Source organism: Eubalaena glacialis, chromosome 5 (genome assembly GCF_028564815.1).
Source record: "Eubalaena glacialis isolate mEubGla1 chromosome 5, mEubGla1.1.hap2.+ XY, whole genome shotgun sequence".
Taxonomy (NCBI): Eukaryota; Metazoa; Chordata; class Mammalia; order Artiodactyla; family Balaenidae; genus Eubalaena; species Eubalaena glacialis.
In genome coordinates this window covers 112204006-112276094 of record NC_083720.1, presented here as the reverse complement: position 1 = coordinate 112276094, position 72089 = coordinate 112204006, and the positions used below count along the sequence as shown (strand labels likewise).

The 72089-nt window shown below is 40.1% G+C and overlaps 1 protein-coding gene across 1 annotated transcript; it reads left to right on the top strand.

The window, feature by feature from the left end:
* Nucleotides 1-42159: 42159 nt before the first annotated feature.
* LRAT (lecithin retinol acyltransferase) lies at nucleotides 42160-47081 on the top strand. The gene is made up of 2 exons (XM_061191584.1): nucleotides 42160-42821; nucleotides 46929-47081. The coding sequence occupies exons 1-2, from the start codon at nucleotides 42282-42284 to the stop codon at nucleotides 47079-47081; spliced, it is 693 nt and encodes a 230-aa protein (XP_061047567.1). The 5' UTR covers nucleotides 42160-42281.
* The last annotated feature ends 25008 nt before the right edge of the window (nucleotides 47082-72089 follow it).

Genomic DNA, 72089 nt, shown 5'->3' with positions numbered 1-72089 from the left:
ATTAAAGAGAGCAGGATTATGGCAAACTTGGGGTGGAGAGAAAAATCATAAGCCGGGTTCCAAAATCTCTGATGCATACAAGAACAATAAGAAGGGCTGGAGGACAGTACATTTGAGAGGCACAAGTTTCAAAGGAAGAAGGATTTTTACAGGAGATTGGAGGAATGTTGAATGGGCAAGTACTAACAGTCATTTAGCACTTACTGTGTGCCAGTTTCTGTTTCAAGTACTTTACAAAACTCATTACATTCTCACCTGTGAGATGGGTACTATTATTATCCCCCATTTTGCAGATGAGGAAACTGAGGCTCTGAGACATTGAATAACTTGCTCAAAATACCGAGCCATGATTCCAGTCCGGGCAGTGAGGCAACAAAGTCCACACATTTACCCATGTCATTGTCCTGCTGATTCTGCTGCACAAGCCCGGCCAGCCCCTGTGGTTAAGTGGAAAGTTCAAGAACAAACAGCCTCCACTTAAGAGTGCAGGGAGGAGATAGCATCTGGGGTGGGGAGCCATTCAAAAAGGCAGGACATGACTAGTCCTTGATAACATCGACTCCTTTATGTTTTCTAGAGTGTATTTTATTGGGTATTTAAACATAATAGTGTGCCTTTGAACTGTGTGTTGATGTGTAAACTGCCTCAGGCCTTTTTAGAAATGGGTGTGGTAGACTTTTAAAATAAATGGTTACCTTAATTATTAACTATAAGTACTCAATCACATGAAGGAAATAATTTGCATCTTACAGAGACTTTATACACATTCTAAGAACTGTAGAAAAGAAACTAAAACATGCAGTCTTGAAAAATATATGGTTCTGTTTTTGCTCTGCATTAGTAAGCTTTATGGCAAACCAGCAAACCAGTTTATTTGGGGTTCATGACTACCTGTTGGAAGAAACTCTCCTTTTTCTTTTTTCTTTTTGTTACCTACTAGACACTACCTTAAAAACCAAGAGCCCAAGAATGTAAGAAGGCATTATAATTCAAAGGAGAAGCTTTTTGCTTGGCTCATATTAAATCCTGTTTATTTTCTTAGAATTAAGGCCCAAAGAGTCTTTGCATAAAGTACTAATACTATAAAGCTCTGAGAAACCAGCCTCCTGTCTTACAAAGCTGTTTCTTTCTCTTCATGAAAATTGTGGCTCTAGGAAATATAGACATGAGGAAAATATGGATTCATACAAAAGGAAATTTACGGTGTAATTATAAACTGTACCATGGACTCATAATTGGAAATCTACATCTCATAATTACATTTTAAAACTCCAGTACATACAAAATAGGTTCTTTCAAAATGTGAATCTGGTTTTGTCTGGAAATGCATCTACTGAAATGAAGCTTACTGCAAAAACTTTATACTAATCATGAATGTGGTCATGGACAGTTTAATCCAAATTCAGAGGGGATTCATCAGAAGTAGGGTCTCAGTCAGGTAATTTGAAAAACCCAAATGATTTTTTTTTCATCTTAAAGGTTCAGAGAGGCAGCTTTTGACTCTTCAAGGTAGCTGTTCTTAGTGCAGATGAAATAACTAGGTTTATAGACCAAATAGTTCTACACAAGGGGAGAGAAGAGAAATTGGAGAACTGTTAGCAAAGAAGATTATCCTTTACTTCTACTACTGTTTGACTCTTTGGAAAAAAGTGCAATTTGAAAACAAAAAATAGCAAGCAACCAAGAATGCACAAACTGTTTCAACTACCACCATCAAGTTTCAGTAAGGGAGTGAGATAAGTAAAACAAAACAAAGATGCATAAAACAAAGCAAATTTTTAAAAAATTCATTTTATTTATTTATTTATTTTTGGCTGTGTTGGGTCTTCATTGCTGCACGTGAGCTTTCTCTAGTTGCAGTGAGCAGGGGCTGCTCTTCATTGCGGTATGCAGGCTTCTCATTGCAGTGGCTTCTCTTGTTGCGGAGCACAGGCTCTAGGCGCACGAGCTTCAGTAGTTGTGACATGTGGGCTCAGTAGCTGTGGCTCATGGGCTCTAGAGCGCAGGCTCAGTAGTTGTGGCACATGGGCTTAGTTGCTCCATGGCATGTGGGATCTTCCCAGACCAGGGCTTGAACCCGTGTCCCCTGCATTGGTAGGAGAATTCTTAACCACTGTGCCACCAAGGAAGCCGCCAAAGCAAAATTAATCAATCTTTTCATTTAGGGGGAAAAAAACACCTTTTAATAAGGAAATTTCCTTGGTGTAGATCTGTTGGTGGCAATCTCAGTTTTTGTCTTTAAAAAAGCGTACTTATGAAGGTTTCCTGCTAAGATCAAGAACAAGACAAGGTTGTCCTCTCTCACCACTCTTTTTCAGTATTGTACTGAAAGTCTTAGCTAATGCAATAAAACAAGAAAAGGAAATAAAAGGTATACAGTTTGGGAAGAAAGAAAGAAAATTGCCTTTGTTCACAGATGAGATAATCTTCTACGTAGAAAATCTGAAAGAATCAACAAAAAAATTCCTGGAACTAATAAGCAATTATAGCAAGGATGCAAGATACAAGGTTGATATGCAAAATCCAGTCACTTTCCTATATACTAGCAGTTAAAAAATGGAATTTGAAATAAAAACCACATTATCATTTACATTAGCATGTAGAAAAAAATGAAATACTTAGGTATAAGTCTAACAAAATATGTTCAAGATCTGTATGAGGAAAACTTCAAAACTCTGATGAAAGATCTCAAAGAACTAAATAAATGGAGAGATATTTCATGTTCACAGATAGGGAGACTCAATCTTGTCAAGATGTCAGATTTCCCAACTTGCTCTATAGATTTTACACTGTCCCAATCCAAATTCCAGCAAGTTATTTTGTGGATATAGACAAACTGATTCTAAAGTTTATGTGGAGAGGACCCAGAATAACCAAGACAATGTTGAAAGAGAAGAACAAAGTTGGAGAATTCAACTTCAAGACTTACTATAAAGCTACAGTAATCAAGATGGTGTGGTATTGGTGAAAGAATAGGCAGATCAATAGAAGAGAATAGAAAGGCCAGAAATAGACTCACACAAGTACAGTTAACTAATCTTTGACAAAGGTGAAAAAAGCAATTCAATGGAGAAAATATAGCCTTTTCAACAAATGGTGCTGGGACAACTGGACATCCACATGCAAAAAAATGAACCTAAACAAAGATCTTGCACCTTTCACAAAAATTAATGTAAAATGTATCATAGGCCTAAATGTAAAATGCAAAACTATAAAACTCCTAGAAGATAACAGGAGAAAACCTACATACCTTGGGTATGGTAATGACTTTTTAGATACAACACCAAAGGCACAGTCCATGAAAGAAATAATCAATAAGCTGGACTTATTTAAAATTAAAAAATTTTGTTCCATTGAAGACACTGTCAAGAGAATGAGAAGATAAGCCACAGACTGAGAGAAAATATTTGCAAAAGACATATCTGATAAAGGACTGTTATCTAAAATGTACAAGGAACTATTAAAACTCAACAATAAGAAAACAAATAACCTACTTAAAATATGAGCAAAAGACCTTAACAGATGCCTCACCAAAGAAGATAAACAAATAGAAAATAAGCATATGAAAAGATGCTCAACATCATATGTCACTAGGGAAATGCAAATTAAAACAATGAGTTACCACTTCACACCTATTAGAATGGCCAAAATCCAGAACACTGACAATACTGAATGCTGGTGAGGATGTGGAGCAACAGGAACTCTCATTCATTGCTGGTGAGAATGAAAAATGGTATAGCTACTTTGGAAGACAGTTTGGCAGTTTCTTACAAAACCAAACATACTCTTACCATATGGTCCAACAGTCGTGTTCCTTTACCCAAACGAGTTGAAAGCTTATGTCCATACAATATCCTGCACAAAGATGTTTATGGCAGTTTTATTCATAATTGCCAAGACTTGGAAGCAACCAAGATATCCATCAGTAGGTAAATAGATAAACTGTGGTATATCAGACAATGGAATATTATTGTTAATCAAGCCATGAAAAGACATGGTGTAATTTTAAATATATATTACTAAATAATATGAGCCAATCTGTAAAGGTTGCGTACTGTATGATTCCAACTATATGACATTCTGGAAAAGGCAAAACTATGGAGACAGTAAAAAGATCAGTGGTTGCCAGGGATAGGGAGGAGGGAAGAATGACTAGGTGAAGCACAGGACTTTTAGGGCCGTGAAAATACTCTGTATGATACTATAATGATAAATACATATCATTATACATTTGTCCAAACTCATAGAATATACAACACCAAGAGTGAACCCTAAAGTACACTATGGACTTTGGGTGATAACGCTGTCAATGTAGGTTCATCCTTGGTAACAAATATACCACTCTGGTGGATGATGTTGATAGTGGGGAAGGCTGTGCATATGTAAAGGGTATATGGAAACTCTGTATGTTTTACTCAATTTTAAAATCTGTGAACCTAAAACTGTTCTAAAAAATAAAGTCTTAAAAAATGAGCTTATTTATCCTCTATGTTTGAAAGTTAATTTTACTGGGAATATTTGTAGACTGGATGTGGTAGCACTTGATATTCCACTATTGCCACTGAAAAATCAGCTCAGTTTGGCGGTCCTTCAGTGGTAAGGCCTCTTCTCCTTCCTGGCCTTTCCTTTTTCTCTTTGGGATTCTACAGTTTCACCCTGTTGTGTCTAGCTATCCATTCCTTCTTACCTTGTTTGAGAACCATTGGGTTTCTTGTATCAGAGAATTTGTTCTTTCATTCATTCTGGAAATTTGTAAGCCACTATCTCTCAAAGTAATTTCTTTTCTTTTTCTATTTTCTCCTTTAACTCCAAATGGAATTACGTGAGACTTTTACTTTTCTCAAAAATAAGCTTCTTAGAATTCCTTCATCTTTGTCAAAGGCCATAGAAAATATATCCTGTGTAGGGATTTCTGGACTTGTCCTTATAATCCACCTAAACTGTGATCTTCCTGAATTGTCCTCTGTTGTGAAAAGCAAATTGCTTAGAGTTTGAGAAAGTACAATAACACAATATAATATTTTACATTGATGAATTCATTTGGTGGGATTCACGGCAACCTGATTTTTGGCAATACGGCTGCCAAGTTTTCAATTATCTGTAATATCACTGAAACTAGATTGTCATCAAGATGACCCAGTCTCATTGATCATAGAGAATGATGGCAATGTTCCATGATGGAAAAGGAGTGGGTAGCATCACCAATCAACGCCATCTGCAGATTTTTTATATAGATACTGGAAATTTGGGCCATAACAAATTGACAAGGAGTTTCTAGGACTGCTAATGTATGGCATGAGTATAAAGTTACCTTTTTAAAAGGGATTTACAACTCATTTTTATCATTTGATTTTAAAAAACCTCCTCTTCACCTGTTAATGAAAAGACAAGACTGCTAATTTACTCTCATCAGCCACTGTGAAGTCATAAACAATAGAGAAATGGATGATACAGTAATTCACAGCTAGTGAAGGTCTCCATCTAGAAATATTTGAAAGATAATTAATCAGAGTAAATATTCAAATGCCTCTGCTTCAGTATATTTCTTAACATTTGGAAGAATCATATCCTGAATGAGAATCTGTAGGGAAGTACTAGTAATAGCATTCAGTATGGCTGCATCCATTTTTGCCATACCACCTTGTAAAACGAGTGAAATCAGTTATTGCCAGAGAGCTCAGTTTTGCCCAGAGCTTGCAATGGCGAGAAGCATGAACAAGCTGTGAACCATTTGTATATTAAAATGACAGTGGCACATTTAATCAGTTGCTTTTGCCTTAGTAACCTTAAGCAAGAAAAACTAAGCAGCAGTGTTAAGCAGGCTGGACAGGCTGGGAGGAGAGTGAAGATGCCATTTGTTTAGATGGAATATCTTGGAGACAAAAATCATCCTGGAATATATACAGAATACCCTTGCAACTGGTATTTATTGCCTGCCTACTCTGTGCAACTTGGTTCCAGTTCTCACAACACTTGCGTTGGTCATGAAGAGCAAGGGTCCCCACCCCCTGGGCCATGGACAAGTACCGGCCTGTGGCCTATTAGGAACCATGCCACACAGCAGGAGGTGATCGGGGGGGCAAGTGAGGGAAGCTTCATCTGTATTTACAGCCGCTCCCCATCACTCGCATTACTGCCTGAGCTCCTCCTCCTATCAGATCAGTGGTGGTATTAGATTCTCATAGGAGCTCGAACCCTACTGTGAACTGAGCATGTGAGGGATCTAGGTTGTGTGCTCCTTATGAGAATCTAATGCCTGATATCTGAGGTGGAGCTGAGATGTTGTTGCTAGCACTGGGGAGTGGCTGCAAATACAGATTATCATTAGCAGAGAGATTTGACTGCACAGAGACCATAATAAATCAATTGCTTGCAGAGTCATATCAAAACACTGTCAGTGAGTGGCAAGTGAAATTAAGCTCAGGGCTCCCACTGATTCTGAATTATGGTGAGTTGTATAATTATTTCATTATGTATTACAATGTAATAATAATAGAAATAAAGTGCACAATAAATGTAATACGCTTGAATCATCCCGAAACCGTCCCCCCTACCCCATCCATGGAAAAATTGTCTTCCATGAAACCAGTCCCTGATGCCAAAAAGGTTGGGGACTGCTGATGAAAAGGATCAAAAGTAACTGCAAGGGAAACTTTGATAAACAAACAAAATTCTTAAGTTTAGTATGACAATTACTGAGAGCTTGTATGTTGCAGGTACTGACTGTCTAGGCGTTAGGACTCAAAGAAGAAGCAGCTATGGCTCCACCCTCATATAATCATATAAACTAATGCAGCCATGTAAACCAATATAAAAGACATGCTACTCTAGACTCCCTGTCACAATGTGAGTTAGTTCATTAGTGCGTGAGCCAGGTTCACCCCACTCTGATAAAAAGATAAGGCTGATGTTGCTTTTGACACAGAAAGCTCCATTGTGAGGCCCTGGCACTTGAGAAAAGGTATGCCTCAGACCTGATTCAATTCTTAGAAGACAGGGTAAGGAAGCTGGAAATGCTTTTCCAGGGAGCTGTACCAGTGAGGCAGCCATCAGTCATTAGTTCTCAAGAAACAAAGTCTTTGATTCCAGTGTCAGTGACAGGTCCATACTTGTTAGTGCTTCTTCATCTTAGTTTGCCCCAGACTACCAGCTAGAGTTCATTGTCACTCTGTCCTCACCAACAGCAAGCAGAGGCAGGCATGCCTGAGAGAGGAATGCTTGCTCAGAAGCAGAAGAAAATAGAAGTTGGAAGCAGGTTATGCATTATCTGTTTTCACTAAGAGGAGCAACTATGTAGTCAGCTCCGTGCAGTTTGTAAAAGCTTCAAAAACAGACCTTCCAAAGGGGGAGTAAACAACCGACCAATTCGTATTCCAATTAAACTAAATAAGTGCAGACTTTCTTACTCATAATATCTATTTTCCCCATTTCCTGGCTTAAAAAAAATTTTTTTTCAGGTTGGTATCCACATTAGTGGAGAACATGTTGAAACCTTTCAGGAAGATCTCACCTTTACACTGGACACATTGACTCCACCAAACTTACCCAAGATAGATGATGACCTAAAATGTATGTTCATTTTCGCTATCTGGTATTTTCTGCCAAAGCAGTTATTCTCTCCATTTTACATTACTTATTCTTTCTTCCAGTGTATTTTTTGGGACCTATAAAGATGATATGGCAAGTATGTAGGACACTGTGGCAAGAAGTACTAGTGTGGTTTCCCTGAGGCCAGGGCCTGGTGAGACCTGGGAGTAGCATGCAGGACAGAGCTGGGGGTTTAGTTCATGAAAGAGACTGAGTAGACTGAATAGGCTCCACTCTCAGGGAAAAAGATGATGAGCCTACAATTCCACTTGGTCTCTCCTCTCTTCCAGGATGAAAGGATCTAAGCAAATATAAAGGTTATTGTTGCATAAATCAAGAATTCGTCTGCACAAATGGAAGGCTAGATTTTAGCCTGAATTCTGAGAGGCAAACGTTCAGAAAAATGATCCTCTCCTACTAGGAGGGAGATGTAACACTCTAGTGAAGGTAGGAAGGGCACACAAAAGGCAATCGTGGTTATGGGAAATAGTCATGAAGCATTTGAATCAGAAAGAGAGGGAGAGCTTAGGAAGGCTCTCAGCATTTTAGAGATTCAGTTTCAGGAAACTAAAATAAATCCACAAGTCTACTCTGACTTGTCATGCTTCTCCCCACGTTTGGATCAGCTTCCAACATTTTATCCCTTGTGTTTTCACTGTTGTGAAATATCTCTAAGAATTCCTTTAAGGTGAAGGTTTTCTTTCAGCAGGCATCATTTCTTCTGGGACATCTTCATCCTTTTAATCACAATCATTTTCTTCCTTTATGTTGATAAGTTTGCCTTCACTCATTTCTTCTGGCTGCACATCTAGTCTTTCAAATGTTGACAGTGTCAGCATTCCTCCTGTCAGCTCTTCCTTTGTAATTCCTTTACAAATGATCTGAATTTTACTTCCCCTGATATCACTTATCCTTTTTTTGGTACACCTTCATCTTTCTTGGCCAGGTCTCTCTTCCAGTGATCCATTTTTTGTAAAATGTTGTGTGGGTTTGTCACTGACAGACAGGGAAGCAACACAACTACACACTTTGTGTGTGCATGAACTGAATAATGATCTTGCAATTACATCCAGTCGATATATCTTGGTAACTGAAATCAGAACCATGCTGTTGGGGGACTAATGTTAATCAACCAAATTTTGATAACTGAAATTTTTGCATATTGGAAATGTGCAAAGTGAGGACTGCCTATGTATTCAAAGGGTTTACAGTGTAATTGTCCATGTGCTTCTTGGCATAAATTTAATTTTTGTATGCTTATGAAATTTGCTTTAAAGGTATTTTACAATTGAGGATTTTTTTTCCTGCTTTTCGGACTAGTTTTCTTATTAATTCATTTTAAGGAGGTCTTATTGGTATTGCACATTTTTTATCTTTATCTTGATGAACTGGTATTTATTGCATAGTTCCCTGTATTAAATTAAATGCTGTTAAACCTTAGAGAGTATCTATAAAATTTTATTCTCCCAGGAAGATGAGTTGTGAATTTAGAGTCTAAACAAAATGTTATTTTCCCACAAAAGCATTATTGTTGACCAAAAAAAAATATGAACATGAGAGTTGTGAGTTAAGTTTTATTGGGGGCAAAATGAGGACTACAGCCCAGGAGACAGCCTCTCAGATAGCTCTGAGGAAGTGCTCTGAAGAGGTAGGGGGAAGGTAGGTGTTATATACGATTTTAGTGAAGGGGCTATGAGCAGTTACACACACATTTTGCAGAGTCATGAGGAGCAGATGTGTCCATTAATGATTTTAGTGCTTTTTCAAGATGTGAGAAGATGCAAGAAATTGAGCTCATACAGTCTTCTGAAAATATCAACTATCTGAAAGCCTATTCTGCTAGTTTTTCCCAAAGCACAGAGTGCCTCCTTCCTGATCTCCACCCTGAACTCCTTTCAAGGTGTGTTGAAGGTCAGCGACTGCAGTGGCTAGTGACCTAATCCTTGTAGAGGCAGATGGCAAGTGACAATTTTTACTTGGCATCATAAAAAGAAAAAATCTGAATATTTCTGCTTCCCATTTGTTAAATGGCACTGTAGATATTTAACTTTCTAGCAATTATGCAGGTCCAACTCATTTAAGATGTTGTGAATATCTCAACTGACATCATCACTTACTCATTTTTTTTTTCTGATTTTTTTTTAAAAATTTTTATTGGAGTATAGTTGATTTACAATGTTGTTTTAGTTTTAGGTGTACAGCAAAGTGAATCAGTTATACATATACATATATCCACTCTTTTTTTTTGAGATTCTTTTCCCATATAGGCCACTACAGAGTACTGAGTAGAGTTCCCTGTGCTATACAGCAGGTCAAAATATACAAACAGCTCATGCAGCTCAATATCAAAAAAACAAACAACCCAATCCAAAAATGGGTGGAAGATCTAAATAGACATTTCTCCAAAGAAGACGTACAGATGGCCAAAAAGCACATGAAAATATGCTCAACATCACTAATTATTAGAGCAATGCAAATCAAAACTACAATGAGGTATTACCTCACACCGGTCAGAATGGCCATCATAAAAAAAAATCTACAAACAACAAATACTGGAGAGGGTATGGAGAAAAGGGAACCCTCCTACACTGTTGGTGAGAATGTAAATTGGTACAACCACTATGGAGGACAGTATGGAGTTCCTTAAAAAACTAAAAATAGAGCTCCCATATGATCCAGCAATCCCACTCCTGGGCATATACCTGGAGAAAACCATAATTTGAAAAGATACATGCACCCCAATGTTCATTGCAGCACCTACTCTTATTTTATTATTGGCTTTACATAAAAATTGGATTTTTTAAAGCAAAGCATATTTATGCCACATAAATGTTAAGCTTTCTTAGAAGTCTAAAGGAACATATATCCAACCTACAGTACTGAAAGAAGATTCCTCCAAAAAGAGATTATCTAATTTTGACCAAATAAGCTGCTCTGTATAACACCCAAGTTGGAACAGCCATATTCCATATGACCACCTCTTAATTTTTTATGTCTCTTCCATTTTCTCCCGTTGGTATATCTACCAAGTGGCTCACTGACTTATCGCTTAGAAGATCTGGCCTATACAAGAAGTGGGGACAAAGGCAACTCTGTGAATATAGGTACGTTTTGCTTATAAAAACCAGTTTTTACATCTCTAAAATTGATTTCACTCATTTAGTAAGTTTTCATTTGGATTCAAACAATTAAAGTTTTTGTTTACTATACTGGTTAAGTTACATTACGTTGCCCAATATTATATAGCTATTTTCTTACTGATATAACAAATAAATAAAACAAAAATGTGTGCTTAAAATAATTCATGGCTCTCAGTATAATAAATCATTTTCACAAAAAATAAATACTTTAAACACACCTGGCCAGAAAATCCAGTCCTATTTCATGGTATTATAATGCATTTCTTCTTTGAATTGGCCTTTTGCCAAGAGTTCCCTTTAAATCTTCTTTTCCCTAATGTTCTCTAAATAGTAAAGTAAAGAAGGCACATCTACAAGTTCCTTTTAAAGGTGCTTGTGTCTGCAGTCCTATAAACAGTGACTGCATTGACACTCCATCTATACCAGGCAAGCGATCTGGGTTATAGCCACAGTTAGTGTGTGTGTGTCAGCTTCACCAACACCTGCTATGTTTATTTGAGCTGTTTGAGTTGAGATGACTAAAAGGAATGGATTAGCCAACCTTTTATTCCTTATGGTAAAAGAGCAGAGTTTGCATCTGCAAAAAAATTGAGACATTTATATCTGCTAATTTTTACTCAAAAAAAAAATTCCCTCGAATATCAGTTGTGGGTGGGAATAGAGCAGTGAGCATGATAGTCAAGGTCCTTGACCTCTAAAACTCATAGTCTTTTGAAGTTAATATCCTTCATTTGATTTTGCATCTATCTTCCATCCCCTTATATGATATATGCTTAGTTTCAAAAAGTAAAGGAATGAAAATAAATTTTCTTAGAATTTCATAATACCCCTTGAGATAATTATAGCCAACAGATAAAACAAGGAATGCCTTGTAAAATCTGAATTTCAGATAAACAATGAATAATTTTTAGTATAAGTATGCCCCATGCCCTAAATTAGACATACCTAAATCTAGCAACCCTAAATTAGAGAAATTCTGGACGTTGCCAAAACAGGGAGAATGACATTCACCACCAGGAGACTTACTCTGATGGCAACAATTTGACGCTGTGTTCCCACCAAGTCCCCCCATCTCTCCCATCCCCACCTGACACACAGTATCCTCACTGAATCAGAGTAAGATACTTCAAATTATCAAGTCATCTTGATCGATCTTCAGCATAAGTGCTTATGAATGTGCTGTTTTGTACACAATAGGCATCATAACACGGCACCCTCTCTACTACCCATACTTAAAAAGATCTCTAACTGCTCAAGCCATGGGAGATTATTTCCAGCATATTCTGCATAAAGAACCGCCTGAAGGGAATTCAGTTATAAGGTATGGTTCATCTTAAGTGATTGAATTACCACATCTATATTTAGGACTTATAAATAGGTGAGGGTGTTGATTTTGAATTAGGAGATCAATAGGTTTTATTTTGATCCTAGGACTTTTAGCTCTTGCCCACATTATGGGAAGAACAAAAAAGCAGAAGACTTGATCTTTATTCTTCAAAATGAATTGGTGGTCTTGCTAAATTGGCATGCTTTCTGCACATGTTCAGTTGACAAGATTTGGAGCATCTAGAGGTCAACATGAGACCCTTTGATACATGTTGAACTGGGTGGTCCAAATACTAAACCTGGGAGATGGGAGAGAGCTGTGTGCCATGGGCTAGGGAAAAACATGATGGAAATGGTATATTGGCCCTTTAAATGTTGCCTCAGTTTCAGAATCTTAATATAATTGAATCATATGCCAGAGAATATTTATTAATGAAATGTAAATTTCTTTTAGTTGCTCAATCTAAGTGAAATGTAAATAGTCTAACTTTTTTAAAATTACAGTTTTTAAAGACATAAGAAATATATTAAAAATATGGGATAGTATATACACTTTAAAACTCTAAATTATATATGTATTGTTTGACATGATTATGTTGTTTTCTTTAAAGATAATATTTGCAATGAAAATATAAACTGTACAATTTTTCTTTTAATCAGATTATGAGTTCATTATTATTTAACTTCATTTTCTGATAGCTGACTTTTAGAAATTCATATATCTTAGTTTAATCTAAGACTAGAGGATTGAAGTCTATATAATAGATGAATAATAGATGAAATAATTAGATGAGTTTATTTACCATCTATGATCAACCATTAGAACATTCAAAGCTAAAGGTAGTATAATAGATGGTACTACTTCTATATAAATAATCTTTTCTGTAGTCTTTGATTTTGGAATGTGGCCCTACTTAAAAACATTGCAAGTCTTCTTTATTTTAGTTCATTGGTGTTTTATGCCTGACTAAAAGCAACAGGGAGGCTCTATATTATTTTTGGCACTGCTTCACCCCAAAATAAAGCTAGTTGGCACTCCTTCACACTCTAGGTGGGTTTTATGAAGTGCTCTGGCTTATATTAGATGTCTGAAAATGTCAGATAATTAGCTCTTGGGGCTGAAAAGTGCTGTTGCAGTTTGATAAACAAAATTAGAAGGCAGTTTATGCAAGAGTTTTGGGAAGATAGACAGGGACCAAAACCAGACAGGTCACCATCAGTGTTTTGAGTGGGAGGAGAGTTTGAAATGGGCTGGGATTGAAGAATCACTGGGGCAAGTCTCAGTAGAGGACCATGACCCAGTAGACCGGGTCAAAACAGGGCAAAGCTGTTCACAGGTTGAAACCTATTGTCTTAGCCAAACAGCACAGGCTCAGGAAGGCTGAGGTCGTGATCGGATGAGTTAGGAGGCCTACCAAGAATTTCTTAAGGAACGTAAGACAGCCAGATAAGCAGAAGCTGAGGTCTAGCCCTGAGCTAGTACTAAGTATCAGTTCCTCTAAGTTGTTTCAGTGAGCTCTGTTAAACTTAGACCTTTCCTCTGTCTGGGCAAGGTCAAGTCTTCCATAGATGGCTCTGCTACTATGTCTATTTCCAGGACATGTTTGTTGGGGCAAATCAGCAGCTATATTTTCACCTCCAAACCCTGAGCTGGGTTTGTGTGGGATAGCAGTGTTCTGCCCAGAGGCCTCAGCAGGGGTCCTCTTCCAGGCTGAGTCCTCTGATTTCCTTTAAGCCTCCTTTGTGGGACTTTTACTATGGTCGTTCCCCACCCCCACATCCAGGGCCAAGGGCCACGCTTCTAAATCCAGGATTTGAATCAGGGCTTAGACATACGTTGCCTATAAAAATGTTTCTGAATTGGCAATAATTAATCTCCCGTGCAACTGTATTTGGCTCTAAAATGCTGTGTGTGTTTAGCAATTGCTCTAACTGGAAACAGATCTATGGCAGTTGGTCAGGGATGATATAAATATCCTCAATCAATGGGGGAAAAAGTCTAGGAGTAACTCTGCTACTGTCTCCTTATCAAAGCTTTTAAAACTACTGAACTCTGGGCTTCTCTGGTGGCGCAGTGGTTAAGAATCCGCCTGCCAATGCAGGGGACAAGGGTTCGAGCCCTGGTCCGGGAAGATCCCACATGCCACGGAGCAACTAAGCCCATATGCCACAACTACTGAGCCTGCGCTCTAGAGCCCGCGAGCCACAACTACTGAGCCCCCGTGCCACAACTACTGAAGCCTGCGTGCCTAGAGCCTGTGCTCCGCAACAAGAGAAGCCACCACAATGAGAAGCCCGCGCACCGCAACGAAGAGTAGCCCCCACTCGCCGCAAACAGAGAAAGCCCACACACAGCACCGAAGACCCAATGCAGCCAAAAATAAAAAAATAAAATTTAAATAAAAAAATTAAAAACAACAAACAAAAAAAAACTACTGAATTCTGATCTTAGGTTTCTAAGTGTTACTGGGGAAGGCTGTATCCAGTGTGATTTGATTCTCCTGTAGTGTCAGGCCATCTAATGTCAGATAAGGGATTCTCAACTCAGGGCATTAAGAAATTAATGGGAGTTTTTTCGGTTATCACAATGACAGGGGAACAATCCTGGCATTGAGTGGACAGAAGCCAGTGATGCTAAACTTTCTGTAATATACAAGACAGTCCTGCAAAACCAAGAGTTACCTCACATAGAATTCCCACAGCACACCCATGCTTGACAATACTTGTAGATATCTCTGGTTGACTCCCAGCCGCATGCCCACTAGTAACTGTCCCAAACTTTTTCTGTTCTCAGAACCACTTAGTTACTGCCATAATTTCACATTCTTGTTTCCTCAGACTTTTCATATTATTCAACAAAACTTAGTCAAATTCCCCCCCTCTTCCTCTTACTATTCTCCATCTGTACCCACCCTGTTCTCCTGCCTGCCCTCTCAGAGAAAGAAATCTTTCCAAGGATAGCAACAGTTCCACCCAAGGTGTTGGTCCCACCCTACCCCATGCCATCCCAGTTCTGTCTCTTGCATCTTCAATGCCTTGCCAGTCCCTTCTTCCCCTTAGAAAAGTGCTTGAGTTTTCCTATCCCAAATGTCAAATAAAAGCAAAAACAAAAACTCTTAAACCTGCTACTTACCCCCTCAAATTAACATTCCATTTCATTTTTTCATCATCCACTGGCTCCCAAAACCCTCATAATCTGTTTTCCACTCCCCAATTCTGCTCTCTTGAAGGTTACCTAAATAACCAGTTGCCAGACCACTCACTCTTCAAATTCCTTGCATTTCTCTGAAAAACTGCATCCTTGATAAACCCCTGACTAAAGATCATTCCTCCTCCCATTGCTTCAGTTGCCTCTCGATGTTCCCAAGAAGACTAGGGCCAACCACACCATACGAGCATCTTCATTTTCCTGAGCTCCATTTTAGTATTTCCCTGTCTATACATGGGCAGGATTCTGGCTGTTCCATCTTCAGGGCTCCTTTTCCTCATCCTTTTTCCATACACTGGATACAGGTGTTGGCTGCACTCACTGTCCTTAGCCTTCTTCTTAACTAAGTGAAGGATCTTGAAACCTACACATATAACTAATCATAACCCCCTCTCTTGAACTCTAGGCTAGGCTGCCAGCTACCTGACAGATAATTCCATCCAATGGTTCATTACCACTCCTTAAATTTAACAAAATAAAATCTAAAACATTCTAGTGTGTTTCTTTTATAGCACCTTAAGTTTGGTGATTATTTTTATAGGTGACTGTCTCCACTACCAGCCTAAGGACTCCTTGAAGACAAGGATGGTTTCTTATTTAATTTTTGCTCTAGTATCTAGTGTTTTAAAAATGTTATTCGATAGTAAAGAAATTGATGAGTGAGTGAATACTTAAAGTTCTTTTAAAAAATAGATTATGTACTTCATATCTGTGGTCCAATGCCTAGCACAGTGCTTGGCACATTATAGGTACCACACAGATATTTTTTGAGTGAATTTGTCTCCTCTTCTTCCAAGCCAGTTTCTGCTATTTTCTTTCCTACCAATGCCAATGATACTACTATTCTCCTAGGAAGCCAAGGTGAAAACCTCAATCTTTTTGATCCTTCTGTGGTCATCAAATCCAATGAGTCACCAAGTTTGATAAGTCTCCCTCAAATATTCATTTTTTTAAATTTTTTTAATACATCTTTCTTAAAATTCTTTTTAAAAAATTAATTAATTTTTTTTTTGGCCACGCCACACGGCATGCAGGATCTTAGTTCCCCGACCAGGGATCGAACCCGTGCCCCCTGCCGTAGAAGCGTGGAGTCCTAGCCACTGGACCGCCAGGGAATTCCCTCCCTCAAAGATTTTAATTATCCCCTTTTATTTCATTTTCACTGTTACCATGCTAGTATGTGCTTCCACTTAGACCAGTATTTTCCAGTCTGCTATCAAATAGTCTGTCAGGGGTTGATAGAGGATATGCTAAATAAACAAACATACAAATAACTAGCTCAACAGGAGCAAATGAGTTTAGGAGGGATCAGAATAAGTTAAGAACCCCCTTCTACTTAGCAGCCTCTCTGAACCTTTAATTGGCTAAAATATATTGTATCTTTAAAAAGCAATATAATTTATTATATAGAGTTTTGCAGATTTATTTTACCACGGAAACATCTTTCTGATGTTACATCAATTTACATCTCCTGAAGGAGAGTTCCATAGAGCGTAAGTTTGGAAAATATAGACCCAAACTACCAAAATAGCATCCTAATTGCTTTCCTTGACTTTAGTTCATCTTTTTTCCAAATCTATCATTAAAAAGAATGGTTAAACTAGTTTTCCTGAAATCCAGCTCTGATACATTATTCTCTTGTTTACTGCACCAACCCCCCCCCAAAAAAAACGGTAATTCTTAATGGCTCCCAGTCATTTACCTCATAAACTTTCCAAACATCCAATTCTGTAGCATGGTGCAACGGACAGGATAAATTAGACAATGCTGCATTAGCAAACAGTTCACAAATCTCAGTGGGTTAAAACAACAAATGTTTATTTTTGTTCATGTTGTGTGTCCATCACATGTCAGCAGGGAGACACTGCTCATCTTTAGTGGCTCAGGGACTCGCTGATGGACTCTTGCCAGAGGGAAGAGAGTGCTCTGGAGTGTCTTGTACTGGCAATTAAATACTTTGACCAGGAAATGACACGTCATTTCTGCTTAACTTAGTGGCCAGAACTAGTCACATGATCCCATCCCAACACAAGAGGGACAGGAAGTGCAATTATATGCCTGAAAGGAGGTAAAACCAGAAATATTTGTCAAACAACACTGACTACCACACATAGCATTCTTGCTCTTTATGATTTTCTCTAATCTATCTTTTTTAGTTTATTTATTTTATCATTCACCCTACATTTCAGTCAACCTAGGTCATTTCTGCCATTCATTCAATAACCAGTAAATGTTTATTGTGTACCTACTGTGTGTCAGGCACTGTGATAAGACTGGGAAGACAACAGTGAACAAGCTCCAGGGAGGGAGACAGACAATGAACAGTCAATTCCGTTACTGAGTGATGAGGGCCACCTGGGACTGGGGGAGCCCAGAGGATAAATTGGCAACTGACCCCAGCCTCGTGTGTATGGGGACAAAGGGCTTGGGAGCAGGTGGAAGCAAAAGTGAGAGAGACCTGATTGACTCTTGAAGAACAAATAAGTGTCAATTTGCTGAGATGGAAGAAAGGAGGTGGCTTGGGTAGGAGGAGGGAATGAGAGAAAGGCATTCCAAGCTCAGGGAGTAGAGAGGAATTTGCAAGTAGGATATAGAAACAGATGAGGCTGAGGATGGGGGCCTTGGTCAGGACATGGAGGGCCTCTTTGCCACACTACAGAGCCTGGACTTTATCTTCCCCAAAGTGTAACTGGGGTTTTCCCAGCTCCGTGTCTTGGATCTCACTGTTTCTAACAACCTGCCCTTTTCCATCCATCTTCTCACAGCCAAATACATATATCTATCCTTACAAACCCTAGCTCAAATGATCCTTCCCCTGTGAATGGTCCTTAATTCTCCCAGACAGAAGCAATCTGCACCTTTTACTGTTTAATCGCTTTCTGCTTTGCTTTACTTGCCTGTCCATCTTGTAGTAAAATTGTTGGATCATCACCTTCTTGAAGGATTGGGAGTATGTTTTGTTCTTCCTCTACCCTGTCCTTACATTCTTTCCTTCTGGGCACCAAGCACATAGTAGATGCTCTATAAATATTTGTGATCACTTTTTCATCGATTTTTAGTTATCAATTTGTAAGCTAGTATTTAGTAGTGAAGAGAAAATATCTTTTTCAATAAGAAAATATCTTTAGGAAGGAAATTATTAAATGTACTTACTTCTTTTTTGACAGTTTTTTGGGGGTATTTTAAAATACTTTGAATTATTAAATTGTATCATTTGGGGAATGAATTTTTGAAAATAGAAAGTAAAGTTATTGGAGGAAAGGTTAGAAACTTTAATTTGTGGAAGAGAATTATAAGGAATATGTTAAGATGTTTTAGTTCCTAAAGGTTTACTTTTTAAGATTTATTTTTATGTAGGTGGAAAGATTCATTCCACTGTTTTTTTCACACACATTGTGAATGTCATTTATGAATAGTTATGTAATAAAATAAAAGCATTTTAGGAAAATTTACATTTTTCATGTTTCTAAACTTTTTAGGTTTCTGCCTTTAAAGAAAAACACTTCTGTCTCCAGGGAGATTAGTTTGCATCATAATGGAGGTATTTTGTCAGAAAAAGCAAGCCTTATACATTCTATTGCTCTTCAGTTTGTTTCAGTGACTATTCAGTATTGTAATAAAGTACACTCCAGAAGAATGTAATAGTTTCTTAAATATTCAGCATTAAATGAAGTTTAATCTTGTGTGTGTAGATTTATGCCCACATGGGGGTTTCTGCAAGAGACAGTTTACTAAAACACACTGTGTCCTGAAGTCGGAGTCACCTAAACCCACCCACTCTTTACCTTAAATATTTAAGCAGATCAATATTCATTGATCTCTAAGGATGTTGATAAGGTTTCTACTGGTTTATCCCCACCCTCTCACACTGCCCCCTTTCTTATTTGTAAGAGGTCCTGAGATTAGAGCCATTTGCACTAGGGACTGAAAAAATAATTACCCTGTGTAATTCCAACTTTGTGTTCATTAACAACTTTCCCTAATCAGGTAGGCAGTTGGGCTAAAGAGCACCAACAGCATAGGGTGTTGAATTTAAATATTAGTCCAGAATACACTAATTTAAAAATAGTATGGCCATTATTGGTATTTGGATAATCTTGGAATCTATACTTTGAAGAACCAAATTCTGGGAAGTGTGTGGAGCTAGAAAAGCCATTTCTGATTTTGTTACCTAGACAAGCCTGTGGCTACCACATGGCTTACCTTCTGGCCAACAATACCACAACCCACCCACCTCCCTCACCACACAGAAACACACACACACACACACACATGCAGTGCTGAAATTTTCCTGAGAACAAAAGACTTCGTTTGTCATTCTTCTTAATAAACTCACCATAGTAGAGTAATTTGGACATACCACACAAAACATCTCTTTGAATATATTTGAATAACTTAATGTTTAGACTGATTTCTAAAGGGCTGGGATTTTCTTTGTGTAATATCATTTCCTAGGTGTGCTCAATCATGATGAAATTGTGAAAGTTGAAATATATTTAAATTTAAGATTTTTATTTTTTGTATAAATAAAATTGGAGAAATACTGTGTACTTTCCGTGGGGCCATCTGGTAACTTCACTAAGAAGAAGTAAATTGTTTCTAGTTGCTTTGAGCAAACCCATATGGTGCCAATTATTACTTACACTGGTCAGTGAGAGAGCTGACTTTCACTGCTGTGTTCTGAGATTCAGTCTGATCATCTGTTATTGCTATTCTAATTCTATGTAGAGACATTTTCTTTCTTGTGTTTTTATTTAATACTTTCCAGAAAGTACCTATAATCAATTGATATATTCTATTTTTCCATATAACTCACCAATAATAATTTAGCCAAAACTAACAGGAAATTGACCTGGAAGTCTGATCTCTAATGAATACTGAAACCAAGCTCAGCACATTAAAGGAAGTAATTAAGAAGGCACCCCATTGTGTTTAGGTATGCTGGGTCAAGCCAACACAGAGGATTTTTCTATTTTTATGAGCTTTTGTCAAATTTAAAGTATGTTACATTTTAAGACAAAAGTTTTAAAGAATTGTTAGTAGCAACGCTACTCTATAAATATTTATTTTTAAAATTATCCTCATGTAACTTAAAGAGAATTTTTTGAAGCAAATGGCCTAGACATGCCAATAGAAGTACCTATTCAATTTGCAAAAATAAAAAGTAATAAGTACCACAGGTATTTCTAGCTAATTATATATACACACACTATAGTAAGTGTGTGTGTTTGTGTACATGCTGTATAACATACCAGTCCTATAATGACCATTAATTGTGAAAGACAGCAGAGGTCATCTGGTTCATCACCGTACTTCACAACAGGCTGCCCTCTATCCCCCCGGAACGCGGTGAGCTCATGTGGTTTCTTACCTCTTGCTCATCCACCTTGTTTCTCTTTGCCGCAGTCACGGTCATGACTAGCCTTTGACAGTGTCCACCATTTACCAAGCACCTGTGCTTCCACACGCTGACTCCTGTCACCCTGGAAGCAACTGTCTCACAAATCCCCCACCGCCTTCTCCTTTTCCCTCTTATTGAAACCAGCTCTGACTTGATGTAGAATCTCCTCTCTTGCTTCCTATGTTCTCATGTTCATACTTCTTTCTTTTTTTTTTTTTTAATAAATTTATTTATTTTATTTATTTATTTTTGGCCGCGTTGGGTCTTCGTTGCTGCGCGCGGGCTTTCTCTAGTTGTGGTGAGTGGGGGCTCCTCTTCGTTGCGGTATGTGGGCTTCTCATTGCAGTGGCTTCTCTTGTTGCGGAGCACGGGCTCTAGGCACGCGGGCTCAGAAGTGGTGGCTCTCGGCCTCAGTAGTTGTGGCTCCCAGGCTCTAGAGCGCAGGCTTAGTAGTTGTGGCGCACGGGCTTAGCTGCTCCGTGGCATGTGGGATCTTCCAGGTCCAGGGCTCGAACGCTTGTCCCCTGCATTGACAGGCGGATTCTTAACCACTGAACCACCAGGGAAGCCCCATACTTATTTTTTATTCTGACTTTTTTTTAACTATTTCCCTATTTGGGTCACCACTTTATCTTCTTGCCATTTTCCCTCCTCTCTATCACATTTTTTTCAGTACGTTCGCTTTTCCCCAAACCCTTTCCTGGGCAGTGAGCTTTCAGGGTGAGTGCTGGGTGCTGGCGAGCTTGCTTGTGTCACGTTGTGGGGGTGGGGAAGCTGGATCGGGGGAGGCAGAGAAATCTGAAGGGCTTGGTGAGCAACACTCACAGTGACAGGCACAGTGCTGGGGTGGAGGTATGGGACCCGAGAGACCCCTCAGTTAGATCGCTCTTCAGGTTAGCAATCTCCGGGGGAATAAAAGCCCACCTTCTCTGAGTATTTAAAGTACACACCCTTCCTAGTGAAGATCTTAAGAGACTTGAGCTCGCATCAGGGTCACAGAATCGTCTAAGGGCTTGTTAAAACAGATTGCTGGCCCCGCCCACACCCCACCCCCATCCTGATTCTGTAGGTCTGGGGCAAGGATTGGAACATGCAATTCTAATAGCTTCCAGGCTATGCAGGGGCTGCCTGCCCACAGACCACTACTTGAGTAACACTACTTTGCAATGCCTTCCATTTTTCTGATCTCTAATTTAAATAATTCTGGATGCACTTTACAGCAAATCACCTGTATCCTTCTTTCTGTGGAAATGATCAGCAGGCAATCCCTGCTGAGTGACACTAACTCATTAGATTATTTTCTCATGGCTAAATAACATGAATTTCCTTAGCTTTTTATAAAATCTATTCTATAAATCTTTCTTTACTCTATTGCTCTCTTCATTTGTTCTACCAGTTGTCTACATCATCCTCCAGTTGTAGAAATGCAAACTGAATTTAATAATCTATATAGTATTGAAACCAGCAGGACCCTGTGGGGCTCCTGCGCATGGAAGCCTTTCTGTGTGCCCCCATTCTTGTTTGTAGGAAATAGACTCCTCCATGACCTTCCCTGAGCTCCAAAGGGCAGGTTCAAACAGTTGCTAATCAGGGAAGGGAGGGGATGTAGAAACAAAGGAGGATCAGTCAAGAAACAATAGGGCAGCCTTGGGACAGGACCCTGGTTCCGCCTCAAGGGATACACATAACAGTATTTTTGAGCTCTTCTGCAGAATAAAACCCCCAACAAATGGAAGATGTTAACTACTTGATGAAGCATTCTTCATTCCAGAGAGAAGGTCACAGTTTGATAACCTTGATCGCACAGAAACGCATCAGGAGACCACCTGAGGTCAGATTAAAGGAATGCAGGCCCTGCACACACCCTGATCCTTATCAGCAACCCCGAACTTGAACCACTGCTATAAAACTCCTCACCAAACCCTCCCAGGTTGGGACACACAGTTTTGAGGGCATTAGCCCACTGTGTCCCCCTTTGCCTGGCAAAACAGTAAAGCTGTTCTTTTCTACTTCACCTAAAACTCTGTTTCCAAAATATAATTTGGCACTGGTACACAGAGACAGAGTTTTCGGCATCATTGTTTAAATTGAAAAGAGACTTGTCTAATTCACACTTTAGTGTGTGATTAACCTTTTTTGGGTTTCCATATATATTTATTAAATTTAAAAAATATATATATATTTAGCACCCACATATACTGTACTGTACAAAATGAACTAGGGACACACAAAAATTAACATATTGACCCAGCATTCAAGTTACTTTGAAACTCTTTAGGAATTTAAAACAAAACAAACTCACAGAGAAATGGAACTTTTGGAGCTGGAGTGGCCCATTTAAACATTAAGCCTTGAGTAGCAATATGAAATTGAAACAGCAATCCAAGAGAAAATAATTGTCAATCATGCTGAACTGAAAAAGAATGACCCTGATAATAACTGTTCATTTGTGTATTTGTACCCATACAAACGTATTTTCTGTCACTTGATACATGCCACCTTTTTGTAATCATTTGCTGTGTAAGTCCTATCTACTCTACTACCACTTAAAACCCTCTAAGATGGAGTTGACCTCACATCTCTTCATAGTGTTAGCAAACCCAAGTTTGTGTGCCTGATGCACTGTGAGGCCAAACAAATGGAAACATTGGAGTTTGGAGCAGAGAAAGGTTTACTGCAGGGCTGAGCAAGGAGAATGGGTTGCTTGTGCTCCAAAACACTGAACTCCATGGTGGTTTTCGGGGAGAAGTTTTTAATAGGCAAAATTCGGGGTGAGGGCTGCAGGGTGTGTGACTTTCTTCTGATTGGTTGGTGTGAGCACAGGGCAGTGCTCCCAGAATCTTGTGCTCAGCCTGAAGTCACCATCCTCCACCTGGGTGGGGGCCTTAGCCTCTGCTGAAGAACTGGAATATATTGTTATGTATATTCCTTGTGGAGGAACCAGGACCCTGCCCCAGGGCTGCACTGTTGTTTCTCTGCTGCTCCTCCTTTGTCTCTGCATCCCTTCCCTTCCCTGATTAGCAACTGTTTGAACCTGCCCTTTAGAACATCATGAGCTTAGTTTGGTGCTAGTTTGAACAAGATGCTGGAATTTATGTTTTTCAAGTCTCTGGTAAAATATTTTTACAGTTTTTAAATATTAAGGTTAGTATCATGATTCATAGTTATCTGAAGTATGATTATCTGTTTTTGTAGATAAATTGTTGATCTCATTCACAGTTTCCCTCTCTGTAAGTAGGTGTCCCTCTCTTGCATTAGTTGGACATTGATGCTTCTAAAGCATGATGGCTTGTGTGGCACATGTGGATTTGGGGCTTTGCCCTGACCTAGCACTGGTGTGCTTAAAGTGATTCAGCTTTGTATAATATGAATCAATCTTGGCCAACATTTCATCCTTCTTTGAGCTCGTAAAGGACCTTATATTATTCTCTTGTCACACGCTGCCCTGGATTGTTATGGAAGACTAGTATACATCCTGCATAGAAATATTTGTCCAGTAAATCAAGAAATGAATGAAAAAAGTCTGGGGAGAATTCTGTATCACCTGAAATTCACTAGCAGACTTTTTTGTGAATATAATTTTAGTAATTATAGAAGTATGATTAATAACAGTTCTCATATAATTTTCAATCTCCTCATTAAGCCCACATTCCACCTGGTGTGTGTACATATATAGTTTCCCCATGCTGTAAGTGCAGTGAACACTGGACAGAAGATACAATGTAACTTTGTCTTGTGGTCATTAATAAATCTTCCCTGGAACACTCTCATGAACTGTCTCTTGAGATATTCTGACTTCAGCATATACTCATGGTACCTGGTTTAGTCCATGATCAAAAGCTTGAAGGTAAAAAATTTCAGAGGAAAAATAATTCATCCTGATACCAGCCTCACGATTAACGCAAGATACGCTATATGTGTAGACTTCTTTTTTTCTACCACCAACTTTGTGTCCTGGTAAACAGTTTTCAATTCTAAGGCTGAGAGCAGTATGCTAGTGCTGGTGCTGAAACTGTAGTAAAGAAACTGGAAGGAAGTTTGTATATGTTAAAATGCAAGTTTTTCCGTGGGCTAAGCCGTCTTCAAACTAATTTTCAATGAAGCAGTGGGAAAAAATCAATTTAAGATTGATGGAAGCCCATTGCTGATATGAAGGCCACCATTACCATTGCTGAGACTTGGGAAGACTAACCAATAACTGTAGGGCAGTGGCTGGAAGAAACTATCCCTTGACTCTCATCAGGGCTTTAGGCAGAGGGATTGCTAAACACAGCACTGGACATTCATGTCCATAAGGACCATAGCATCCCTATCCTGTAAATGCCTCCTTGATTACAGTTGCCATTTTTGAGGGCGTGCTCTGTACTCTTATCCATGATGCTTTAGTGTACTTAAAATGCAGTCTGACTCTAGAAGGACCCCTGCAGGATTAGATTGGAGGTATCAGGATAAACTCATGGTTTTTAATATATAAAGAGAAAGGAAATAATAGATGTAGAGTACAACATATGTGTGCATGAACCTATGTACGTGTGTGTATATACATGTATTGTGTATACATGTATGTGTATGTATATATAGCTATTTCCTTTTTCTGTGGGCCAAGAGGGTCTAGAAGCAGTGACACTCCAGTAACAATGAACATACCAAGTGTCCAAATTTTTATTTCTAAATATTATTCTACCCAGAAGTAGAACAAGGGCTGTGAGAAATGGTGATTGTAGGACTGGGATGGGGAAGAAAAAGATGAGCTTGGAACATCTTGTGGTGGCAGAGAGTAGAGAAATGCTCAAAGAATGACGGAGACAAAGCAAAAGAAGACCCGGGCCATTATGAAGGAGCTCCCACAAGACAAACTTACAATAATTTGACCATCAAAATAAATTAAATGTTTATGGACTGTAATCCATTGAATAAAATAAAAATACAATGAAGTCGACAACAACATTAATATGTAGGGGAGATTGGAAAGTTTTCCTTATGATAGAAATCTAACTCCTTACTGTAGAAAGAATGATGAAAATAGTAATATTACTATTTGACAATATTTTGGGTTCCTGGACCCAATTTCAACTTGGGAGGGTGTTCCCACACCACCACCAATTCTCTGGACAACTGAGTGTCCTACAATTTGACTTAGTTCTGACACTATCCACCCGCCCCTTCAGACTCCAGTCACAAGTCCAGATTTTCACCTGTGCTTCTGACCAACTGGCTATAAATCAAAGGTTCCCACAACCCCCTCACTGAGTTCAATTAATTTGTTAGAGCAGCTCACAGAACTCAGGAAACCCATTTACTCACTAGATTACTGATTTATTATAAAAGGATACAACTTGGGAACAGCCAGATGGGAGAGATGCATAATGGAAGGGACACAGAGCTTCCCTGCCCTTTCCAGGTGTCCATTCTCCCCACATCTCCATGTGTTCACCAACCTGGAAGCTCTCTTGAACCCTGTCCTTTTGAGTTTTTAAGGAGGCTTCATTACATAGGCATGTTGATTAAATCATTGGCCATTTGGCAGTTGATTCCATGTCCAACCAACCCCTCTCCAATCCCTGAAGGTCAGGGAGATGGGACTGAAAGTTTCAACTCTCTAATCATGTGGTTATTTCCTCTAGTGACCAACCCCCATCTTTAGGCGATCTAGGAACATTCCAAAAGTCACCTTATTAACATAACAAAAGACACCTTTATCCCTCTCAGCACTTCTTAAGAAATTCCAAGTGTTTTAGAAGCTTTGTGCCTGAAATGGAGAGGAAGACCAAATATACATTTCTTACTGAAACAGAGCAGGATCCTGTGGGGCCCTCCCAGGTACAAATCCTTTCTGTGTCTTCTGTTTCTTGTTTGTAGGAAATAGGCTTCATTCAACCTCCTTGACCTTCCCTGAGTTCCAAAGGGCAGATTCAAACAGTTGCTTATCAGGGAAGGGAGAGATTGCAGAAACAAAGGAGGAGCAGTCAAGAAACAATAGTGCAGCCTTGGGGCAGGGTCCTGGTTCCTCCTCAAGGAATATACATAATATCTTTGAGTTCTTCTGTAGGAACTAAGGCCCCCACCCAGGTGGAGGATGGTAACTTCAGGCTGGGCACAAGATTCCTGGAGCACTGCCCTTTCACCACCAACCAATCAAAGAAAGTCTGCACACAGTGGAAGGTAACAACTCTGACCCCTTCCTCAAATGATTCTCCCTTTAAAAACTTTCATGTTCAAGCAGAATCTTTGGAGTTGGTGGACATTAGTCCACCTTCTCCCCAGCTTGCTGGCTTCCTGAATAAAGTAACTTTTCCTTCCCAACCAACACTCGTCTCTCAAGTGGCGAGCAGCCAAACCTGAGTTGGATAACGTTATAAATCACAATATCACAGGCAAACACCTTAGTGATAATTGATTCAGGCAAGAATCATCAGTGGATGCAAAAACTATGAAAGAAAGTTGGATATTATTACCAGGATATATACATAGTCTCAAACTATCCCCCTATAAGATACATGTTAATTATAAAAGGAAAATAGTAACTTACAATGGATAAACCAGGCAGACATCCCTTAACCATTTGATCAAAGTTATCATCACTAGAGTCTGTGCCTTGCAGTCTAAGACTGCCAGGAACACTCCTGTAATTGAACAAGCAGTGAGGGCAAATGCACGCATGGGAAACCCTGGGGCCTCTCAGTAAGAGGGTGTGAATAAGGACTCAGGATGTGGGCTTGTTAAGTCAACCCTTAGGAGAAGGGTTAAGGAAGTGCCTGCGGATTGGAAGCTGTCAGGAAGCGGGGGTAATTCTGTCTTGGGTATCTCATTAAATCTTATACAGGAGGAAGGAAGACTAGACTGAAACTAGAGCTATAATTGATAAAGAAATCACAGGTGCACATATCAGCTAGGATAGAGAGATATTTGGCCATTTGTATAATGATGACAATATTCATTGTTTTGTCTGTGTTCAGGCATGATAATGGAAGGGCCTTGTCACAATGTCACAGAGTGGCCTTGACTAATATTGACATTCTGGGAAATAGTTTATGTGCGATAGAACACCAAGGCCCAGCTATGAGTGCCAGCCCAGCTCCTAGCAACACCAAGGCCTAGCTGGTGGCATCCTCAGCTCCCAGATGTCAGGCACTGCTTTTTTCATTCTCACTAGTAATGGGACAGATCAACATCACATGCATACTGATATGAGAAGGAAAACATCATCATTCTTGTGCATTCCTGCCAAAAATGCAGAACCTGAATCTAATCATGAGGAAACATCAAATACAATTTGATGGATATAGCAGGCCTGTATTCCTTAAAAATGTCAGTGTCGAGAAGGAAAGAGACTGAGGAACTGTTCTAGATTAAAGAAGACAACCAAACATGAGTTGACTGCATGTATGATTTGGAACTTTATTTCACTGTAACAGACTTTACTGGGGCGATTGGCAAATTCTGAATAAATCTGTAGTTTAGATAATTGTAGCAATGTTAATTTTCTGATTTTGATAATTCTACTGTGATATATAAGAGAATGTCTTTACTTTCAGGAAACACATTGAAGGATTTAGGGGTAAAGGGGCATCATACTTACAGCTTATTCTCAAACAATTCAGGAAAAAAATGTACATATTTGTTTATGAATGTGTGTGTATGTGTGTGTGTGTGTGTACAGAAAGAAAGAAAAAGAAAGGATAAAGCAAGATTCAGAAAATCTGGGTGAAAAATATAGGGAATTCATATTTTTGCAACTGTTCTAGAAGTTTGTAATTAGGTACAAATTAAAAATTAAAAGAAAAAAATGCCTTTCTCTTCCCATTTACCAAGTGCTTTTCTTTTTTGAATGAAAATATCCTGGGTGAATAGCCTCAGTGTTTCACTCATTGCATTCTTGAGTAAAATATCTGTTTACATTCATATTTACATTTAAGTCTCCAACCTTAATTCTTCATGGTTATCCAAAGGCTGACTTGTAGGGTTTCCTTGGGAGGTGGATAATTCCTTCAGCAGTTCTTGTATTTGGTAAAATTTGTTATAATTCATCTTTTCTTTTTTTAACTCCATAGATGTGAATTGCCAGGAACATACGCATTAAACTTTGTTTTGAAAAATTGCCTTGGTGGTGGAGGCACTGCCTCACTGAGAAGTGACTCACAGGTAAGCATCTAAACAGTGAGCGCTTTCTCTTTTGTGTATTTTCCCATGTGTTGTTGACACCAGCCTGTATCAACAACATTCTATGAAACATATACACTAATACGACAGAGCTCTCAGTTCAGAATGAGGAATAAAACAGGAGGGAAGTTTTTTTGGATAACTTCTTAGTGAAACATAATTGTTTTCATTTTAGTGAGTGTTGCTTTAGGGGATTTGAAGACCATATAACAAGAGAAAAAACTTAGCATATCTCGACGTTTAAGAAAATAGTTCATATATGACTTAATCTTGAAACTGAAGAGTATTTAGTACTCTATAGGTTAAGAAGAGCCATTATTTGAAGTAAAGAAAATTGTTATCTTATAACCATGGCACAGAATCAGCTGATGCCAGATACTATGGCATTGGGTTCAAATATGCCTGGGTCATCCCAGGAAGGAACAAAAGTCCGTAACTTTAACTCAGTCCAGTGTATCACTTAGCCTTAAATTTTGCCTATTATTTTGTAACTTTGCTATGGATAGATCTTCTTACTTATTATTGACAACTGGTGGTGGCTGTGTAATTTTTAATAAATGCATTGTTACAATATCTTTTTAGTGGGTGTATCTCTTAGGTTCTCACATATGTGTGTGGGAGTGCCTTACCATTTGGACTCTACTGTCAACCTCACCTGGCCCCATGACCTTTCAGCGATGACCCAAGGTTTGGAAGAATTGTAAGGAAGAAAATCAAGCTTCAGTGATTCCCAAGGTGTGAGGACTCCCTGCCTCAGAATCACCTGGGGTGCTTGTTAGAATGAAGATTCCTAGCTCCACCCCAGACCCACTCACTTGGAAGCTCTTGATGTGGGGCTCAGGAATCTGCTTTGTAAATAGCTCCTAAAGTGATTCTGAGGCTTCGAATATAGGAAAAATATTCTCAGTAGAACTGGCCTGAAACGAAATTTTAAAAATTGAATGATCTTTATCCTCCTCTGTATCTCTTTCATATTTCTTTCCACATCATGTACTTAATCAATATCTCAAATTAAAATACATAAGAAGTCATAGAAATAATTTTATTCAATCCAAAATTTAAAAGGCCAGAACTACATAAATTATCCTCAGTTCAGCTTCTCTGTAGTTCTGCTGTCATACTTTTTTTATTTGTGCTTCACCTAGAATTCAGCTACCAAGTAATATATTTTGTTTGTAACTGTGTTCCCTTAGTATGTGTTTTTAAAATTTCTTAATTGTCACTATATCAAATAAAATCTTATTTATCCAAATCGTTTAACTAGAGGTCACTTTTTTAAAATGTGTGACATGAAAATTAGTAACTATAATAGAATCCTCTAAACATTCAGTACATTTCTGTTTGTTTTGTTCAACAAGGCAAAGCACTTGGACAAATGGTACTGGACTTCCAGATAAAAGGTGTTCCTGATTTAAAGTCATTAGTAGATAGATAAAGAGCTTTGGCATTGGGAAACTTATTGTTTCTTAGTACAAATGAAAAATTGAATCCAAGGTAAAAGGACGTAGAAAATACACATTATAAGTAAACACCCACTTGGGTGGATTGAATACCAGCATTAATAATGTGGTCACTAGAAAGTAGAAGAGAGTAGGTGATTTTTAACACAGAACTATAAACAATAAAGGTTTGACATATGAGACAGACAAGAAGACTGATAGATATATTCTCTAGGCATTTGATAAAGGTGTTCTTTTATTCTGTAAAGCATATACTTTAAAACCTTAATAAACTGTGATTTGTTTAATAATATGTTCACTTTTAGTGTATCTCTCTCTGATACCCAAATCCAAGCTTGGCTAATCTTGTGATTTGTTTAAAGAGTATCTTCCTCTTCCTTGTTGTTTAAACATCTTATTACCTATTCTAAATAATCTTCATGCATAAGTGTACAGAGAAAGTTCAGGTTCAAAGAAGCAGTCTATCAATTACTTATACAATTTTAACACATTCGTAGTATCCTCACACTGATTTTGAGAAAATAGAAAATATTTGAATATTTTATCCTTCTCAGTAGGAAAGAGTTTGAAGGTTAATAGTATACTGACCTAATACCTTGAACTCAAATTAAGTTCAAGGTTGGCCATAAAACTATTTCTGCATTTTAGTCCAGGGGACAAACCACTTTTAACTTAACTATAAATATTTTCTGTTTTGTAGTAAATAGTTTGGTGATAATTTTGAAGCGATTTGACATAATAAAAAGGTGAGTAAGAATTTTAATGAATTATCCTGATGAGTCTGATTTTCCTTAGTGTCCATCATGATTAGGATTCCCTCATCAGCACCCCACCACTCCTCTAATTTAATACTAGAGATTGACATCACTAAGGAAGAGCTTAGTGTTACTTGACAAATGGGGAGAAAAAAGATCAAGCTCCTGGGAACATGCTTGTAAAATGTACTGTAAACAAATGCTCTGAATAGGAATGGAACTCAGAACTCTTTCATTTTTCATTAAGATCTGTGCCATAAGCAAATGGCCTGCTGTCACTGTGTCAACTTATTATACACCCATCAACTGGCATGAGTTCCCTCGTTGCATCAAATCTTAAGGCATGTATGCAGACTTTGCCAGCGGGTTGGGTTTGGGAGTTTTCTTCTTCAGAGTCTACAGCACAAACTAGAGTGAGTGGGTGAAGGCAATGCCGTCTTTTTGCTTCCACTTCCAGATGTTTCCAAAGCTCCGTTTCTTATCTGCTTCCTGCTCTCCTGACTCAGGGGAACAGCAGTCCTTACTCATCAACAGCTCTAAGTCCTCAACCTGGAGCTTTGGTCCCATCGAGTCCCACTTTCTCTGGGACTGACTTCCATCAGCTATACATTTTTCCTCTCCCCTGATTTCCCTTCTTTTTATGTACAAATATCCTCATGTGTTCCCCCTTAAAACAAACAGAAAGAAACAAACAACAAGAAACCTTCCATTTGATCCTTTTTCCTTTTCTTCACTGCAGAATTTTTGGAAATGATCATCTCCATTTTTTTGCCTGGCCCTCCCCCTTGCCTAACCCTACTGCGTCCACCCGCATTAGTCTGGCCCCCTCCCCAGCACTAGGGCCTTCCTTATTGCCTCATCCAGGGGCCCCTTGACCCCCTTGCTAGCTTGTCTGCCCTGGACACTTCTGAGCCCGCCCTCCTCCGCGACTTTCTTCAGCCTCTCCTCCTGCTTCAGACACCTTGGCGACTCCTCAGTGCCCCTTCCCTTTCTGAAGAGCTCTGTCCAGGACACCCCTCCCCCATGCCGAATGCCGCCCCTGGCAGCTCCCCCTCCTCCAAAGACTTCACCTGCCACCTGCATGCTTCTGACTCCCATAGCTCTTTCTCTTGGCTAGACTCTTCTCCAGAGATCTTGCTTCACCATTTATCTGCCTATGAACGTCCCCAATTGAAAAGCTGTAGACTCTGGAAACAACAGATCCCAAGCTGAACTCATTTTCTTCCTCCCACAAACCTATTCCTGCTCCTCCCTTCTTCCTCTCCGTGAAGGGTTTCACTCTTGTCTACTTGCTCCAGCAAGAAACTTCAGAGTCTCCCCTGGGTCCCCGTATTCCTCTGAGCACTCTGGCCACCAGCACTACATCATGGTCACCAAACCTTGTCAGTCTATCTCCACAAATACCTTTCAACTTTTCCCCTGCCTCTCCATATCCTGCTCCTTATTCTAGCTCCTTCCCCTTATTCTAGCTCTCTTCCCTGCACTGCTAAATGGCCTTCTGATTCCAGCTTCTCTCCCTTCTCCCTCCAATCCAGACCTTCTCTTTCCCCTTTTTGAAAGCCTCTCACAGCTCCCTACTGCCTGCAGAATAAAGTCTGAGCTCCTGGCGTGGTCTAGGGGGCCTCCACGGCCCCCTCAAACCTCCGGGGTGGGGCTCTAGCCTCTGCTCCTAGAGAAGCATACACCTTATATTCTGGTTGAGCTGCATTATTGCTCTTTGTAAAACATACCAAACACTTTTAAAACATCTTGCCTTTATTCATGTTTCCTTAGCCTGCTTGGCCGTTTGGCATTAACTTACCTCTACTGTGTGTGCCTAACAAACTCTAACTCCTCACGGTACAACTTCGGTGTTATCCCAGCTCCCACTTTCCCTGCCCCAGTTAGAATGAATTGCTCCTTCATCCATTTCCCAGCACCTGTAGTGCATGCTCCCGTTTCAGCACATCACACTGAATTATGGAAGTTTATTTAGGCCCGTCTCCTCCTGGCCAGGTTCTATGTTCCATTAGGGAGGAGACTGCACCTCATTCACTGTTGTATTTCTGAGCCCACACAAAACCTGAGACGAAATATTCAACAAGTCCATATGGAGGTAGATTAGAGATTAGAATTCTGCCATCCCCATTCACAGAACTTCCTACTACTGTATGGATCTTTGCCGCCTCTTGCAAATTTACATGAGAGCTATGGATAATCCGCAGATTGCTAAATGTGTTCCAGAATGAAAACTATTATGTAGCCATCATTTCTTGAATGAGAACTAAGTATTGCTCTTAAATAATATATGCATGTTCATTCTTTAATCCTTACAACAACCTTGTGAGGTAGGCATCATATTTATCATCATACTCATTTTAAAGGGCAGATAACTGAGACCAGAGGGGTTAAGTAAATTACCCAAGGTCACAGAGCTAAGTAAAAGAGCCAGGATTTGAACTCAGGTGACTTGGCTACAGAGTAGACATTCTTAACAACTGCCCCGGACCGTTTCTACTCGTAGTGTGCTGACTCAGCCTACCCCTTGGTTTTTACTTATTTGGGAGGAACAAATGTATGTGACTTCAGGAATACACAGATATTATGACTCAGCACACTTCATCTAATCTATTTGGCTATTTGGGAATATTTTACTGATATAAATAATTTTTCGATATATAATCTGTAATTTTAAAATAGTTAAATAAAATGTAAATTATGCTAATATTTTATTATCATTATGACTTGCTTTATAAATTTGACATTTGGCTAGCGGGAAAATACTAAAATGTACTACTTTCGTTTTTCTCAAAGAAGTGTGGAAGTTTAGAATCAAAGGGACTTTGAAGGTCACTCAAAAAGATGACCCTTTACCCAAGGCAATACAATCTTAAACACGGGAATAATTTTGAAATATTAGCCAATAGATTTAAGATTCTTAACTAATCCAAATATGAGTAACTTATAATTAAAAATTTAAATACAATGGTTAAGATAAAATTGTAAGTAGGAGTTTTTATTGAATGCCCACCATGAACTTGGAACATTTATGAATACTGTTTTAATCAAGAATGATACATTTCTAGATAATATTGCTGAAATGAATTTTATTTATTTATTTATTTATTTATTTATTTATTTATTTATTTATTTAATTTATTTTTGGCTGTGTTGGGTTTTTGTTGCTGTGCGCGGGCTTTCTCTAGCTGCGGCGAGCGGGGACTACTCTTCGTTGCAGTGCGCCGGTTTCTCATTGCGGTGGCTTCTCTCGTTGTGGAGCACAGGCTCTAGGCACGTGGGCTCAGTAGTTGTGGCACACGGGCTTTGTTGCTCTGTGGCATGTGGGATCTCCCCGCACCAGGGAACGAACTCGTGTCCTCTGCATTGGCAGGCGGATTCTCAACCACTGCGCCACCAGAGCAGCCCCTGAAATGAGTTTTAAAAAGTCACATTTTTGGTCAAGTACATTTATTAAAATAGCTCCTTGGCAATACATCTTTTTTACAATATCAATAATCACTCTTTTTGTAGTTATTCTTCCTCAATTTGGTATTCTGAAAAAAGAATAAACCTCTGCTAGATATTCTACATTGGAGGCCTCACTTTATTTTTTTTTAAAAGGACAAAAACCAGAAATTGTTATTTGAAAAGCAAATGGTATAGCCATAAAAGACATATAAGAAAATCTGCTCCCTTTCAACAAAAGGAAACACAAATGCAGGAGGAACCGTAGTCTAAGGAAACAGAGTTTAGATTTTGTCATCTTATACTTGACTTGGTGGTGAGGTGTGCAGGACTGTCTAGAGCTATCGCTACTTTGAATTCCAGAAAGTTCAGGAGAGTCATCATCGCCAGTAACCGCTTCTGTAGATGAGTGGACCAGGGCATGAAAAGTTTAACCAATATACTTAGAATCACAAAGTAAGTTGTGACAATATTCTTGGTGATATAGGACTGAGTGTAGGAAATCTAATACTGATGCTGAGGTGTCTAAGTCTGGCTAAACCTCTGGGCCCAGCGCCAGGGTCGCCCTCCAGTGGCTTCCCTGTTGCTGAGTCCGGCCTGGCACTGGAGGTTCTTGCCTGGTTGGTTTGGTTACTTACTGTTCTATGGGAGGCAGGTCCCTAGAGGATGAGGCGAGTGATCTAAGGGCCCTGAGCCCACTTTTGTGCTAGCTGCGAGCCTGCATTCCCAGGTTCCAGAACACACTTAGGACCCTGATTTTCTGGATGCCATCTGTCCTCCAGTGGGAATAGTGCCCTTAGAGGATGCCACGAAAAAATATCAGAACCATCCCTTCAGGAACTAAATAAGAGAGGTAAAAGAATGAAGATGGGAAAAGAGAAAGTGCGAGACACGTGTTAAAATGTGAAATAATTATGACCAAAGGACGGATATCCTGGTTTATTCTTTTTGAAAGTTAAACCAGTTGAACATTAAAATTACAGTGATTTCTGATTTAAACTCCTATGTGGATGAAAACAATTTCATAGATTTTTAATTCATCTTTAAGGAAAAAAGTTATTGAATTTATTTTCTGTATTAATTCTGTGTGATCCAATTTCCATTCTGCTCACATTCTTTACAGGTGAAGTCTGGGTGTAAATAAAATGAAAGTAACTTTATGTAATCCAACATAAAGGTAAGTCATTTTAGAGGGTAACCAGGGTAAAAATAAGTGAACTTAATTCAAGCACAAAGTTTTGTGCCTACACTGGAGAACACAGGCAGCCTGGTTCTTCATGAGAGAGCTGCCCACTTGGAGTTCTCCCAGTTAAGAAGTACGAGACAATTTAAAATCCAGTTTCCCTTTTTTATAACTGCTTGAGCTGTTTAGGTATGAATCAGCTTTAGCTGAACTACATTGAATTTTCTTTTAGCATGGGGTGGATAAGAGTAAATGTAATTACAAAAATACCAGAACGGTACACTCACTTCCCTTCAAATTAACTTTAGAAATTAAAGACATTCATTTCAAAAATCAATGGTATATATTGCTACAAAATATTGATGAAACAGTGTGTTTACATTATTTAAAATTTCTGTACGATTGAACAGATGTTATCAAAAGAGTCATTGATTTCCAGCATTAACCGCTGCCAAACCCCTGCTCAGTCTCTTCTCTCCTCCTTGTGTAATTACTGCTTCACTGGAGTATGAGTGATTTCTTTCTTATTTATTTATTTTTTTAATTCAGTGAGGCATTGCACTTTTTAAAGCAGTTATTGTGAACACTATTTAGATTTTCTAATTAGTAGACAGTGATTTATCTTCTTTTTCTGTTAATTACTCCTTGTGAAAATTCACCAAGGACAACAGCTAAGACTCTCTGAAGGGCCTGAGTAATTTGATTTTCATAGGTCCAGGGACCATTCACACTGTAGGGGTTTAGAGAGCATCTCATTCTAATCCAGCTCAGCACACTTCACAGATGAGGCCTCACGAGTCTCAGTGACCTCACAAACCATCAGATATGAGTAGCAAAAGGTAAGACTGATGTTAAGAAAGTTCTGTATTCAGTTACCTGCCATTTTACCCTTAGGGTGTCTATGTATTTAGAAAGGATTTTTGAAATATAAATAATAACATGGCATTCATCACCGTTCCTGGTACTTAGCATTACTGGTAATCTCCAGTGTTTTTCTGTTTGAAGCGTAACAGTACCTGATTTCTCCGTACAGTTCCTATATGAATACAGTGGTGTGGTAATTGTCTTTTGAATATGTAGCCAAAGGTTATTAATTGTCACATTTGCTTTTGTTAACAAACCTGGGTCCCCCAATATTCGTATTTACTATTGCCTCATAATGGTAAATTAGAATCAAAAGGAAAAAAAGATGAATTTTTAAGATAGTTGCTTTCTGCTCCAAGTTATTAGGAAGTAACATTGCTTGCCATTTATTATTTGTATTTTCAAGTGAAATGTGCTTTACATGTCATGGGCATCTCAGATATTTTAGTCATTCTTTGGTATTATGTCCATTTCTAAAATGGACCTTTGGGGGTTTTTTGTATCCTGTGAGATGCACTTTCGAACAAATGGCGGGTTTTTATCTTTGTTTTTATGAATTATAGAGGACTTCCTTGGCAGTGAGCAGTGGGAGGAGCAGAGCTCCAAACACTTATGTGCCTACTTTCCGCTCACCCTTGTGGCTCTGTGCTGAGACATCGGAAGGGGCCTGTGAGGAAAAGCATGTCCTTTGTCTACTCTGCATTCTTGGATGACTGTGCTGTCCAGGCAGAAAGGGAAAAGCACCTCTGCCTTACTCTGCTTCACTGGTGGATAATACAGATGATATTAGAGATGGGACTTCACGGTATGAACCTTCATACAATGCTGCAATATGTGTGGTTCTGCTTGATCCTCAAAACTGCCCTCCTAAATATCACTGCCATTTTAGAGCGATGAAGTTGAGGCCTGTGGGTGGCAAACGACTTGTCAGAGTTCACGCGGGTGGAAAGGGTGGCACAGGCCTGAGGCTCGGGGTTTCTGCCCCCTTCCCCCACATCGCAGCCTCCCCCACCTGTGATTACTTCATAGTAAACTGTGTTCATCTACAGGGGCGTGATTCTCCACAACATCAACTGTCAATTCCTTGTTGTGTTCAGTGTTCTTATTTTATGGTTTCCCAAACAACAACAACAAAACAACTAAATCCTGTCTGGGTGGAGCTGCTGCCTTTAATCTTTCTAAAGACTCTAGGCAGGATTGAGGCCTTCATAATAAGGTGCTAGCCAGCCAGGAAGGAAGCTGGGGAATCTTCCTCCCAGGAGGTAATGGAATCCTGCCAGAAAACACTCCAGGAAGCCCTGGGTTCCGAGGCTCCATGAAAAGGTGTCTGCCCTTTTTCCTCTGCCTCCAGAGGGAAGTTCACAAAAGCCTTTGCTCTCCCTGTCTCCTTAGAGTCAGCTAGTTAAGGCCTGTTTGTGTCCATGGGGCCAGAGCTAAGCATATGTAAAGGAACTGAAAGTAGATGGGCAGCTAGTTCAGAAGAAAAACGTGTTAAGACCATCATTATTTATGTGTCCAATGATGTAATAATCTAAAAAAATCTAAGAAAAACAACAAAATAATCCTGAAGGATGATAATTCAAAAACAGGAGGTTTAGAAAGCCAGATTTATCAGGTTTAGGGGAAAGAAGTTCTAAGAGGTAAGAAGTCTAGGACACTGCACTTAGGTTCTGCTCTGACTCGGTGTCCTTGGGCAAGATACCCAACAACTACCCCGCTCCTATTTCTGTTTCTAAGGAGGGCATAGGACTACTGGCCACTCCAGTGCTGGGGCCTGCCTGGTGAGGGTATACTATTAACCAGCACCGTAACCAGATCTTTCTGTATGGCAATAAAATAACTGATGTCAAAAATTGGAATCCGTGGTACTAGAGAAGCAGGGAAATGAAGTCCAAATTAAAAAGAAAAGCTGTGGGATCTAAGTTTAGGGTTGGGATTTTCATTGAGTTTCCAGGACTGGGCACAGTGCCAGGCATATAGCAGGCACTCAGTAAGTGAATGGATGACAGGTGGATGAACTGATGGGAGGTCAGACCTTCCCCAGTGGTGGTGGACCTGGGAGCAAAGAACCTGTGGTTCAGTCTTGATCCACACTAACACAGTGACAGAGACTGAGCTATAACCCCAATTTCTTCCTGTGTAAAATGGAGAGGACACCTCATAGGGTTATGAGGACTAAGTGAGAAAATGCTTGTTAGTTCAGTGCCTAGCACATAGGAAGCACATGATACTGTGATCCTATTCTCCACTCCAAAGACTTCTGAGGAAGAGGGTCTCCAGAGGTAAAAAGTCTTTAGGTAGGAAATCCCTTAGCCTACCTGGCTTCTGCAGGACTCCGCCACCCCTTGTCCCTGAGAACAGGAGCTCTATCTCCTGGGACCTTCAATGGGATCCATGGCGGGAAGATGAAGCCTGAAAGTTAGGTGGGCACTGTGAGCCCTGATTCCAGGCTCCTCTGTGCAGAAACCCAGTGGTATCTTGGCCTTCACCACTGGGAGACATGGACCTGGGCCTGAGCAGATGCTGTGGCTGTCTTGCGACTTTCCGTGGGAGGGCAGGAAGGGGTGGTCGAGGAGAGAGTCCACAGTGCATTGATGTCCACGTGTTGACCAGGACGGCCACGGCTCTTTCACAATCCCCCGGCCAGACCCAGCAACCCAGTTGAGTGCATTTAAGGCATTTGCACATCGAAACTTGTTGAATGTAGCTGCCTTTCGTACAACTGGGGAACTAGGGGTCTCTCTACCAAGCCAGAATCTCCCCTCTACGAATAAATGACCCCTTCTGATTTAGGAAGGAGAAAGTTCTGATGTTAGATTTCTCTTGGGCCTTTCCTTCTAATAGCAATTGTCTTCCCTTAGTTTGGCTCAAATTGATTCAGGCAGGAAAGTATTAGTGGGAATGTGAGCCTATTAGTGTATATACATATTTTTATGAAGAGTGCCTCTAGGGAGCCATCAAAAAGTGACAGCTCACAGACATACTTATATGCAACTCTGAGAACGTTGAGTAGTTGCAAGGGAAGTTTTCAACGATTGCTGAATAGGGGAGGGCAATCAGTTCAGCCAACAAGAGCTCTTTTGACGCTGCATTTTCTCAGTTGAAAAGCAGCCTAATCCTCACTAACCCCTCCCAGCTTAATAAGTCTGAGGAGACTTCAGAAATGGACAAATGAAGACCTTCCACTGTCTCCTTCGGGGTCCTCAAAGCCGAATTTCCAGCAGGCAAGCAAAGAGGGAAGCTTTAGGACAATTTCAATGAGAAAAATTAATTTATTTAACGGCATAACATTCAGGCAAAATATCCTTCAAGAAAGAAACTATGGGCACTCCCCACCACCATTCATTTCCCAAGACAGCAGAATTCCTACATCTTGAGCAAGGCACTCGGATGCATGCCTCATGTTAATCTCATCTCCTTTTTTCTTTAAGTGACTCCCAAAAATTAACCTCACCGGGAAAGAAAGAAAAATCAAATGCAAATCAGCTTGGCGCTGCCTGCCTCTCACAAAACGCCGTGGGGATGCGGCCATTGAGGAGGGTCTATAGGTGATTTCTCCTTAATATTTTTTTGCTCTAAAAGAGTTCTCTGTGGAGCCTTGAGGCAGTTCTCCATGCTTTTGTCTCCCGCAAATTCGCCGGGTGCAGACGGTCGTAGCGTTATAAGCCGGGTTAGTGACCACTAGGGACGGAAATCGCTAATTACCAAGTCCCCTTTGATCTCCCCGGGCCGTTTGGCTCTTGACCCTGGAGGCCCCGATATCCGTGCTTTCCCAGAACTGGACCAGACCAGCGCGTGCAGCGCCTAAGAGTCGGACGTCTCTGGCCGGAAGGTGAAGCCTGAAACTTACGTCTGCAGTCGACGTAACTGCAGTTACGGTGTACAGCAAGGTCTGGATCAGACTTGTAAAAATATCCAGAGACTGCCCAGAGTTCCCGTCCAGCCGCAGAGCTGGTGTGCTGGCCGGACGCTAACAAGCGCCTGTGTGCGGAGGAGTTTCATTAGTTTAAGCTACCCACTAATTGCACTTTTCTTTAAATTTTGGGGTAAGACTGGGGAAATGAATGTCTTAAAATTTCCTCATCCACTGCCTCTCCCCCTTTCCTCTTTCGATTCTTTTGTGGGAAATGGAGTTTTCTTCTCTTTGCCGGGACTATAATGTGATTCGAAATCGTTTGTGAAATGAACAGAAGTCACCAGCAAGCGGGACGACTGGCAGATAGGGGGCGGGAGCGAAGGCCGGGTCTCGGAGGATAATGGGGAGCCGGCCTCCTCCCCGTCTGGTCTCCATGGTCCCCTTCATCTTCCAGGTAAGATGAATGTCCCTTCATCCATCACCCGCCGGGAGGCCCCTCCCCCAGGCAAGCGGAGAATCTGCTCGCTGAGGAAACCTGTTAGCCCCACACAGGGAGGCTTTGTGGAGCCATTCGAGGCTCTCCATTGTGGCCTTTGTCCGAGGAATTCAAGCGTTTACTTAATGCGTTAGCACGGAACTCTGCGCAGGGTCGGGACACCGCGTGCCGAGCCTGGCGCGGACGCCGAGACCGCTGCTCCCTAGCCCGGGTGCTCCCCAGGACCGCCTCGCGGGTGAGCCTGGGGCCCGCTGCGGGGCAGGACCTCTTCCTTACTTGGTCATCTCCCGGAGGCTGCGCTTTAAGAGAGCGGCAAAGTTTCGGTGGGTGAACCGAAGCTGGATCCATGTGACCCTGAAGCAGGAGAAATAAACTTGACATGAATCGGGCTTTCCAGGAGGACGTTGGGCGCTTCGCCGTTTTACGTGCTGACCATTGGGAGCCGTACGCTCAACGGTCACTGGTGCCTCTGAGCGCGGGGTCGCTTCCCACCCGCGCGGTCGCTTCCCACCCGCGCGCCAGCTGAAAGCTAGGGGCATTACTGACATTTAAAGGGGAGGAGAGCGCGCGGTGTGCGGGGCCACGCCTCTACGGAGTTTAGGAAGGAGTCTGCAGGCTTACGACGCGCGCACACTTCCCAGAGTATATGCAAATATTTTAGTAAGCCGCGGTCTCCGAGAACCCTTTAGAGGGAGGTGGTTCTGCTCAGAAATCTCGCCCGAGGGGACTTTCCACCGAAAACGTCCCCAACGTGCCCAGAACGCGCCCCAGTCTAGACAGGTGCAAGATCTTTTGTGCGGTCACGCCTCGGCCACCACTCTCCAAAAACGGCCGCTTAAAGGCGGTAAGTGCTAAGGTATCCAGCGCAAGAGGAAGCCTGCATGTGGAAGGGGTCGCAGGGCGGAACTTAGAAGCCCAAGGCGGCCCGCCCCTTCCAAAGAGCCTGCGGTCCCGCGCGACACCGCAGCGAGCGGCGTTTGCCGCCGGCGCCCAATCAGCTCTCTTCCTGGGTCTGTGACGGCGTTCGGCCCCGCCCCCTCGAGGGCGATAAAAGGCCACAGAAAAGGCACAGCTGAGTGCACCGCGCGCGGCCCTGCTCCCCGGCACCGCCTCCAGGTGCGCTTCCCGGCCTGGGGCTCGCAGGGCGGGTCCCACTGGTTCCGTGGCTAGCCGCCGCCAGCTCCTCAGTCGCCAGTGCGGTGCGGCCAAGCCGATCGCCTGGCTTCTCCCCCTCCCTTTTTTCTCTCACTGCCTCCTGCGCAGACGGCGTGCCCCGTGGCACTGGGCGGCTGGCCTGCGGGTGAGCAGCGGCGCAGCGCCCCTGTCCGGCCAGCTCACCTTGCCCGGCCCGGCTGTGCCCGAGTGGCGACGGTCCCCCCAAGACACCCTTTTCCCTGCAGGATGAAGAACCCAATGCTGGAGGCGGTGTCACTAGTGCTGGAGAAGCTGCTCCTTATCTCCAACTTCAAGCTCTTCAGTTCAGGCGCCCCGGGCGAAGACAAGGCAAGGAACACTTTCTATGAGATCAACTCTTTTCTCCGCGGCGACGTTCTGGAGGTGCCTCGGACCCACCTGACACACTATGGCATCTACCTGGGCGACAACCGTGTCGCCCATATGATGCCCGACATCCTGTTGGCCCTGACTGACGACAAGGAGCTCACGCAGAAGGTGGTCTCCAACAAGCGTCTCATCCTGGGCGTCATTGGCAGGGTGGCCAGCATCCGCGTGGACACAGTGGAGGACTTCGCCTACGGAGCCGACATCCTGGTCAATCACCTGGATAGGTCCCTCAAGAAGAAGGCGCTGCTCAACGAAGAGGTGGCGCGGAGGGCGGAGAAGCTGCTGGGCATGACTCCCTACAGCCTACTCTGGAACAACTGCGAGCACTTCGTCACCTACTGCAGGTTCGGCACCGCGATTAGCCCCCAGGCCGACAAGGTACCACGTGTGACTCCCCGGTGGGCTCGGTGGGGACGCCCCCTCCCATCCCTAACCTTTCCTATCCCCTGGGAGCAGGGATTGAGTTCTAGATTTAGTAACGAACCCTCTGGTGTTCGTCAGGGAAGCCAAAAAACTAAATAAACGGCGATGTGCCTTGCAGGATATCTCGAAATGCACGGTGAAAGAGTGTGGCAATGCAGTACCGCTGCCAGCGATGCCAGAGAGCTGCCCAGTTATTGCTGCAGAAGTCATCAGGGTGTCCATTCAGCGTAGTTGAAATGACAATGGGCAGGTGACTGGGAGGGTCACAGAAAATCTGTCGCCGTGTGCTTGCAACTTTACCCAAGAATTGCAGTTGGAAGGAAGGTGTCCAGAGTTTATATTTAATCCGTAACACTGTATAGTACAAATTGTTGTGCCTTTAAAACAAGGAAGCATGCTGTTTTCCCCATCTATAAGCTGCAGAGAGTGAATTTCCTTTGCTTAAGATAAACTGCCAAAATTTCCGTTAAGAAGACCTCCCTGGTAGATCCCTTACTCCTGTGGCTGAGCTTCAGAGAAGTCTTTTCCTTGGTATTCTGCATTCCTTCTGCGTTGGCTTTAATTCCCATCTAGACTTCCCCATTGTTAAGCATCCTTTACACACTAGCCCCACAGGTGGGTTAGATTGTTTCTGGGTTCCCCAGAGATCAAAACAATTGGTTTTCAAGAAGAGCCATTAAATGTTGGAAAGTAATTTTATGGGTACTATAAAAAGGGGGGAAAAACTGTTAGAATTTAAGATGATTAAATTAGCTACAAACCCAAAGGAAAACAATGGATTTTTATTGCCTTTTGAAACCTCTTAACTTGTAAAAATCAAATTTTAAGCCTGCAACTTCATTTGCAATTGAAAGTCTTCTATGCAGTTGCTGAAGAGGTATTGTTAGTGTGCACCCTTCACAATGAAAACCTGGGCAATCACGTAATAAGCTTCAGATTATACTCTTCATGTTTAGATATTTGGGTACCAAAAGAATCTAAGTCCATATAACCAATTTTTTATTGCTCCACATCTTAATTTTTTGACCCATATGTGAAAATCTTTCTCTCCTGTCGCAGAGCATGAACATATAGTGCTTGTATACATCTGTGTATAAAACTCCTTACAGATTGTTTATAAAGCCACAACAGTCTCAATCTAGGGATTCTTTTCTAAGCAAAATAAAAATACAGTTAGAGCACTGTGCAGTGATTCAAGAATCACAGCTTCAGTCCATGCCTGTTTAGAAATGAACTTCACCACATTTACAAACACTGGCTCCAAAAGTGTTCAAAAGGAAACACGTCAGATTTACTTAGGACCCAAGCAAATCATTTCTCTAAGGAAAAACAGTATTTCCCTTCCATAATTAGGAGTTACCCTTTCATGGAACACATATAGCACTGTATTATACATTTCTCCAAAAAATCAAAAAACAAAAAAGACAGTACAAGTGCTTTTTTAAGGTAGTAAAATATTTAATCAGCATAAATAACTAGTTGGAGTAGTTTTTCCTCTTTGGAAACTCTGTAAGATTTTACAGACGTAGAGAAGTGCTTTAATTGCTGTTGCTGCATAGCACCTCTTGTGAAACTTGAGTTTTTGTCTTCACTTTGAATGGTCTAACAAACAATTTGACCACAGAGTAGATTTCCCGGGGGAAAAAAAAATCCCCATTCCAAATTTTCCAATTCTAAGGACTGTTTTTTTTTTTTTTTTGATTTATTTTATTTATTTATTTATTTATGGCTGTGTTGGGTCTTCGTTTCTGTGCGAGGGCTTTCTCTAGTTGCGGCAAGTGGGGGCCGCTCTTCATCGCGGTGCGTGGGCCTCTCACTATCGCGGCCTCTCTTGTTGCGGAGCACAGGCTCCAGACGTGCAGGCCCAGTAATTGTGGCTCACGGGCCTAGTTGCTCCGCGGCATGTGGGATCTTCCCAGACCAGGGCTCGAACCCGTATGCCCTGCATTGGCAGGCAGATTCTCAACCACTGCGCCACCAGGGAAGCCCTAAGGACTGTTTTTGAACATGCCCTGAGAGAAGTAGGTCATTAGTACTGAAGGAGGACTGGTTTCTATTTTTTGGAAACATAAGAAATGACAATTCTGGGACTGATTGTTGAGTTCTCCATATATACAACTATTATCAGCATAACATGAGAGTTGCAAAGTTGTCTGTCACTTAAATTTGTGTTTATAAAAGCTCTCAAGAGCACTTACTCTCAGGAAAACACTGCAACTAATGTGAAAGTGAACTGGAAGAGAATCTTTTTTTTTTTTTCTTTGTAGTGATGCTCTTCTTTACAAGTTTAGAAATCATAAAATTAAACTATTTTATATTACTGTTAACAATTTCAGTATTTCATAAACTATAAAGCCCTTTAATTAGTAACTGTTACTATTCCTTATGCTTTTTTTTCTTTGCTGATATTGCTTTGCATTGCCAAAATGAATACACATACCCCTTTTAATTTCCGGGGATTCAGTGCTCAAAAGTTCCCCTGTAGGCTTCTTAACAACTAGAACCTAGAGGACATTTCCTACTGTGGAGCAACACCAGCGGTACCTCCTGGACTGATGGCCAAATGAACAAGAACAGGACATTAGCAACAAGATGCTCCTTGTGCAAGTCTTCTTTTGGGGGAAAGAGAGTCCACAATGATTCTATGTTGGCCTTAGTTAAAAATTATTGGAAAAAGATAAAAGAAGCATGACTGTATCAAGACAACATTCTTATTTACCTAAATGTATATCTCCCCATTATTTGCCAAGCAGCTTTTCTCATTGTCCTGAAAACTTCATTCAGTTTGATCCTCATCACTTTAAGATTGTGTATTTGTTACTCAATGTCTTGTTAGTTTAGTAAAAAGAGACAAATCGTATGTTTGACATATAAAAAGAATGACATCTGGATAACCAACAGGAAATTTCATATTTGTTGAGATACTGTATAAAAGTACAGACAGAGACAGCCTTGCAGTGAAGGTAGTGTGTTAAAATATATTGGACTTGTGCATTCATTCCATTAAGAATTTGGAAACCTAGCTCTCCAGTACTAAATACGCCACGGTAGGAGACCCTAAAAGCATATACAATGACACGTCTAGAAAAGGAGCTTAAAACCAGTATGAGTAGGAAACTCTTAGCAAAATGGAGCAATTAATTGCTAAATTCTGCCCCAACAGTGATGAAGTAGAGATAATTGTCAACAGATCTAGCAGTGATAATAATCGTTGTAATACCTTACATTTATACAGCATGCAGACGAATACAAAGTACTCTTGCAAAAAAATCTCATCTGATCCTCACAACAACCTCAGTATTCCCATGGAGGAGAAGAGGGTAGTCTGGACATGCTAAATGATTAAAAGGTGATCCAGAACTCAGACATAGGCCATTACTTCTAAGAAAAATTTGTTTTCTAAGGAAAAAAAATTATACATCTTAGAAAAATGCATTCTTCGGGGGGTAAGAATCCTGTTTAATTTATCTTTATTTCTAGCAGTCAATTTTGTGTCACATAATTGATTATGAATTTAATGTATTTTGGCAGGGAATGGGATATGACAACAAAATTAGACTTTCTATGCCTTTAGATTTTGAGACTTATCAGAATGTTATAATCAAAAGTATCACCAAATTTTAGAACGGTGAGTTGTAGGAATTGAATTCACCAATAATGATAGGCTAAATTCTATTTGTTTGAGATTAGAGATCCGTTTGCTCATTTTACTTTAGAATATGTTATTGTTATTGAGAGGCAGTTTAATGTTGTCTTTAACCTTTAATCCTGAATAACTTTTATGTGGTTACATTCTCTGTAGTTTTCTATAAATGTTGTGTATGTACAAAGGCAACTGTCAGTATTAACCTAGTTGCCTAAAGTATCATTTCAGCTACTATGGGATGTAGAATCAAGAAACTGAACTATTAACATCTTAAATTCTTTCCAAGGTCGTGAGAGAAATTCTAATTCTTCTGGTAGATAGAAAATAGCTGGGAAAGTTGTGCTCTACTATTTGGTATATGTGATTCTTCCTAGGTTTAGCCACCTTTTCTAATATTCTTAAATTTTATTTTCCAGTTTTGTGAGAATGTGAAGATAATTATTCGTGATCAGAGAAGTGTTCTTGCTTCGGCAGTCTTGGGATTGGCATCTATAGTCTGTCTGGGTTTGGCATCATATACTGCCCTTCCTGCAATTTTTATTCCATTCTGCTTATGGATGGCTGGCTAACTTCATACCCTCGTTTCAGTGTGTGTATTCTGTGTGTAGATATGTTTATATTTATAGAGCACAAATCAGTATAAGCATCGTTGAGAAAAATGTGACCTGTAATACTGCGTGCTGGATAAAAATGTGATTAAGAATCACACAAAGTGCTTACCGTGTAAGCCCAAGAACAATGGCTTTCTGAATCTTCCCAGGCAGTTCCATTTCAAAGCACTGCGAATCTTGGAAACATGACAGCTTGTGCTAGAATTCTCCATTACAAGAAAATCAGCCCCTAAGATGATGGCCGCAGGAGATTATTTGTGTTATTTTTTGTCTCCTGTAATCATTGTTCTTCTCTGTTAAGCCTGAATTAGAAGATTGGAAAATTTACTGAACGAGACCACTAACTTTATTGTAAATTTATACTGTTTCATTGAAAAATTATATTAAACTAAAAAAATTTCCCTTATTCAAAACATGTTTGATGATCGGCCAAAAAAAAAAAATCACAATTTTTTCATGTATTATATATAATTTCCAATAGGTCAAGAATAACTTCATTACTTGAAACAATATTGGCAAAGGTAAGGTTTAATGATAAAGTAACTGACGAGAACTATAGAAATCTGTGTTTTCCTGCAGAAATAGCTACTAATGCTATAGTTTGATTTGATTTGGCTTTACTTAGTAGGAAACCTGGCATTCATTTTTTTTTCCTTTTATTTGTCACTGTAGTTACTGTAAACCACTCTGAGAGGAAAATGAACATAGGATTGAAGTAATTCGGGTACCTGGAGTGCATGTGTGCCAGTTAAATACACAGATATCCACATACACTCAGACTGATGAGAGACAAATTAAGTTAGTTCTTGATTGCTTTATTGTCATACCAGTGTAGTTAGTATAGAGCATTGGTGGAGGTGAACGTAAAAGCATGTTCAATCCATTTTCTTATGCCCTTGCGTCTGTGGTGTAACTTGCATGTATGTCGTCATTGGATAGTTTAATTTTAAAGCACTTACTAATGCACTGTATAATTTTTAAAAGCCCTGAGATTTGTTTCATTTGTTCCATTTCATTGCTAAGTCAGTATAGTTTACATCCTTAAAAGAATGATGCTTCAGCAATATATAAAACCCAAACAAGTAGGATCAAAGGAAATAACTGTTAGAAATCATTTTTAAGTGTCTTAGTACCACCAGGCATGTAAATTGATTACACAGAGGCTGTTTTAATATCAGAGTTGAGATGTAGCAGTGTTAAAGCAAGCATGCAAGTACTTTTACAAAATTACCAAATTCTAAAAAGTAAGCTACAAGCTAGACTTGCATTTCAAGTATTAAAATTGCTTTATAAACTATCAAGAATCACAAAATAATGAGTCACATAATGAGTGGTATGAGGAGGGTGGGGTTAGTCACTCAAATCAAAACAAATTTAAGAGCAGCTTTTAGTACATCGCCACTAATTTACCTACAACAAATTCAGAGTTTAATAATAATTAAACTTTGTTTAATTATTTAAATGTTTTGAATAATTAAAGCATGAAATGACAAACACCACAGAATAAAGTGTTCTATGGGCCTATTCCAACCACTTAAAGTTATCTTAAGTGTGTATACATAAAAACAACCACTATGAGAACTCCATTGTATTAGTGGTTTTTCACTTACTGTATATTATTCATGTAGCAATTGTTTAAATAAATTCATTTAAAAAATATGGTGTCCTCATAAATAATTAACATCTTCTTCTGCAGACTTTGGTATTGCAGGTAGCAAAAACCACTGTGTGACGTTAAATCTGTTCAAAGATCATAATCCCTCATTAAAAGCCAAGGGAAGTACTTAAGGTTGGAATTAACATAATTAGTCTTGACTCATATCCTTAAAGCAAGATTCAATTCACCATTCATGTGCTCGTTATGTGCCAGACTCTGACCTATTACAATTTCATGCTCTAGAATTATTATTATTTGTTAACTACCTGTATTAGAGTATACACAGTGCTATGGGAAAACAGGGGTAGAAGAAATGAAATCTTCCTGAAGGGTCAGAGAAATCTGTGTGAAGGAGGAAGTGCCAGCATCAGGCAGAGAAATAGTAAGAGGGGGTCTCATCATACTGACGTGTTCCACTACTTGTGGGAAGAGGGAACCAGAAGGAAGATTTATATTCCCTAGAATTTGTTGAACTACTAGGAGAAAAGGAGAGTTTTCGTTTTGTTGTGCTCAGTTTGATTAGTTGCTTAACAAGGTAGAAAGAGAAGCATATATCCTTGATTGTGGTTATGGAAGAAAGCCTGAGCCATTAATGTCTCTAGTGAATTCCTCTGGGCTTCATTAGTTAAGATTCATCCTTATGGTCCTGCACATTTCTGTTCTAACTTGTGAAATGATAACCCAGTAGTGTCTGATGCAGCTTTTGGTGGCTTATTTTGTTCTTTGCCATACCTCACTAAAGGCTGAACAGGACTAGCCAGGGCTAAAATGAAATAATGCAAGTATCAGGTACTATGCAGGTGTTGGGGATAAAAAGATGAATGAGACATTGACCTTCTCCTCAAAGCTGATGGTCTCATATACACAGAAGGATGTATTAAGACTTTCTGCAATAGAGCTGATTGAAGGCACAGAAAAAGAAGTGGTTCGTTTTCACTGATAAGGTCAAAATTATAGGAACTGTATTGAGACTTGGAAAATCGGAGTGTTTTCCAAAAGGACAGATCTGGGGCAGGACATTCTACACACTGGGGACAGCATGAGCAAATGCACGAGAACTGCCCCCACCGTGCCTGGCACAGAAGAGTGAGGTACTTTCTAATTCAGGGACTGAAAGCCTGAAACTGCATGGGGCATTCAGGCAAGTGCAAGTGGTTCAGAGGCTAGAGCAGAGCAGGGCTGATGAGGAGAGATGCCGGGAGAGTGATCAGGTGGTGCAAGTCTTGTGTAGACCAAGTTTGGACTTTATGAACTGGCAATGGAGACTTGGGGTTCAGAGAGGTAACTCCCAAAAGCATGTTGGAAGATGGAGGCATGGGGCAAGATGACAAAGGGATCTTAGGAGACTAGTTATGGTCCTCAATCTCTCAAGTAATGGCCTGTAATTGTAAGGGTGGAGAGTAAACATGTCAAGGAAATGTCAGCTGACTTTAGCCAAATCCTTATAATTGACTCATGAGTAACTCCTGGTGGGGTGTCAGGGAGGAGTCATGCATTCTTCTTTCCTGCCAGAAAGTTGGTTCCTGAAAAATAAATTAATGTGGTGACCGTGTGTAAATTGGATGCTCCAGATCTTTGTTCTGCTAGATATGTTTCTTCCCAAGAACAAGCAAATAAGTATGGATTTGTTTTTTAAAAAATTATTTTTTTCAGAATATATATTTCATATTTTTCCATTTTATATTTCATACTGTTACTTTCAAGTATCAAAAATGTTTTCTGGCAATATCAAAGTTATGCCAATGGCAAAAGTCTTTTGTTATAGATGAGAAGACTGTAAGAAATGATGGCTGCTAATATTCTGTTTTATAGGATCTGTTTAGAGAGCTTTACCTAACTAGATCTGTCAGCTCAACTAGTTTTATATTTGGTATACATGCATGTTCAATAAAATCAATTTTACATACTGTCCCCTCTCATCTTTCAATCTGAAATACGTAAAAGTAGATAACAAAACACTTTTTTTGAACATGGTAGCCTGAAAGTTTTTGCCTCTCAAAGCTTCCTTTACTGAACATAGTTTTATATATTTGAAATTAAAATTTTTTGTGGATCTGCCTTCGGGTTGATATAATCTATGTTATCTACATCTTGAAGCCTACCTTGATTATGTAGAAAAGGGTTCTGTGTAATATTAAATAACAAATCCCTTCTCCATTCCACAAAATCAAGCAACAACAACAATCAGAGCCATGGGCATGAACTCTATAATCAGATGTGTAATGCTACCAAGGCAGCCTGCAGCTTTACACTGGCCATGGGTGTGGTGGGAATGAGGCATCAACGGGAACAAGTCCCAGGCCAGTCTTGAAATGCATTCACAGCATTGCAAGGACCACAGAAGTTACTGGGCTGAACCCTTAAACCTCTAACCAGATTTTAGAGGTGGAAAATCAGGCACAGAGGTTGAGATACTTTGTGATTATGCAAATAATTAGAGCCAGATCCCAACCTTGACTCCAGCTTTCTTTCCACTGTACCACATCAGTTCCCTGAGGCCTCCCATAAACTGGACGAGCTTTCCTCCAATGAATGTATTAATTTCTTGCAGACCTTCTGTGTACTCCAAGCAGGGCCACACAGAATGAACTAGTTAGAATCTTAGTTCTGTAGCTGCTCAGTCTAAGGAGAGAGAATGGCAAGTCAATAGATTTCAAAATGATAAGCTTGTAGAGGTGTCAGAAGAACAGAGAGACGAGACCGGTCAGTAAAGGAGAGGGATGATGGCAGAGAAGTCTTCACTGACACCTTAACTGAACTGTAAAGGATACAAATATTTAAAGTGAATGAGAACTCCCTTTTCCAGGCCATTGCAGGCACCTGGAGCAGTAAATACAAAGGCACAGTCATGAGGCCCCTCCTGCAGCTGGATTGCTGCTAGTCATTAAGAACAATCACCTGTGTTTATGTTGTTGCCTTGAGAAAAAGGTGCCCAGTACTGTTACAAAGAACTCACTGTTCCTTTGAGGAAGAACAGCTCCGCTCAGGTGATGGTGGAGACAAGAGGCAAGACCATGGGGGGCTTTACACTGTTAAAGTCCCGAGTACAGAGAAAATGTTTCCTAAACTCTCCAAGTGCCTCGGCTGAATCTAATAAGCATGCAATTTTGTGAAACACATGATGAATGGGGGTGGAATCAGATTGTGAGGAAAAGAAACAACATTTTATGGACAGAGGTTTATTTAAGGTAGATGGAGAAGCGGGAAGTACAGGAATCTCCTCAAACAGGTGATTGGTCCCTTCTCCCCCATCAGCTCACAACTGCTCCCATGTCCCAGCAGCGACCCTGGTGCCATCCTTTTCCTGACTCTAGATTCTGTCCCCAACATTTCTTCCCATTGAGCTTTTACCTGCTACTCCCATGGCTGCCTACCTGCTGCTACTAACACTAAGTGTGTCATTGCTTCTGATGCTTCATGGCTTTCCTTAAATCCTTTACTGTTTCTTTCACTTCTGCTTCACTCTACCAGGTCTCTGTCTCTCACTGAAAACTGCCAAAGGATCTAATTAGGCTGACTAATCATGGTGCAATATTGCTGCTTCCAATGAACAAAGTTCTCGAACCAGGCTGCCTCATGGGCCACTGGACCCTCATATCCTTTAGGTCAGATACCTTCAGATCAGGTGACATCCTTGGGCCAATCAGTTGTTGCCAAGTTGCACAACCATGGGCTCCAAGTCATGGTGGAGCTACTCTAAGGAGCTACTTGTAACTGATTTTCCTTTGCAGATGGCTATCAGCCAGGTTAGAGGGAGAGTAGTACTTGATCATCACCTTCCAGAGCTGTCTGCAACAACATAGAGGATGGATTGCATGAGGAGATGTAACTCAAAGGACATCCATTCTGTCACCAAGATGTAGGAGAGAAATGATGAAGACTGGGTAATGTAAGTCAGTGGCAGTGGGGATGGAGAGGAGAGAATGGAATGATTCGAGGAGTGTAAAAGGGGGAGGGTGTTTCATACAGTGTCCAACCAAGAACACAGAAATTTTTCTAAGTATTGTCTGGCAAGATGTGCATGTGTGTGTGTGTGTGTGTGTGTGTGATACCTTGGTTTCTCTCTTCCACTCAGCCTCCAATCTCTTGTGAGGGCCTTACATTGGCCAACAAAGCCAGAAAGCAGCTGACAGGAGAGCCTGGGAAACAGCCTGCTGCGAAAGTCAAGAAACATATCTGAGGGCTAACAGGAACAATTGGGCACCCATCAATATAACTGGTTGTATTGTGCCATACTGGCTAATTTAGGGGAGCGGGCCTTGGAAGAAGTAGGAAGAGCCTGGTTTGGTATATACAAAGTTTGAGTAGCCTAGGGTCCCATAGGTGGAAATATAAACAACTGGAAATTGGAATCTCACGTTCAAGACAGAGAGGTACTGGCAATTATAACAATGGTAAATGTAGCCCAGGCTATGAATTAGACCATTTTGGGGTGTCTATGAAGAATTAAAATAAAATGTAATGATAGGAGACTAAAGTCACAAACAAGTAAGAGGGAGGAAGAAAGATCAAGAACATTTCCCGAAGGAGACTGAGGAATAATGGTACAAAGTTTAGAGCAGACCAGAAAGGTCTGTGAGGAAGCCGTGGAAGGGTGAGCTTTAGAAGGAAGTGTATGAATAGCATCAAGATAGAGAAGAGAGAGAAGGGCTGAAGACTGTTCACATTGGACTTGACAAACAAGGAGACAGAGTGACCTTGATTGGTAAGCATCCCACTAACGCTAGATGCGGGGTGTTAGGAAGGTTAGGGGAGAAGGCAGATTGTAGGTCGGAATGTAAATGGGAAAGGAGCGTGGGCTTCTTTTTGTAGTAGTTTGGTGGGAAAAGGAAGGAAACAAAGCACAAACACTCAGAGAACAGTATAATATCTGACATGTCTTTTTTCACTTCATCCTTGCTTGGAATGAAACATACTGTGAACTGCTTTATGCCTCATTTAAGAACATAAATCAGAAGTTAATTTTCATAATTCTTTTCTAAGAGACACCCTACTTGTAATATCATCAGAACAGTACTTTTCTTTCAGAACAGTGATTAGTATCAGAGGGTCAGTCAAATCAATGAACGTTCCCATTTCTACTGGCTTCTTTGAAAAGAACACATATTCAGATAGAGATTCTAGGAGGGTCATCTAGAGATTGTTATTCTGAGTGAAGTTAGACAGAGAAAGACAAATATTATATGATATCACTTATATGTGGAATCTTAAAAAAATGATACAAATGACCTTATTTACAAAACAGAAATAGACTCACACACAGAAAACAAACTTATGGTCACCAAAGGGGAAAGGTGGGAGAGGGATAAATTTGGAATTTGGGATTAACAGATACACACTACTATATATAAAATAGAAAAACAACAAGGACCTACTGTATAGCACAGGGAACTATATTCAATATCTTGTAATGACCTATGATGGAAAAGAATCTGAAAAGAATATATATTTACATATATATGTATAACTGGATCACTTTGCTGTATACCTGAAACTTTGTAAATCAACTATACTTCATGTAAAAAAAATGAAAATAAAAATAAAAGAAATTCTAGGAGAGTCAGGAGAATTGGGAAGGAGTAGAAATATAAAACAGACTGCACAGGACTCTAGTCTTGGGCTCTTATTCCAACAACCTGTTGAGGGAAGTCCACTGCCATTTCTTCCCTTTCACAGAATGATGGAGCAGAGATCAAGACACAATACAAGACTCAGATTCAACTGCTTCTGGAAACTTTTTGAGCAGCATGACCTCATAAGTTCTTCAGATTCTCTACAATTAAATCTCCACAAATATTCATGAATGGAAGATTAAACAAATCCAAATGGCTAACATGTCCAACAAAATGTGTACAAAATAATGATTTCTTATCCCTTTGTCCTATGTTGACCCCAATACATGAAGAATTTTGAGACCATTTTATCTGGCACTTGACTGAGTCACCTATTCTTTGAAGAAGAATGTGTTAGCATTCTTGAGAAAGTCTCCTTGTTTATACTGAGTCAAACAATGAGCTGAACTTCCAAGATTTATCAGATAAACAGCTTTTGTTGGCTAAGCCTGGCTGGGCCTGCAGCTGCCTCCAAGGATCTGCTCAGGCTGAAGAACCTAAGCTCCACATTAGTCCAGACACCTGATCTGACCACGTGTCTCACTGCTGGGTGGAAACCAAAGAGGTAGCAATTGCTACATACTTGAACGACATCAAGATTGATTTCCTCTCCAGCCTCCCTTAACGCCTCCTCCAAACTCCCACGTCTCCACACAAATCTTTCTCCACTTCACCTCTAGCAAGTCACAGACAAATGACTACCAGGGAATTCAACAACAGTAAATTCTTTTTGGTTTTTGTTTTGTTTTGGGTTTTTTTGTTTGTTTGTTTTTTTAATTGAAGTATAGTTGATTTACAATGTTGTGTTAATTTCTGCTGTGCAGCAAAGTGATTCAGTTATACATATATATACATTCTTTTTTTAATATTCTTTTCCATTATGGTTTATTATAGGATACTGAATATAGTTCTCTGTGCTATACAGTAGGACCTTGTTGTTTATCCGTCCTATATATAATAGCTTACATCTGCTAACCCCAAACTCCCGGTCCCTCCCTCCCCCAACCCCCTCCCCCTTGGCAACCACCAGTCTGTTCTCTATGTCCGTGATTCTGTTTCTGTTTCATAGATAGGTTCATTTGTGTCAAATTTTAGATTCCACATGTAAGTGATATCATATGATATTTGTCTTTCTCTTTCTGATTTACTTCACTTAGTATGATAATCTCTAGTTGCATCCATGTTTCTGCAAATGGCACTATTTCGAACGATGGTAAATTCTTTTCATTTCATACTACACCTAATTTTTCCTGTGTAAAAAAATTAATAAACAGAAACCTCAATTAAATAGAGTTGGGAGACCAGAAGGGGGAGCTCTCATGCCCTGTGAAGATAGCTGACCCCAATAGGAAGAAAGACTCCTCTTCTTTCCCATGAAGGACTCAGCCACTGAAAAGCCATGGACCCTTGGTTTACTACAGCTCTCCCAACTTCCTTTCCCCTCTATAAAAGAGTCCTCTTCTCCACTTTTGCAGGGGACTTTCACATGGCTCACCATGGTTGCAGACCTTGAATTGCAATTCTGCGCTGATCCCAAATAAACCCATCTTTGCTGGAGAAATATCTGGGAATCTATTTGTTTCAGGTCAACACCTGGATGAGGATTGAAAGTGACAGTAAAGTGACAAAAACGTTTGTGGCAATTATTTTAAAAACTATAAAGGAATTGAAGACATAAGACAAGATGAGAGAAAATCTGAAAATGAAACGAAGAAAGGAAATGGGTTTAGAGCACCACAGCAATCTGGTTGAGGGACAAGCTCCTCTGTAGGTGAACAGCTACACCTATGCTTCCCTTTGCTGCTCCTGCAGGGACTGTTACATCTCCTTCTGTAGTTCAGTCAGATTTCTTTACTTTGCTAGTGCTCATTCTCATGACCACTCTGGAACCAAGTGCTATCCCTTTGATCCCAAAGTTATATTCCCACCTAGATAGCAAGGCAGACTAAGAAAACTAGAAAAGGTCAACTTTTATCTGCTCCCCCCCCTCACCGCCACCCCACCCTTGCTTGGCTCTTTCCCTGGGCAGGCTCAAGGAACTTTTACTGACGTACTCCTAAGTTGGCACGTTAGAATGTGCTCCTAAGCACACTTTTTTTGCCTGGTATGAGGTAGACATGGTGGGGTCTGGGAGGTCTCTCCTAGGGACCCAGAATCTGTGAAAAAAATTAATAAACAGAAACCTAAATAAACAGAGTTGGGAGACCAGAAGGGGGAGCTCTCATGCCCTATGGTTACCAACCACGTTTGGCAATTTTTTAAAAAAATTATTTATTTATTTATTTATTTGTTTATTTATGGCTGTGTTGGGTCTTCGTTTCTGTGCGAGGGCTTTCTCTAGTTGTGGCAAGAGGGGGCCACTCTTCATCGCGGTGCGCGGGCCTCTCACTATCGCGGCCTCTCTTGTTGCCGAGCACAGGCTCCAGATGCACAGGCTCAGCAATTGTGGCTCATGGGCCCAGTTGCTCCGCGGCATGTGGGATCTTCCCAGACCAGGGCTCGAACCCGTGTCCCCTGCATTGGCAGGCAGATTCTCAACCACTGCGCCACCAGGGAAGCCCCCACATTTGGCAATTTTACCAACCACTCCACATTTGTACTTTCAGGCTTAGGATACTAACTACTTCCTGAAGGCAGCCAACTCATTCCCACAGCAAATGATTCAGATTCTGCTTCATTCCTTTCATGTGGCTCACATGTATTTAGTGTCCATGATATCCTAGGCACTGAACTTGGCAGGGGGGCTTCAGAGGTGGAAGATAAAAGTTTCTACTCTGAAGGAGCAGGTATGTTGCAACCATAGTATTGGAACTATCTGAGTTGAAAGTGACTTTAGAAAATAAAACATTTTTGCATTTGTTATTTTATAAAGGGCTTTCACATACATTCACTCATTTAATAATTATTACCCTATAATGAAGAAACTGAGCTTATAAATATTGAGCCTATAAATACTTATATATAAATAAAATATTGAGTGGTTTTTAACCACCAAGGTGTTATTCTTGTTTAACTGTCAAGGAATCTGAGGCTAAGCAGGTTAAATGCTCAAGAGCCCATAGTCAGAATGTAGTATCAGGACTCAAACTACAGTATTTTTACTCTAAATTCTCTATTATTTCACACTGCCCTATTTGTGTGCAATCAAGCAAATGAAGTCATCAATTTCTTTCCAAGATCATACTGCTACATCTAGCCGGTGGTCACTCGACATGAGGAGGGGTTTATTTACTTTCCTAGTCCTTACCTGTGCTTTCTGGCCACAGAGATTGAACTTTAGTTCAATATGATGTAATAATTCTTAAGATTTTAAATCCTCACCCAAGGAAGTGAAACGGAAAGGTAGATTGGCCCCTGCCCCTGGAATCTGAAAGTTTAGCTGACACAGTTGATGTCTGGTTTTAGTTTTGTTAAGGTATCCATGTAAATTGTACCCAGTTACACCAGATGCTATTCAAGCTCAGCAGTCCTCTGATGGAGTTATGAGCTGACACCAGGGAACACTCTATATTCCACAGTGAACTGTTTACAAAGCAGCCTCCTTTTGTGAAGCAATGCCAAGATGGTATTAAGATGAAACAAAAGCCCATCACAATAATAATAGGTGTGTCTGTCTACCATCTGCTTTTTGGTACACACACAGATGCACAGCAGCTTCCTAAGCTGGGCATCTTGGTGTTTGGGACTTATCCTCTGGGTATGTGAGGAGTCACTTCTGGGCAATGAAATTAACAATCCAAATCACAGCCCTGGAACTTAACTGGGTGAATACTGCAAAGCTGAGGCGCAGGGGAGATGACAAGTGGACCATCCTGACTCTCCACCAACAGGCAACCATGCAAATCCTCAAACAAAACTTGTAGGCCTATTGCAGGTGGTCGAATCACAAACAATGAGGGGCCTGGGTTACAGATCCAAGGATATTATTTACATATGTGACATATGCAATATTTTTGATTCAGCAGAAATCCGTCTTGGCCATTTTCTGAGAACAGACAGGATTGATTATCCTCCTATATACAGTTCTAAACATTTTTCCTCTAGTCTCTATACCACTTGTGAACCAAACCCTGAAATCCCTGTTGACAGGGGCCACTGAGAAACCAAGACAGAGCTGACGGTGGGGTCTGAAGGGTAAGGCCCTACAGCGGAAATTAGCCTAGGAGATGGGACAGAAGGCAGAGGTGGGAGCAGGCGGGGCAAGGGGCTCAGGATGGCCCTGTCCAAAGGCCAGGGGGTTGGCCTAGTCTCTGACAAGGACAGGACTCCCAGCTTCATGTGGACCCAGGAGTGCCTGTTAAGCGCCTGACAGAATTTTTGCAGTATTGTGAGGAAACAAAAACGAAGCTCACACCGGAGTGCCCCCTCCTGAGTGGGGGTGAACCGCTGGATGCAGGCCCAGCAGCTCCCTTTATCTGTGACCCTAAAATGGGGGCTGGGGCCGAGCACAAAGGCTGAGCCCACCCTGAAACACCTCACACTGTGGTTTGAGATCCTTGCACTGGCCTTGTTGACAGCGGGCTTGTCTCGCTCCCCAATTAACCTACAAGCTCTTTTAAAGTGTTTCTAAGTGTGTAGGACAGTGCTCAATCAATTCTAAAGAATAAGTACAATTTCACTGTCCCACAGGTGGTTGTTTTTTGTTTTTTTTTCTATTGCCAGTCAGCCAAAGTAAGAAAGGTCTCTCGTTTCTAGTTCCTCGGCAGACTTACATTCAAACATCTAAACAGCCATCTAAACAACCCTTCGACAAGTATACACAGAGCGCTTGGTGCCAGGAAGGCGCTGTGCCTCGTTGGCTCCTACGTAGCCCTCAAGGCCACAGAGATTCTCACCACCAGAAGGCGGCCGAGAGTGGCTCCGTGCTGTCTCCGTCCCCTGCTGGACAGTAGTGATGGTGACATTGTTCAGGCTGTGGTTTGTAAGCCACATTCGTAAACGTGGCACTTATCACTCTGCCTTGTTAATGTCCTTTTTAGTCTTTTACTTATCTCTACTATCGCATCTCATGGTTTAAAATCCTCATTCTTAGGACTTGGCTCTGGGTTTGTGATGCAAATGCTCTTTTCGGTCTTCCTAAATTTCTTCTGTTGCCCAGATAAATAACATATCAAAACATACATACCAAAAATTTGGTATGCACCAATTTGAGGTGTTTGTGACTGGCTCCGAGGGTAAAACCGCTTTCCAGGGCGTGATCCCCCCAGGTCACCTGGCTGCCGGGCCGCACCCCGCGAGGGCTGCACATGGCTACATGACGTGCTGCCGGAAGTGCAAAGCAACCTGTTCTGTCTTGCAAGTTTTCCTCTTGCCCACCGTTGTATTTTTTGTTTTGTTTTTGTTTTATTTATTTTTGGCTACGTTGCACGTGGGCTTTCTCTAGTTGCAGCCAGCGGGGGCTACTCTTCGTTGCGGTGCACGGGCTTCTCGTGGCGGTGGCTTCTCTTGTTGCAGACCACGGGCTCTAGGTGCGTGGGCGTCAGTAGTTGTGGCTCACAGGCTCAGTAGTTGTGGCTCACGGGCTCAGTAGTTGTGGCTCGCAGGCTTAGTTGCTCCGTGGCATGTGGGATCTTCCCGGACCAGGGCTCGAACCTGTGTCCCCTGCATTGGCAAGTGGATTCTTAACCATTGTGCCATCAGGGAAGCCCCTACCATCTGATTTAATGGGAGACTGTCAAAATCATTCTCTTCCTCGATTTAATAGGAATAAAATCTATTTATATATATTGGAAATGTTACTCTTGTTTAATCCTCTAATTTTCTGTTGTTTCATAAAAATTATCACATTGATTTGCTGTTCCTTATCATAATTTCACTTTTCCTCTACGAGTCTATTCAGTCTTCATTGGGGAACCTTTGTGATAAAATGAACACGTCTAGCTTTGAGTCTTGCTCTGGACCAGCTGGAGACTCTGGCAAAGTCTCATGCTTAATCTTCTCAAGTATAAATGAGGGAACATATTACTTACTCTCAAGATTATCATGGGGGCTTCCCTGGTGGCACAGTGGTTGAGAATCTGCCTGCCAATGCAGGGGACATGGGTTTGAGCCCTGGTCTGGGAGGATCCCACATGCCGCAGAGCAACTAGGCCCGTGAGCCACAACTACTGAGCCTGCGCGTCTGGAGCCTGTGCTCGGCAACAAGAGAGGCCGCGATAGTGACAGGCCCGCGCACCGCGATGAAGAGTGGCCCCCACTTGCCGCAACTAGAGAAAGCCCTCGCACAGAAACGAAGACCCAACACAGCCAAAAATAAATATTAAAAAATAATAATAATAAATTAATTAATTAATTAACTTAAAAAAAATTATCATGAAGGTTATAAAGTATGTTGAGCCCCCCAGTGGGTTGGCACATAGATATGCTTAATAAATGTTAACCAAGGGGCCGTATATTAGTATCACCTCTTGCATACTCTGAGCAGTATTTCTAGGAGGCTTACAGTTCCTTTGGTATCTACACATCAGTACCTTCTGTTAATGTTTTTAAAGGGATTCTCTTGTCCTCCAGCTTCTGCACCACAACTTAGAAACAAGGCTGGTGCTTGGCCCTCCAGCTGCCACACGTTGTGGAGCATGGCCAGAGGGGGTCTGGGGCAGCCGCAGGGTGCCTTGATGCTGGTGGAGTGGAGGGCCCAAGGCCCAGTGGTGGTTTAGTCAGTCCACCCATTTGAATGATGTGCCCCAGCTGCTGACCTTTTGGAAATCCTAGTAGCAGCCACACTGGCCTGGCTCACAACAACTGGGTGTGCTGGCTCTTTTAAAGCAAGGACTTTATGAAGAGAAAGGGCCACGGGCAGTGAAGAGCTTTTCATGTAGAAGCTGGGTAACAGGAGGGTTTGTTTGGAAGCAGCCAGAGAAAGGAGGAGGGAGGGAAAATGGAAGTGTGGCCTTAACACAGACGCCAGGAGTGGAACCAGAGCTTGTATTGTAAATGAACCTCCTTTTCTAAAATTGGAAACTAAGAAAGCTAAGGTAACTGTACAGTTGTAATAGCAATCATATTGATAACAACTATGGAGTTTTACAGCATTCAAGATTCCACCTGAGGGGAAGATCCAATTGTGATCAATATGTGGGTGGGGAGGGGTGTATGTGTGTGTGTGTGCACATGCTCAGTGTTTATCCTAAATATTTGGGAATAATAATCCATATATAATAATACGACAATACCTAGCCAACTAAAGTATTTTATTAATACCCACACCTCATTTTCTAGCATTCTTAATAAATAAATTTTCTTTTCAAGATATACATTTCATTAGCTTTGATTGCCTCCATCAAATGGACTGCTTTTTAAACCTTAATATCAGCCAATTATAATTTTCTCTTATTCTGATTTCCTATAGTACTGTTCCTTAATGTGAGCTCCATGGGTCACCTGCATCAGAATCACCTGGGAAACTTGTCAAAGTGGCAGGTTCCTGGGCAACATTCCACATGCAGTGTAGCAGAGATTACTAGTTACAATACCATTGTCTCTTTCCTCTTTAGTAACATGATCCTTATTTAGTTGGGGTTAGCAGTACACCTCAGAATACTACATTTCCTGGCCTTCTTTTCCACATGACAGTATTCTGACCAATGTAATGAAAGCAGAAGTGTTGTTGAGGAATTCCAGGAAGACACCTTGCAAGCGAAGCAGTGCATTTTTTCTTTTCCTATTTCTCTTCTGCCAGCCTGAAAGTGAACACAATGGCTAGAGTGCCAGCAGCCATTCTGGAACATGAGATGACTTTGTGGACGGAACCCAGGTACCCAAGGTGGTGAAGCAGGAAGAAAGAACCTTGGGTCCCTGTGGTAACACCTTATCAGATTTGGGCTGGCTTCCTCCAGAGGAAATAAGCTGCTACTTCACTTAGGCCATTGAGAATGTTCTGTTCTATGCAGCTGACCTAATTCCACTTGCTAAATCTGCTGATTCAAAATCTCTTGAAAAGCTGCATTTTAAAAAAAATTTTAAGTCAGTTTTAATGAAATTCGATTCACAAACAGTACAATTTACCCATCTTTAGTGTGAAGCTTGGTGAGCTGTGACAAATATAAAGGATAATCACACCCCAATTGAGATAGAAAACCTTTCTATAACTTCAAAAATTAACTCCTTCAAAAAAAGAGTGGATATATGTATATGTATAACTGATTCACTTTGCTGTACAGCAGAAACTAACACAACATTATAAATCAACTACACTCCAATAGAAATTAATTTAAAAAAAAATTTACTCCTGCTCCTTTACAGTCAATCCCTCACCCCCAGGCTCTGGCAGCTACTGATCTCTGTATTTACAGTTTTGCCTTTTTAGAATGTTTTATAAATGACCTGGCTTTTTTCACATACCAAAACACTTCTGAAATTAATCCTGTTATTCATCAGTAGTTCACTCCATTTTATTGCTCAGCCCATATTTCTTTAGATCAATATGTCCCAATTTGTATACCTCTTTATAAATTGGTGGATAGTTGGGTTGTTTCCAGTATGTGGCTATAATGAATGAAGCTGTTATAAACATGCATGTTCAAATCTCTGTGCGGATATTTTTTACATTTCTGTTGGGTAAATATCTAAGACTATTCAAAGAGACTGCGCCATTGCACCCCATCAACAATGTAGAAGGGATCCAGCTCTGCACACTCAAGCATTTGGTGTTGCCAATTTTTCTTGTTGTTGCTTAATTTTAGCTCTCCTAGTAGCTGTGTAGTAGTATCTCATGGTGATTTTAATGTGAATTTTTCTGATGAATACTGATGGAAAGCATCTTTCTATGTGTTTGCTCTCCAAATCATTTCTTTTTGGTAATGCATCTGTTCAAATATTTTAATGAGTATGTTTAAGTTCTTTATGTATTACTGATACAGTCTCCCATCAGATATGTGTTTACAAACATTTTCTTTCTGGTCTGTGGTTTGTCTTTTTATTTTCTTTTCAGTGTCTTTCAAAGAGCAGGGAATTAAATTCAATTACCCAGTTTTTAGGGGTTCTGCTTTTTATATATGTTCTATAAAATATTTGCCTAACCTAAGATCTCAAAAATTTTCTCCTATGTTTTCTTTTATTTTAATTTTTGAATTTTATTTTATTTATTTTTTAATACAGCAGGTTCTTATTAGTCATCAATTTTATACACATCAGTGTATACATGTCAATCCCAATCGCCCAATTCAGCACACCACCATCCCCACCCCCCCACAGCTTTCCCCCCTTGGTGTCCATATGTTTGTTATCTACAACTGTGTCTCAACTTCTGCCCTGCAAACCGGCTCATCTGTACCATTTTTCAAGGTTCCACATACATGCGTTAATATACGATATTTGTTTTTCTCTTTCTGACTTACTTCACTCTGTATGACAGTCTCTAGATCCATCCTCGTCTCAACAAATGACCCAGTTTCGTTTCTTTTTATGGCTGAGTAATATTCCATTGTATATATGTACCACATCTCCTTTATCCAGTCATCTGTTGATGGGCATTTAGGTTGCTTCCATGACCTGGCTATTGTAAATAGTGCTGCAATGAACACTGGGGTGTATGTGTCTTTTTGAATTATGGTTTTCTTCGGGTATATGCCCAGTAGTGGGATTGCTGGATCATATGGTAATTCTATTTTTAGTTTTTTAAGGAACCTCCATACTGTTCTCCATAGTGGCTGTATCAATTTACATTCCCACCAACAGTGCAAGAGGGTTCCCTTTTCTCCACACCCTCTCCAGCATTTGTTGTTTGTAGGTTTGCTGATGATGCCCATTCTAACTGGTGTGAGGTGATACCTCATTGTAGCTTTGATTTGCATTTCTCTAATAATTAGTGATGTTGAGCAGGTTTTCATGTGCTTCTTGGCCATCTGTATGTCTTCTTTGGAGAAATGTCTATTTAGGTCTTCTGCCCATTTTTGGATTGGGTTGTTTGTTTCTTTAATATTGAGCTGCATGAGCTGTTTATATATTTTGGAGATTAATCCTTTGCCCGTTGATTCATTTACAAATATTTTCTCCCATTCTGAGGGTTGTCTTTTCATCTTGTTTATGGTTTCCTTTGCTGTGCAAAAGCTTTGAAGTTTCATTAGGTTCCATTTGTTTATTTTTGTTTTTATTTCCATTACTCTAAGAGGTGGATCAAAAAAGATCTTGCTGTGATTTATGTCAAAGAGTGCTCTTCCTATGTTTTCCTATAAGAGTTTTGTAGTGTCCGGTCTTACATTTAGGTCTCAAATCCTTTTTGAGTTTATTTTTGTGTATCGTGTTAGGGAGTGTTCTAATTTCATTCTTTTACATGTAGCTGTCCAGTTTTCCCAGCACCACTTTTTGAAGAGGCTGTCTTTTCTCCATTGTATATCTTTGCCTCCTTTGTCATAGATTAGTTGACCACAGATGAGTGGGATTATCTCTGAGCTTTCTATTTTGTTCCATTGATCTATGTTTCTGTTTTTGTGCCAGTACCATATTGTCTTGATTACTGTAGCTTTATAGTATAGTCTGAAGTCAGGGAGTCTGAATCCTCCAGCTCCGTTTTTTTCCCTCAAGACTGCTTTGGCTATTCAGGGTCTTTTGTGTCTCCATACAAACTTTAAGATATTTTGTTCTAGTTCTGTGAAAAATGCCATTGGTAATTTGATAGGGATTGCATTGAATCTGTAGATTGGAAAAGCTGCATTTTTAACAGCTCTCTCAGATAGTTCTTGAACACAATCAAATATGAGAACCACCATCATGGTTTTTAAGGTCCATAAGTAATTTTACAATCATTTCTTAGACCAACCAAAGACAAGGATGGTACACATTATACCTTTGCTTGTATAGGACCATGAAAACAGTAGGCGATGGTCCATCAGAACCCACAGAATAAATAAATGGGTAAGAAAATCTTCTACTAATTTCTTCCCTTAACTACCTGAGAAAATGTTTCTTAACTATGGACAATTTTAAGAAACACTTGGAAGATAAATCTTTTTCTACTGCTCTGAACATCCTAAGTATAGCACTACCCATCAACACAGTGATCAGGGGCTTTGCGGTGGCACTGTAATTTCTCAGTGTGGTGCTTGTTTTGCCTTTGGAATCCCCTCCAGAGTTTGCTACCAGGATAGTCTGAGTCCAGTAGTCCTACTCAGACCTTCAGTGCTGCTAGCCTCATGAGGAGTAAATCCATTTCTAAACACAAAGCATCTAAATGCTCACTATATCACTTCAGTTATCTATACCTATATTTGTCTGTGTGTCTGTGTGTCTGTGTGTGTGTGTAGACAATCTCATCACACATATCATTTTATGAACAAAGTAAACGTCCAAGTTCCTGGGCATTTATATATCCTCCAACATTATGGCAGTTAACAACTATGATAATCATATTGTTGAAAATGGCAGTTCCATGAATGAAAAGTTATATTTTTCATTTAGAACTGTGGTGCTCAGAAGTCAAGGATGATGCATGTTAATGATCCACAAGGTTCTCACTAAGAAGTTTGGAAATAATCCACCTGCATATTTCAAGACATTGATTATCCAATGTTTCTAAAAAGGTATTAAAAAATCCAGCTCTTTATCTGTATTTCCATATTCCCTATGTCTCCCATGGAGGCTGTCAGCTTACCCAAGGTATTTTCTTTTCCTTTTGCTCTGTGAGTATTGGCATTTGTTACTGAGAACTTGTGCTAGAGATTCTGTAATTAGTATTATAAGGCAATGCTTGAAGAGAAAGTGATTGCAAAATTCTTATCTATAAATGTCAGCAACAGTGAAGTTAAAAAAGCAAAACAACCTAAGCTTTTTTTTTTTTAATATATTTTTTAAAATTTATTTTTGGTTGTGCCAGATCTTAGTTACAGCCAGTGGGCTCCTTAGTTGTGGCACACAAACTCTTAAGTATGGCATGCACGTGGGATCTAGTTCCCTAACCAGGGATGGAACCTGCATCCCCTGCATTGGGAGGTGAATGCTTAACCACTGCACCACCAGGGAAGTCCCAATCTAAGCTTTCTAAGTGTTAGTTTTCTTCCCTGCAAAATGGAGATAAAAATAGTACGTTTTCATCAAGTTGCAGAGAAAATAAATAAGACTTATTTATTTTAAAGCTTATTTATTTATTTAAAGTTATGAGCATGGTGCCTAAACAAATGTTAGCTGTGATTGGTCAGTTCTCCTTCTGTTAAATGTTTCAGCTTCATTGTGTTTCTGACTGGATGATAAAACATCTGTGAAACTTTATTAAATATATTATTTTAAATCTATTCTCTGTGGGTTTTTTGTGGCAATCTCCAAAATTGGAAAACCAAACACCTCCCACTCCCAAGGAAAGGGGGGGTGACTCTTGTCCGAATTTACAGAGGAGTCTGGCTCCTTGGATCTTTCCCAAGGAATTGACTCCTAGGCTAGTCTCTCCCTTTCCATTCAAGTGCCTTCTGTTCAGTGAATGGTTCCTCATTGGTGGGAATGTTAATTTGCTATAAATTATTGGGGTAATGTGTTCCACATTAAAAAACTATTGGATTGTGTTTTCCTTCTTCCTGTTATTATCGTTATTGGGAAGAGAATGAAGTATCATTGAAACTTTGAGCCAAGGCCACTGACCTAAATTCCATGGATTATCTATGTAGGAGACAATTTTGCTAGTACTTGATAAAAAAGCACAACGTACAGAAAGTCTGGATGTGCTTAATTTTTATTCTTTTTGAAATGACTTTTTAAACTATAGATGTAATATGTGCTCATGTAGAAGATCTAGAGACTTCAGAATATATAATGAAATTTAAAATCACCAAAAATCCATCTACCTGGAATTACACCCACTGTTGGGATTTTAGTGTAATTCCATTAGCCTTTCCTAACTCCCTAGCCTGACTGGGCAGAAAGGTCAAGTTGTCTCTGCTGTACAGAGGAGCCTGGTAACTGCTACATTTCCAAAGAGTAGACTTGTGAGGTCCCACTAGGGCTCTCCTCCCAGAGTCAGACCTTGCTTGGACCCTTCTTTCTCCATCTGATGACACAGTGATTGATGTTTGGGCAAGGACTTCACTAGAGGATGCATGTAAGAGATGCCAGCTGAAAGCAGGGTGAGAAAGGAGTAGAGAGAGAAGCAGGACCATTCATGGTGCACAAAGGACTCTGTGCAGCCTCCCACTCACAGGGAGCTTCGTTCCTTCTCTAAATGTGCTATATACACAACAGACCCAATTTATTGTTTCCCCGTGAATACTAGGCGCCTGCCTCTCTCAGGATCCTTGGGAAGTGAGGATATCTGCAAGTAACAGAAGGGAAGCCCTGTTTTTATTCTCTTTTTTAATTTATAGGTGGGAGAAAGGCCCCCCACCCCCACTGCATCTAGAAACATCAGGCCTATCCTTCCCACCTTGAACGCCACCTTCTATCCTAGTGACTAATTTGTTTCTCTGGAGCCTAGGTTCCAGCCATAGATGGGACACATTAGCCACTGAAAACAATGTAGCTGTGTGTATTCCTCCCTGAGAGAATAAGGGTTCCTGTCACACCCAGCCAACAGAGGAACCCAAGTGGCAACAGTCACTTTTTTTTTTGTCTTGACTTATCTACTTCATTTTAAAGAATTTTTATTGGAGTATAGTTGATTTACAATGTTGTGTTAGTTTCAGGTGTACAGCAAAGTGAATCAGTTATACATATACATATATCCACTCTTTTTTTTTCTTTTTTGATTCTTTTCCCATATAGGCCATTACAGAGTATTGAGTAGAGTTCCCTGTGCTATGCAGCAGGTTCTTATTAGTTATCCATTTTACATATAACAGTGTGTACATGTCATTTCTATCCTGTTCCATTGATCTATATTTCTGTTTTTGTGCCAGTACCATACTGTTTTGATTACTGTAGCTTTGTAGTATAGTCTGAAGTCAGGGAGCCTGATTCCTCCAGCTCCGCTTTTCTTTCTCAAGATTGCTTTGGCTATTTGTGGTCTCTTGTGTTTCCATACAATTGTAAATTTTTTTGTTCTATTTCTGTGAAAAATGCCATTGGTAAATGTCTCATTTCAGCATTCATCATCATGCTTGTTGTCATGTACTGAAACTTAAACTTACGGTCATCCTCACATGCATTATTGGACACTGAACATTAACTTTATTCCAGCAGTCAGCACCATGCTTAGTCTCACCGCATGTTGCCTCACTCTAGCAGGCATCTTCTTGGGAGCTGTGTCACACTGAATCTTAACCTATGCCATTAGTAATATTTTAGATTGTTGACACACTCTAAGCTTTAACCTTATTCCAATGACCAGATTAATGGTTGTTTTGTCACACCGAACTTTAAGTTTATTCTACCGTTTATCTTCTTGTTTGTATTGGCTTAGTGAATCTTGACTTTATTCCAGCAGTCATGTTCATGGTTGTTGTCACTCACTGAACCTTACACTTATTCTGGTGGCCCCCTTCATACTTCTTATTGCAAACTGTATACATTAAAATTTTTAAAAATTCATTTTATTTAAACTAAAAGAAAATACAAGTCCACCCATTTCTCTGACCTCTCACCTTCTACCTCTGGCAGCCAACAATCTGTTCTGTGTATCTATAAACTTCATTGTTTTTTTTTTTAGATTCCACAAATAAGAGAGATCATATGGTATTCGTCTTTCTCTGTCTGACTTATTTCACTTAGCATAATACCCTCAAAGTCCATCCATGTTGTCACAAATAGCAAGATTTCGTATGTTTTCTATGGCTGAATAATATTCCATTGTGTGTGTGTGTGTGTGTGTGTATCACAATTTCTTTCTCTATTCATCCATCAATGGACACTTAGCTTGTTTCCATATCTTGGCCAATGCTGCAATGAACATGGGGGTGCACATATATTTTTGAATCAGTGTTTTTGTTTTCTTTGGATAAATACCCAGAAGTGGAATTGCTGGATCATACGGTAGTTCTATTTTTAATTTTTTGAGGAAACTCCATATTGTTTTCCATACTGGTTGCACCAATTTACATTCCCCCCAACAGTGCACTAGGGTTCCCTTCTCTCTACATCCTCACCAACACTTGTTATTTCTTGTCTTTTTGATAATAGCTATACTAACAAGTATGAGATGATATCTCATTGTGTTTTTTAAATATTCCAGTTTATGGAGATATAATTGACATATAGTAATATGTAAGTTTAAGATATACAGCACAATGATTTGATTTACATACATCATGAAGTGATTATCAAAATAAATTTAGTAAATCCTCTCATCTTGTGTAGGTACAAAACTAAAAAAATATAAAAATCTTTTTCTTGTGATGAGAACTCTTAGGATTTACTCTCTTAACAGCTTTCATATATAATAGACAGCATAGTTAATTATATTTATCATATTGTACATTATATCCCCAGTACTTAAATATCTTACAACTGGAAGTTTGTACCTTTTGACTGCCCTCATCCATTTCCCCCTCCGCCAACCCTCACTCCCACCCACGCCTCTGGCAACCACAAGTCTGATCTCTTTTTCTGTGAGTTAGCTTGTTTGTTTTTGAAATACAATTGACCTACAACACTATGATAGTGCCTGTTACACAACATAGTGATTCAATATGTCTATACCTTACAGACTGATCTCCACAATAAATCTAGTTATGATAAGTCTAGTTACAATCTGTCACCATACAAAAACATTACAGAGTTATTGACTATATTCTCCACACTGTACATTTCACATCTATGACTCATTTATTTTGCAAATGGAAGTTTGTACCTATTAATCTCCCACACCTATTTCGTATCTCCCCCTACTTCCCTACCCTCTGGCAAACACCTGTTTGTTCTGTGTATCTATAACTTTGTTTCTGTTACATTTGTTCATTTGTTTTGTTTTGTTTTAGATTCCACATATAAGTGAAATCATATGACATTTGTCCTTCTCTGTCTGACTTATTTCACTTAGCATAATACTCTCTAGATCCATCATGTTGTCATAAATGGCAAGATTTCATTCTTTTTTTATGGCTGAGTAACATTCCATTTTATACACACACACACACACACACACACACACACAATCTTCTTTATGCATTCATCTACTGATGGGCACTTAGGTTGCCTCCATATCTTGGCTATTGCAATGAACGTAAGGGTGCATATATTTTTCCTAATTAGTGTTTTTGTTTTCTTAGGATCTATACCCAGGAGTGGTATTGCTGGATCATGTTCTATTTTGTAGCTCTATTTTTATTTTTTTGAGAAATCTCCATACTGTTTTCTATAGTGGCTGTACCAATTTACATTCCCACCAACAGTGCACAAGGGTTCCCTTTTCTCCACATACTTGTCAACAGTTGTTATTTGTTATCTTTTTGATAATAGCCATTCTGAGAGGTGTGAGGTTGTATTACATGGTGGCTTTGATTTGTATTTCCCTGTTGATTAGTGATGTTGAGCACCTTTTCCTGTGCCTGCTAGCCACCAGTATGTCTTCCTTGGAAAATGTCTGTTCAGATCTTCTGCCCATTTTTTAATTGGGTTGTTTAATTGATATTAAGTTATATGAGTTGTTGTATATTTTGGATATAAACCCATTATCAGATATACAATTTGCAAATATCTTTTTCCATTCAGTAGGTGAATTTTTTGTTTTGTTGATAGTTTCCTTTGCTGTGCAAAAGCTTTTTAGTTTGATGTAGATCCATTTGTTTATTTTTGCTGTTGTATCCCTTGCCAGAGGAGACATATTCAAAAATATATTATGAAGATGGATGCTAAAGAGTGTACTGCCTATGTTTCTTCTAGAAGTTCTATGGTTTCAGATCTTACATTTAAGTCTTCAATGTACTCTGAATTTATTTTTGTGCATGGTATGAGAGAGTAGTGCAGTTTGATTCTTTTGCATTTAGCTGTGTGGTTTTCCCATCACCATTTGTTAAAGAGGCTGTCTTTTCCCCGTTGTATAATCTTGCTTCCTTTGTCATAGATTAATTGCTATATATATGTATGGGTTCATTTCTGGGTTCTCTATTCTGTTCCATTGATCTGTGTGTCTGTTTTTGTGCCAGACCCATACTGTTTTGATTACTATAGCTTTGTAATGTAGTTTGAAATCAGAGCGTGTAATACCTCCAGCTTTGCTCTTTCTTCTCAAGATTGTTTTGGCTATTCAGGGTCTTTTGTGTTTCCATACAAATTTTTAAATTATTTGTTCTAGTTCTGTGAAGAATGCCATTGGTATTTGGATAGGGATTGGATCTACAAGTTGCCTTGGGCATTATGGCCATTTTAACAATATTAAGTCTTCTACTTCATGAACACAGTATGTCTTTCCATCTGTTTGTGTCATCTTCATTTTCTTTCATCAGTGTCTTATAGTTTTCTGAGTGTAGGTATTTTACCTCCTTAGTTAGATTTATTCCTAGTATTTTATTCTTTTTGATGTGGTGATAAATGGGATTGTTTTCTTAATTTCTCTTTCTGATAGTTTGTTGTTAGTGTATAAAATGCAATATATTTATGTATATTAATTTTTATCCTGCAACTTTATTGAATTCACTAAGGGGCTCTAGTAGTTTTTTGGTGGCATCTTGAGGATTTTCTAGGTATAGTATCATGTCATCTGCAAACAGTGACAGTTTTATTTTTTCCTTCCCAATTTGGATTCCTTTTATTCCTTTTTCTTTTCTGATTGCTGTGGCTAGGACTTCCAATACTGTGTTAAATAAAAGTGGTGAGAGTGGGCATCCTTGTTTTGTTCCTGATCTT

Excerpts from the sequence above, each read along its gene's own strand:
- LRAT (XM_061191584.1), top strand. The coding sequence starts at position 42,282 with ATGAAGAACCCAATGCTGGAGGCGGTGTCACTAGTGCTGGAGAAGCTG. Across the intron at positions 42,822-46,928 it reads TTAGCCCCCAGGCCGACAAG|TTTTGTGAGAATGTGAAGAT; the intron begins GTACCACGTGTG and ends TTTATTTTCCAG.